This window comes from Astatotilapia calliptera, chromosome 2, assembly GCF_964374335.1.
Source record: "Astatotilapia calliptera chromosome 2, fAstCal68.1, whole genome shotgun sequence".
Classification (NCBI taxonomy): domain Eukaryota; kingdom Metazoa; phylum Chordata; class Actinopteri; order Cichliformes; family Cichlidae; genus Astatotilapia; species Astatotilapia calliptera.
Genome location: NC_137423.1, coordinates 9,983,533 through 10,055,621, shown reverse-complemented (window position 1 = coordinate 10,055,621; position 72,089 = coordinate 9,983,533). Strand labels below are relative to the sequence as shown.

The 72,089-nt window shown below is 42.2% G+C and overlaps 1 protein-coding gene and 1 long non-coding RNA gene across 2 annotated transcripts; both read left to right on the top strand.

Moving 5' to 3' along the window:
• The first annotated feature begins 21,731 nt into the window (after window positions 1–21,731).
• On the top strand, window positions 21,732–26,954 carry LOC145420461 (uncharacterized). Its single transcript, XR_013901774.1, has 3 exons — window positions 21,732–21,889; window positions 25,980–26,093; window positions 26,215–26,954. It is a non-coding gene; the product is annotated as an uncharacterized LOC145420461 (long non-coding RNA).
• A 10,480-nt stretch (window positions 26,955–37,434) lies between these two features.
• LOC113031719 (TBC1 domain family member 2A-like) lies at window positions 37,435–69,991 on the top strand. The gene is made up of 18 exons (XM_080305255.1): window positions 37,435–37,719; window positions 38,101–38,190; window positions 43,192–44,197; window positions 44,283–44,394; window positions 52,603–52,723; window positions 52,830–52,945; window positions 56,008–56,267; window positions 56,350–56,619; window positions 58,115–58,243; window positions 58,439–58,549; window positions 58,677–58,849; window positions 59,027–59,138; window positions 66,818–67,018; window positions 67,129–67,316; window positions 67,404–67,524; window positions 67,609–67,794; window positions 68,418–68,539; window positions 69,052–69,991. Exons 2-18 carry the CDS (start codon window positions 38,159–38,161, stop codon window positions 69,251–69,253), a joined length of 3,462 nt encoding a protein of 1,153 aa, XP_080161381.1. The 5' UTR covers window positions 37,435–37,719; window positions 38,101–38,158; the 3' UTR covers window positions 69,254–69,991.
• The last annotated feature ends 2,098 nt before the right edge of the window (window positions 69,992–72,089 follow it).

Sequence of the window (72,089 nt, the reverse complement as noted above, 5' to 3'; positions counted from 1 at the left end):
GCCGCCAATGAAACGAGCCTTTTTGTTTTTATAGATGGTGAGTTATTAGACTCCGGTGGTAATGATGACCTACAAGGACAACAACAACAACAAAAACTTTCCCTCCTTTCATGGTCATTGTGGGGCGGGCAGGAATATTTCTTCCACAGGCTGCTGCGACCTCCGACCTCTGACCTTTTCACTGTTGGTGGCCTAAGCAATGAGGCTCATTTTACTGTTTAAGGGCTTCAGTGAGAGGCCGTTTCAGAGTGTGTTGTCTTGATATTTGAGCAACAGAGGAGGCAAAAAATACTGAAGGACAGAGGGAAAGTGTGCCACTGATTAGCACTCATGGAAGAAAACAAGGATTCACAAAACTGAATTCATCAAAATAAATTAAATAAGCAGGAAAAATGTCTTTAACTGTTCTCAAGGATATGATCTGTCAGACAGTTTCTAAACGACTCAAGTTTTAAACAGCGGTTTTCACAAAATTACGTTTATATGTCCTAATTATCACAGTGTATGCATGTATTCATGTTACTCCTGCTCGACACATTTAAACTGCCTGGAATACCAGGATTATCAACAGTGGTGTGAAAAAGTGTTCACCCCCAATTTTCTTTCTTCTTTTTTTTTTTTGTATGTTTGTCAAACATAAATGTTTTAGATCATTAAAAAATGTAAATATTAGACAGGTATACATTTCAGAGCATTTCAGATGTTTAGTCTGCTCAGGGTCTTTTATTTTGGAAATATACCAGATCCTGTCTGCGAAGGTTCTTACTCGTCCAGGTCATCCGAGAAGCTGCAAAACACAAATTCAGAATCAGCAGGTGACATCACATTAGCTAGTCGTTATGTCTATGCTGATGTCACCATAAGGGCGTTTGTTAGCTATGGTTAGTGTAGGGACTGTCGCGTTATTAGGTAACGCGTTACAGTAACTACATTATTATTGTGGTAACGAGCACGGTAACTAGTTATTATGCCAAAATCAGGAATGCGTTAATCGTTACTGGGATTTAGCTAGGCTCGTTATTCGTTACTTCATGTGGTGGCTATCGTGGAGCTTCCACAGATTCAGTAACATTAGCAAGTGGTGGAAGCTTTCAGGTGGATGAGGGAAAAGGGAGGCAGGAGGAGGAGAGACCTGAGGCAGCTACCGGTCCGAGAGTGTCAGGTGAACTGAACTTCAGGTAAGAAGTTATGACCTGCAGTCTATCTGGGTCAGATATAAACCAAGTTTAGGTGGAGTTTATTTTCGTTGTGCTGACTTTTTCGTACTGCGTACTAGCTAGCATGACAGAGTTTCTATACAGTTGGGTGGGTGCTATGATGTTACTGATAGTGAACTTTATTTTGTTCATACGGTTAGTTATTAGAGTTGCCAACCGTCCCGTAAAAAACGTAATCGTCTCGTATTCAGAGAAAATATTACACGTTTCATATTGAGCTGAAAAGGAACAGTTTGTCCCGGACTTTAGCTAGAATGATAAAAGACACAAATCTGGATTTATTCTGTCTTTACGCTGTCAGCTGTCTCTTTTCCTCTCATTCTCTGCCCCTCCCTCTCCTGTTGCTACTTCAATCATGAAACTGATCAATGATCAGCTGATCGGCTTTTCTCTCTTGTTTTTTTATCGCCCACTTTGCGCCAGAAAGAAGAAACCAGTGGATGTAGCGCTAAACAACAGCAGCACGTTTAAGCCTGATCAGCTGTTGTTAGAATTTATTTAACATTAATATCTAGTATCAGCTGATGTTTGCTGGAGCCACAGCTGTAAAGCTGCTGGTCATGATATGGTTTGGTTATCTGGTGAGAGGGAAACATGAAGATGAAACCAGGAGATGTCCTTACTGAATCATCAGAGCTGAACAGGTGATGGAGAAACAGGTTTACCTTTTAGGTGACATGAATGAGTTGAAGGGAAGTTATGAACTGTTTCTGAGAGACAAACAACACCAGGATCCTTTTTTTAGGTAGCTGACAGCTGGTAACTGTGCAGGGGCGGATCTAGCAAAGTTTTGCCAGGGGGGGGGGGGGGCAGGTAGGGCATTAACAGGGAAAGGGGGGCGCAAAGATATACTTTTCTTTCTTATTCTCATTTAAAATGTCTAGCTTTTAAAAAATAATTATCTGAATCTTACAAGAAACAATTGATAGCCTGATGCATATATACCATCAAGACTGTGTACATCACTGTCACAACAGTGTTTGTTTTCATTCAAAGGCTTTATGATTTTTCCTATAATGGCGGCTGTTCTCTAGACAAAATGCCCGGGCTGACAAAACGCCCAGTCCAGCCCTTTATGCAGCTCATCTGCAGTCTGGTGTTACCTACATCTTCCTATTCAGAAGGCAGAATTTCCGAGCTCTGAGTACAATTGAAAGCACCACGACTGCAGTTTTCGTGTTGGATGTAAAAAGCGCACATGACGCTGTGACGTAGGCTAGAATCATGGCGGCGGTCAACGACGGTCCAGGCGTGGGATTTCTGTCATGGAAATACGCACATTATTTTTTCCTTTCTGTTGGTAGGTGGCACAGTGCACTTGTGGCAGGATAGTGCTAACATGTAAGCAAGCTAGAAGACTGGCACTCTTGCTGGGTATTCAGTTACGGAAGCAACACATTAACAAGAGAATTCTGAGTAAAACCAAAGTTACTTTCCCTAGTAACTAGTTACTTTGAAAGTTACGAGTAACTTGAAGTAACTGAGTTACTTTGGATAGAAGTAACTAGTAATGTAACTAAGTTACTAATTTAAAGTAACTTACCCAACACTGGCTATGGTAAAGCTAATTACACAAAATAATGACATAGAACCATTAAAAAAAAACACCTCATGTATAAACATGATTAATTAACAGCAAATGACCACCTAATAAAGTTTAACTATGACTTCAAAATGTATTGGTCATAAAGTGTTGCTACAAAAAGCATCATTAAGGTGGTCCCTCGTTTGTTGTGGGAGTTACGTTCTAAAAATCACCTGCGATAGGTGAAATCTGCAAAGGAGCCAACTTCATTTTTTACAAATTAAGGCCATAAAACCCCTCACTACACACTTTATACACTTTTTGCAGACAGGCATGCACATTTTCACACTTCTCTCTTTTGTTTAAACACCCTCAAAGTTCAGACCTTCGTAGAAAATAAATTCAGTCTTAAAGAATGAAACCAAAGATCAAATCCTTTTTTCAGTTCCAGAACATGGGACTAGAGCAGCTGCAAGAGAATTCAACATTAATGAATCAATGGTATGGAAGTGGAGGAAGCAAGAAGAATGAGTTGAGTAAAGTTTGACTTATCTGACTGTTTTGTTTCACTTAATGTGCCTTATAATCCGAAAAATACAGTAACTTCTACCTTCCTTAAGGATGTCAGGAAGTCCAATTTTTTGTGTGATGGTTAGAATCGTCCTCTGCCTTTTCGGTGCTACAGCATTTCGTCAACATTGCTATGTTTGTTGGGGAGCAAACTTACAAACATACAGTGCCGCACTTCAGAGTCACACTGCTAGCGATCGAAGATTTATGCAAATTTGACAAGCTGAACACATTCTGTACTGTACAGGACACGGCAGGAGAGTGATTGACAATGGTCTACAGCCAATCAGGACACAGAACACAATAAAAAAGGTTTAAAAAAAGCATGCAAGCATGCAGCGAGGCCGTGAAGGGTTAACTGCATTATAACGAGGGATAACTGTACAGATCAAACTCATTAAAATCAAATTATTTAAATGAGCTCTTACTTTTTAATGGTTTTTGATCTTCCTGAAGGAAAGCTTCTGGAATATCTCATTGATTTAAAAAGATCTGTAGAAAAAAAAGGCTCCATTACATGTCATCTGTGTGTCTTTGAGCCGTTATTAATTGTTTTAAAATAAAAACATGTGGCCAAAGAACAAGAGCATATGAATGATTCTGCTATCCGTGTGCATAAATCAAATGAAAGCCAACATGCTGAGGTGTAAATCTGATTCCCCCCCTCCGTCCTCAGTCCTCTCTAATTGGTCCTGTGAAAACAGACACAGAATAAAAAGCAGGTCTGAAATGTCCTGCGAGGCGACCCCCCATTCAGCCCAATATGTAACTCGAGCCCGCCGTATTATTATCGAACCTGGACAACTCAAACTGCTGGTTAGAGCCCAGCCTCTGAGGTGCCACCTTCACACCGGCTCCATTGTGTGGACGCTCCAAGGCTGAGATTATGTCGTCAGGTTAGAAAACAAGAGAAAGAGCCCCCCGCCCTCCAATCCTCCCACCCCCGCGCTTTAAATGGGCTCTATACAACGACGGGAGATGGTTTTACACATTAGGGAGCAGCTCAGTGAGCTGGTCAGGTTGCTGTGGTCACCTGGAGCTGGTGCCACCCAGCGGGACTCAGTTCTTTCATCCTTTGTGGCACTGAGCAGGAAGGGGAGGGGCTTTGATTTTGCCATGCAGCTGGCAGAGCCTCCCCCTCCTCCCCCAACAATTCAGGATTACACCCAGGACAAGAAGACCAGGACACGCCTTTAGGTCTTCATCCTCCTCTGAACTTCACCTCACTTCACATCATCATCATCATCATCATCAGTGCTGTGGGGATGAGAGTGGTTACTGGACTAACTTCAGTTCAGTTCAGTTTTTTCTGTCTCGCTGGTTTACGTAACCTGCACTGGAGATTAACAGGCATGTCACTGCTGCCTGATTCGCTGGAAAACTCCTCCTCCTCTGTCCTCCTGGAAGAGCCTTCAGCCTCAGTGTGCAAATGGCATGAGGGCACAAGTTTTTAAAGACTCTGACATTCACTAAGGAGCTTAATTAAGAAACTTTATTCCCGCATTTGTTTCCTGTTTGCTTCCAACAACCCTTAAAATCTTATTTGTCTGTGTCATGGTTTGCTGTGCGGCAGGCAGGCAGGATGCAGTATCCAAACGCAGGAATCACACACAGGAAATTTAACTGAAAGCGGAAGCTTTATTGCTGGAAATATCTACTACGAATACAAAACAAAACTCAAAACTTAAACTAAGACACTAGAAGACAAACCACGAACTGGGAACTAGGAATTACATAGAAAAAGGAGGGAAGAAACATAGCAGAGTAAGGGTATGACACAACAACTAACAGAGAGAATCACAGGCCTTAAATACATTAGCAGGACATCGAGAGGATGGGGAACAGGTAGTAACACAGCTGGGACAAATCTGACCTAACGAGACAAGAGAAGCAAAACCAGACAGTCAATGGCGTGTCCAGCGGGGTGGCCTGGGGGGGCACAGGCCACCCCCCCAACCAGACTGGCCACCCCAGGTGCCACCCCAAAGGTAAAACAATAAAATTCAATCAAATGTACGATTATGTTTTCACGGTGAAGCTCAGATATCCGAGTTTAAGTGAATGCAGCATCGGCTTCTGTGCTATGTGCATCACGTTAGCAAAGGTAGGAGAGCCAAGCGCGAAAGACGTCACTGCAGGAAACAATTTTTCGGTGAAAGAAAATGAGGACAGAATAAATGTCCCGGTAAGTAATATTAAGTTTGTTGAGTTTAGTAAACTTCGGTGAAATTAGAATCCCAAGGAGAAAATAACACTTAAAGAATTATTGCAGCCGTCGTATATTTCAGACAGTATGCTACTGAGGGCAGCTAACATAAGAGTTATGAGTTATAAGATATAATCTAAGTCGTAACATTGCTGTATGGAGCTGCAGATTTGGTTGCAGGTTAACATAGCTGGACTGGCCATCCGGCATACCGAGCATATGCCCGGTGGCTTATTTTTTTTAAATTTTTTTTGTAATGGCATGAACAATGACAGGTGGTGGGCTGGCCAGATGCTGGCAGATGTGTAAAAATAACTCAGTTGTTTGGTGGTGTCTATGGCGGGGCTTCCACAGAGGCCAGCAGGTGGATGAGGGAAGGGAGGCAGAAGGAGAGACCCGAAGCAGCCGCCAGTCCGAGTGTCAGGTGAACTGAACTTCAGGTAAGAAGTTATGACCTGCAGTCTATCTGGGTCAGATATAAACCAAGTTTAGGTGGAGTTTATTTTCGTTGTGCTGACTTTTTACTGTCAGTTGCAATAACTCGTACTGCGTTCTAGCCAGTTTGACGGAGTTTTTATGGGTGCTATGATGTTACTGATAGTGAACTTTATTTTATTCATAAGGTTAGTAGAGTTGCCAACGGCTCCTTAAAAAAATGGGATGGTCCCTCATTCAGAGAAAATATTACGCGTTTCGTATTGAGCTGAGAAGAGACGCAGTTTGTCCCGGACTTTAGCTAGAATGGAAAAAAGACACAAAGCTGGATTTATTCTGTCTTTATGCTGCACAGCTGCCTCTTCTTCTCTCATTCTCTCCCCTCTCCCTCTCCTGTTTCTACTTCAATCATAAAACTGATCAGTGATCAGCTGATCGGCTTCTCTCTTGTTTGTTTATCACTCACTTTGCGCCAGAAAGAGGAAACCTGCAGATGTCGCGCTAAACAACAGCAGCACGTTTAAGCTTGATCAGCTGTTGTTAGAATGTATTTAATATTAATTTCTAGTATCAGCTGATGTTTGCTGGAGCCACAGCTGTAAAGCTGCTGGTCATGATGTCTGTTTAGATATGTGGTGAGAGGGAAACATGAAGATGAAACCAGGAGATGTCCTTACTGAACCATCAGAGCTGAACAGGTGATGGAGAAACAGGTTTACCTTTTAGGTGACATGAATGAGTTGAAGTTATCAACTGTTTCTGAGAGACAAATAACACCAGGATCCTTTTTTATGTAGCTGACAGCTGGTAACTGTGCAGGGGCGGGTCTAGCAAAGTTTTGCCAGGGGGCCAGGTAGGGCATTAACAGGGAAAGGTGGGCACAAAGAAATACTTTTCTTTCTTATTCTCATTTAAAATATCTCGCTTTTATTAAATAATTATCTAAATCTTACAACCAAAGTTTTTATCTGACGTAAAATGTATAGAAATCATACATATACCAACAAGACTGTACATCACTGTCACAACAGCATTTGTTTTCATTCAAAGTCTTTATGGCTTTAATACCTGGTGGGCCGGTCTGTAGTCAAAATGCCAGATTTTCTGTCCCGGTCCAGCCCTGCAGGTTAATACTGGCAGTGTCACCATGCCAGCTGACTGTATTTCATCATCAGCCAGTGTTGTTCTTCATACATCAATATTACCAAAGTTTACCACAAGGCAGCATAGAAAGTATTTACTTGCTTTCAGGTTTTATTCAAATGTTAGTCTTTTCAGTTGTTTCCCCACTTTTTTCCTGTTTCAAAATCAAACACCAGTTTGTGAGAAGATTATCTTCTTTTTTAACAGGCAGATAAAGTTTTGCATTGGCATTGGCTAATTTGTCAATTGTTTGTTACCGATGTTCGTATTTTAATATTAAAAAATGTTTTTGCCCAAAACATATGTGCACTACATGTCAGTAAAAATACTATGCAAATATTGCTGTCCTTGAATGCTGAGTAAACACTGACAAAGCACTGATTGTATCTCTTGTACTTTATCAACGCAGTATCTAAAAACTTTGCACCGTAGTGGTTAAAATCTCATTCTAATAAGAGTTAAAAGCGCATTCGGTTATTAGGTTTACAGGGTTATTGAATTATGGTTAACGGTTGGTAGAATTTTTTTAAACATTATCTGCCAATTACATCTGCCACCCTTCTCCAAATCTGTGCCCCTACCTGGCCCCCCCAACAAAAATTTTCTAGACACGCCACTGCAGACAGTGCACACAGGACATGGATTATCAAAGTAAAACAGGAAACACAGACGGAAACTCAGGACACACAAGCTTAACACAGTAACTGGGAAGACGTAGGAACATAGGTGACTAGACATGAAACTTGTTGAAGATTTCCACGTCCCTGTTATGAGGCTGTGAGACCGAAAGCTTTAATGTTTAAATGGGTCCAGTTTAAAGTTTGAGAGCACTGAAGTGCAACCATCATGTTAGAAAGGTAGAGAGTGAACTCAGGGATTAATTAACTGGAGTTAAAATGTTTATTTTGCAGCTGTTTGTGCAAAATCGACAAATTATTAATTTTTTTATGCCTAATGCATTTTTATTATCATCTTATTTGCAACAGTGCTGTATTTTACTTTATTTATTTATTTTTTAAATAGAGTTTAGTCACAATTTTATCATTATCATCTGACTGTGTCTCTGATTGGAGTAGGTGGCACTCATAGGGATCGTGAAACACTCTCTTTTATGTGAGTGTGCACCGAGCCTGAAGCAGAGAACCTGGGTTAACAGAAAGTTAATAACCACCATTGTGATACCGTTATCTCTGACTGGGGCTTCAGGTTTTGTTGAGCCAGGTAATACAAAGAAAGCCCTGTTGTTTTAAACTTCATTTGTTCCACACAACTCGGGCCAAATTAACTCTGTATGTTTCTTAGGACTGTCAGCATGTGATCGTTCATCGTTTTATGTTTCCTATAATTTCCTATAATTTCTAAACTTACAGGTTAGCATGGAAAAATATTTTTCTGACTTTTTAACTTGTTGATGATACATTTTCTTTCTCTTTTCTCTAAATTATTTTATGCGAATAGTTAAATACTCTACTGATTTTCCCTACGTGGTTAAAAACTTCCAGAAATTTTTCCCACAGGCTGTGAGAAAAATAGAAGAAGACACAGCAGCATAATTTGAACATTTATTGTGAAAACTTTGATTTAAAACAGAAACATTATTTTAAATATAACGTGTTTGTGTGTAATAGCAGCGGTGTAAATGTGGGTGTGTTAGCATTGTGAAGGTTGTTTGGGAGGATAAACTTAAGTAAACTCAACAAAGGGATGTAGCATCTTGGGTGTAGTTGAATGTGGCCATCGTGCCTTAAATACCAGTTAGTCTGATCATCCCACACCAGCAGGTGTAGCTCTAAGGCCTCAATTATACACTAAAAACAGGCAGGCACATGGACATCCGCAGACTTGCAGATGCTGGAAAGTATAATCCTGGCCTGAGCTGAAGGTGTTGGGGATACTGTGTTGAGAGCTCAGAGTCTATCGGAGATGAGCGTCCTTCTGTTCATCCCTGCTTTTATAACATTGCTGCTCAAATTCGTGACAATCCAAAATTACCCTCAAGCCACCAGGAAATGTCCTGATTGGCCAGCCTGCCACTGAAGATGACTTACCTGTTTGAATTTTTCATGTTCCCAACGGTTACTTGGCTTGCCAGCTCTTGAAGTCGCTAAACTTCACTGACGTGTCACAGTCTCTGGTTGCATCACTGCCGATCGTTTCTTCCTGACCACAGAAGGTCTCGTTTTTTGAAAGTCTCTTTTCCTGTCACAAATCCATCCACTGAAAGCATCACAGCTACAATCCAAAAGTGTTTTTTAATTTTAAGTGTTTAAGCTCTCTGGATTTTTGTTTCCTTTGTAAAGCTTCGACCCATCCACATTGATCAACTTTCATATTAATGCACTTGTAGCTAGATTTAGAAATAAAGACTTGAGTTATAGAGAGGATAACATCCTTCATGCAACTGCCTGACTGACGAGGAAAAACTGTCCTGGTAGTGCAGGACCCAGGTGGGAAGACAGGTGAACAGGTGGATGGATTTCTGGTTTCTGTGCAGTGAATTGTAGGATTTTCTTTGGATTGGATTCTTTGCATAATTAGCAGGTGTTTTTAACTTTGCACTCCATCTTGTTGTGGACATGGTCACTTCTGCCTTAAAAAAGAAAGCAGTTCAGAGGTGGCCAACGTCACAATTCAAGCTTCACAAACCAATGGATGGCTTCATCCATCTTTTATATACAGTCTGTGCTCATGACCCCTTCTTTCCCTCTTGTGATTCCTTGTCCTTTTAATGCTTCCCTAAAGTTCTTCTTCCTCTCACAGGGACAGTAACGATGCCATTAAGATGCATTTTAATGGTGGGAGTGATTGTTAAATTGAGGATTTAAATGAGCTAACATGTTAGTTACATGGGTGCGTATCCTCCTCCTCCTCCTCGGTCTGTAAACCGCTCTGACTCTGCTTCTCGTCCTCTAACAGCCAGTTAAAAAGCTTCGACACACTTGAAGCTTCTCAGTATCCTCAGTGAGGAGTTAACAAGCTGACCCCCCACCCTCCTCGGCCTGAAAGGAGGAGAGTCTGTCGGTTCGAGTGCTCCCTCTTTATCCTCCGTCCTTCCACTGATCACTGGAGTGTGATGTCAGCAGGACGTCGCCTGCGCTCATTGTGTGGGACACTTTTTTTTATTGGATAAGTGGAGCGGCTTCCTTTGTGCCTTGGAGCCTGAGGTGGCCTGTTGGGCTCTTAATCACCGGCCCTCTGAGGTGCGCTGCGTTCAGGGGGCAGCAGATAAAGGAGTGCCGCCTCATTCAGGCCGAGCTGTTGATCTACCAGCTCATTGTCCTCTCCTCCACACCTCGGCCGGCCAAAGGTAAACAAATGGCAAACAAAAGGCGGAGCTTCAGAGCCCAGCCGCCGCTGAGGGAGCCCCCCATGGCTACGAGTTCCCTTGAGTCTACTTTCAGAAGTTCTGTTTCTCTCCTTTGTTCATTTTGAATCCTTTTAAAGGTAGAAAACACAAAGCTCAACGGCCGTCTTTGGATTCCTGCTTATCGAGTCTTTGTTGTGAAGCCGAGCAGCGCTCTGATGTCAGCACAACCTCCACTTAGCACGTTCTGCTAAAACAGTCCTGTTTGCAGGAAAGACTTAAGCCTTCAAACTGCCTCTGCATCACCTCTTCTGGACTTTGACTATCAGAGTCACACATGTTTAACTGATATCACTTTGAAATGAGGTGAGGAGGTCTCAGTTGGTTAAAATGCCTGTTGCCTCATCTCCTCTCTTCTCGTGGCTCGTCCTCCTTTCAGATCTTTAGGAGGAACAAACGTGAAGAGAGGAGGCAAGGACACAAATGGAGGATGTATGAACTGAGAAATGAGAGAAACTAGCTACAGTTACAGAGAGGGAGAGAAGAGGCAGACCAGCTCTGCGGGAAAGCACCTGATGCCCACCTGATGAATCTCCTTAGTGACACCTCTCTGTCTTTACCCCCCAAACCTTCTCCTCCATCTGTCTGCCTTACTCTTCCTGGCAACAATAACACACTCAGAGCTTAACTTCATTATAAATCAATGTTTCGTTCATACATTGTTACTACAAACCAGTTTGTTGTAGACACTTTAGATTCAAAGTTCACAAAATAGTTTCTAATTCAATGAAAACATTTAGACTTAAATTTAATTTTTAATTACCAGGCATTCAGCTTCTCACAGTGTTTCAACCAAAGGGTTACGACCCAACTTGGGGTCAGCTGATAAACAAAAAGGGTCCTGCCTGCTTTCTAGTATGTTGATAGCTGCTTTAAAAACTTGAACCTGTCACTTTGGTTTGGGCTTTTTCTCGTTTTTAATCATCATTTGACCCCTGGGATTATTGTGGGACCTTCAGGGGGGTCCTGACCCCAAAGCTGGGATCCATGGATCTAAAGAGTTTGAGAGGATTAACTCAAATCCTGGCAAGACTTTATCTCCTTTTTCTCTCTCCTTCTGTCTTTTTTGTTGTTTTCCTGCTTTTCTTTGTTTACTTCTTCACCTGCTCATTAAAAAAATATTTAACATGTTGAACTAACCAGTCTCTCTGTGGACTTTGCTTCACCTGAGCACATTTTACAGCATCTTTAGTTTAGTTTTTACATTTTTTTCTCATTCGTTGCATCTTTTTTCCCCTGTTGAATCTTTCCAAACTTTCCCAGACATCTAATTTCTTTCTCATTCTGTGTATTTAAAACCAGATTCGCCCCCCTCACCCTCTCTTCTCACCCCTACATGCCTTTAATCCCCTCTCTATAGTCTCCCCACACTCCCTCTCTTTAACTCTATTCTTTCTCAGCCTCGCTTACTCTTTGGGGATCGGATCAGATTAGCGGTGTGATGATGAGCCATCGCTGCCGTCGTGTGACCAAACTGCAGCTTTGCTGTCGGATCGTGTGTTTAATTCAACAAGTCACATTTCTATGTTTGAAAGGTTAAAGACATTTAAAGTATCCTGATTCGACACCTTCACCTTCTGTAGCCAACAGAATACATTTTCTTTCATTGAGTAATTGCTGACTTTTGGGTCTTGCTGCTGGGAACTATTTATTGTAACTCTGATTAATTTGGAAGAGGAAAGTTTCATTTATGTGTGCTGGGATTAATAACATTTTCATCAAATGTGACTTCACTTTCAAAGAATGTAAAGTAGCAGAAATATTGATGAAAATTATCTGGCAATTCAAATATTAGTTGTCGTGTTGTTTGTAACTGGAGGAAACTATTTGTCTCAAATGTATGTGCTTGTCTTGTGTGATTGTTTTTCTTCACAGCTGTGACACTGACTTTTGTAACACAAACTAGTATTTCCTCCCCCCCCGTCTCACTTCTGTACAGATGTTATATTTGATGTTTATTATTGTTGGTTTGTGTCACAGTATGCAGAAGCAGACTGTATGAATTGGGAATAGTAGACCCAAATGCAGACACAAAAGAATGAGGCAGCATGAGGTAATGAGGCAGATTTTTAAAAAGTGCAAACAAAAGGCAAGAAAACTGATGCAAAACTAAACATTAACCTAAACTGGGAGAACTAAAAAAACAATATGAAGAACCTGGACGAACCTGGACATGAAACTTGGAAACATGGCAAGAAACAACAGACAACCTGACAAGGAATGAATGAAAACAAACAGACTAAATACAGTGGGGCAAAAAAGTATTTAGTCAGCCACCGATTGTGCAAGTTCCCCCACCTAAAATGATGACAGAGGTCAATAATTTGCACCAGAGGTACACTTCAACTGTGAGAGACAGAATGTGAAAAAAAAATCCATGAATTCACATGGTAGGATTTGTAAAGAATTTATTCGTAAATTAGGGTGGAAAATAAGTATTTGGTCACCTCAAACAAGGAAAATCTCTGGCTCTCACAGACCTGTAACGTCTTCTGTAAGAAGCTTTTCTGTCCCCACTCGTTACCTGTATGAATGGCACCTGTTTGAACTCATCATCTGTATAAAAGACACCTGTCCACAGCCTCAAACAGTCAGACTCCAAACTCCGCCATGGCCAAGACCAAAGAGCTTTCGAAGGACACCAGGAAAAGTATTGTAGACCTGCACCAGACTGGGAAGAGTGAATCTACAATAGGCAAGCAGCTTGGTGTGAAAAAATCAACTGTGGGAGCAATCATCAGAAAATGGAAGACATACAAGACCACTGATAATCTCCCTCGATCTGGGGCTCCACGCAAGATCTCATCCCGTGGGGTCAAAATGATCATGAGAACGGTGAGCAAAGATCCCAGAACCACACGGGGGGACCTGGTGAATGACCTGCAGAGAGCTGGGACCAAAGTAACAAAGGTCACCATCAGTAACACACTACAACGGCAGGGAATCAAATCCTGCAGTGCCAGACGTGTTCCGCTGCTGAAGCCAGTGCATGTCCAGGCCCGTCTGAAGTTTGCCAGAGAGCACATGGATGATACAGCAGAGGATTGGGAGAATGTCATGTGGTCAGATGAAACCAAAGTAGAACTTTTTGGTATAAACTCAACTCGTCGTGTTTGGAGGAAGAAGAATACTGAGTTGCATCCCAAGAACACCATACCTACTGTGAAGCATGGGGGTGGAAACATCATGCTATGGGGCTGTTTTTCTGCCAAGGGGACAGGACGACTGATCCGTGTTAAGGACAGAATGAATGGGGCCATGTATCGTGAGATTTTGAGCCAAAACCTCCTTCCATCAGTGAGAACTTTGAAGATGAAACGAGGCTGGGTCTCCCAACATGACAATGATCCAAAACACACCGCCCGGGCAACAAAGGAGTGGCTCCGTAAGAAGCATTTGAAAGTCCTGGAGTGGCCTAGCCAGTCTCCAGACCTCAACCCCATAGAAAATCTGTAGCGGGAGTTGAAAGTCCGTGTTGCTCGGCGACAGCCCCAAAACATCACTGCTCTCGAGAAGATCTGCATGGAGGAATGGGCCAAAATACCAGCTACTGTGTGTGCAAACCTGGTAAAGACCTATAGTAAACGTTTGACCTCTGTTATTGCCAACAAAGGTTATGTTACAAAGTATTGAGTTGTATTTTTGTTATTGACCAAATACTTATTTTCCACCCTGATTTACGAATAAATTCTTTACAAATCCTACCATGTGGATTCATGGATTTTTTTTTTTTCACATTCTGTCTCTCACAGTTGAAGTGTACCTCTGGTGCAAATTACTGACCTCTGTCATCATTTTAAGTGGGGGAACTTGCACAATCGGTGGCTGACTAAATACTTTTTTGCCCCACTGTACACACAGGAGGTGATCAGCGGAAGTAGAAACACATGGTGAAACAGCTGACACAAATGAACATGAAAACGTCACCGGGGAAGAGTAAAACTAAACACAGAAACACAAGACTTTCAAAATATAACAGGAAACATGGAGCGATGAAGACACGACAAACAAGTTTGATAACATGAAACACGCAGACAAGAAACACGACATATTGACACTGAGAAGACAAGAGAAAGACTTATAAATCAGGAGTTGTAAAAGTAGTAAAATTAGAATGAAACTAACAGTGGCAACACAAGAACTCAACATATTTCCAACAATATCAGGAAACAGAAATACAAAACAAACTGAAACTGCTGTGTCCCAGCCCCTGACAGATTTGTGTCTGCTGAATAAAATTAACTGCAGATAAACATGTTTGGAAAAAAGACAAAGAAATATATTTTTAAAAAAAAAACTGATTTAAAGACATTCACATGAGGCACGTCAGGCAGCTGGTGAGTGCTGAGACTCTTTCAGAGTCATCGGGTAGAACAGCAATGGAAATAACTATTTCACATTTCACTGCATGTATCTCTTGGGTATTAATGTCTCAGTTTTAGATGGGAGTTGTTTCAAAACCAGGTGTATTCCAAACTAATAGTATGTGGCACCTATGATGAATTAAAACAAAGATAATAATGACCAAAAATGATTCCCACACTCATGATTATGTAAGCTATTGTATGTGGAATATACATAATGTGCCTAAATCAAAGACAGGTAAACAAATATAAGCTTGTGACACGAACATTTCAGTGGTTTGTGTCCAAATGATGAGTTTCTGATCTCTTAATTCATCACAGAGTACATACTAGAGATGGACCGATCCGATATTACGTATCGGTATCGGTCCGATACTGACCTAAATTACTGGATCGGATATCGGAGAAAAATAAAAAATGTAATCCGATCCATTAAATATCACGAAAGCACCTCGCAAAACTTGCAACACGCCGTAACTCACCTCAGAACGTTAGCACGTCGGAGCAGTATGCATCACGTGATAGAGTGGCTGTGGCATGCGGGACCTGTCGGTGGTCTGGATAGCATGTGGAGCTTCGCTAGCAACCCGGCATTTCATCTCCGACAAAGTTATCCCGAGAGAAGTAAAGCAAGTGTGTAAGTCCATCTCTGAATGTTTGTAAAGCATTCCTGCGTTAAGCTTAACAAACGATATATGGAGCGACTGCCTCTTCTTGCAGCTACTTCATTCATGAAACTGCTTGATGATCAGCTGATCGGCTTTTCTGTCGCGAGTCCGTCTGTCTTGTTTGTTTTTGGCCCACTTTGCACCAGAAAGAGGAAACCAGTGGATAAACAACAGCAGAACGTTTAAGCTTGATAAGCTGTTATTAGCATTTATTTAATATTAATTTCTACACCAGGATCTTTTTCTACGTAGCTGACGGCTGGTAACTGTGCAGGGGCGGATCTAGCAAAGTTTAGCCAGGGGGGCCGATAGGGCATTAACAGGGAAAAGGGGGCACAAAGACATACTTTTCTTTCTTATTCTCATTTAAAATGTCTAGCTTTTAATAAATAATTATCTGACACCCAAAGTTTTAATTTGATGTAAAATATATAGAAGTCCATTACTGTATATAGTAACTATTAAGTCTAATATATATATACCTAACTAATATATAAGCTATAGTACTAATATGTAAGCTATAGTACTTTTTTCTTTGGGAAGGTACCATCTGTGCAGTCTGCAATTTTGTTGAAGAAAGATGTTGAATCTATTTAATATTTTAATATATTGAAAAATAATTGATTTCTGTGCATTTTTTTTCACACTGCATCAAATTAAGGTTGATTACGTTGATTAAGCATCATAAGGTGAAGCGTGAGGGGTGGTTCCCTATTTTTTATTTATTTATTTTTGTTGCTGGGAGTTGGAACCCTATTAGTTAGGTTGCTTAATATTTACACTAAGTACTCTTTAAAATACCAGAATAGGGAGGATGGTGTAGGTTTGAGTTTATTAGATTGATCAGTATTGCTGAACTATGAAATTTTTTTTTGCATACAGGTATAACAGAATAGCTTTAGTGTAGTTGTTGTTTTAAACTTGAGTATGAACTTATACAAAATGCAGCAAGATATTTTAAAAAACAGTTTTGTTGATTAAAAAACACTATATCGGATTCATATCGGTATCGGCAGATATCCAAATTTATGATATCGGTATCGGACATAAAAAAGTGGTATCGTGCCATCTCTAATACATACTATTGAAAGTTAACTGGTACATTTATATTATTTGGCTAATAACAACAACAAAACTGCATTAATACTGTGTAAAAAATGTTTTATGAGCACCTTTGTCCTGCAGCTGTTATTCTGTTACACTAAGTGAACTTTAGACAACATTCATTCATCTTCAGGCTCAGAACATTCAGTCAAAACAAAACAGAGATTACACCAAAGAACTGTTTCAATTCAGCACATGCATGAATGCAGAAGAGTACAATAATATTGAATGGGTTGCATTGTTGTATTTTGTCATGTTTCTCAGGTCTTTGTCTGAATTTCTACGAACATTATTGCTAAGGATTGTCTTATTGCATTGGAGTCACACTGGGTTAAATATGTACACTTGGGTTTTAAGGGGTATTTATTATTTTCTTCTTTTTTTGGGGTTGTATGGAAGCCCCAAACGCAATTTCATTGTTCTTGACAATGACAATAAATAAATAAATACTAATACTAAATACTAAGAGTCATGTACGGACAAGAAAGTGTCATCTCCAAAAAAGGCCACTCTCATATTTAATCGGAAATTGAAGACCTGCCATTAAAAATAACATCAATATATGTTATAATCAGCTGAGTTTATTTTTTGCATACTGCAGCTTGGTGTTGCTTTCAGCGGACAGTATGGAGATATTTCATAATGATGCATTCATGGTTCAGGTGTAAATAAAGTTTTTTAAGTTTACTGTGATCCACTATGTTGGACTGGTGCAGAGCAGACATGGTGTCCATGGTCAGTGTTAGGTTACACCAGGGGTAACACACATCAGTTTACAATGAAGCTCATGATGCTGATTAGCTTTACTCACCAAAGTCTTCCTTTTATCCTTTTTTTAAGCCAGCCGTGACAGTTTTTGTGACTATTTCTTGGCGATTCTTTTCTCCACAATGCACCGTAACACTTGATCCTATGGGTTCCCTCATCTCCCACTTTAACCCCTGTAATTAATCTACAGAAGCCATCATGTTGAGCTGCGCCGAGTCGATGTTTCACTTCTGCAGGATGTTCTGATTAAGACATGGAATAAGTGCTTTAAGTTGAAGAAGTTTGTGTTGATGTGAGGATATTATAATTACAGACCGACTTCAGGACTCTTCATGTTATCAAAGGCGTATGAAACTGAAATGCAAATCCAAAGTGCATGTGACACAAAAATTAAAGATTCAAACCACAATTAATGTATTTTTATTTTTAAAACATTGATGTAATTAACTCTAATTATCAAATGGGCTCTGTGATTTTGTTGTTTTTTAATAATCCTTGAGTGCTGTACTTTTTTTCTTTATCCTTCGTTTTCATTCAAGAGAACATTTCCTATGATTAAAATCATGTGACCTGCTGGGGTTCACCCCCTCCCATTTGCACATGTTGCACATTCATTTAACTGTGTCTGCTTTAATCCATAATGGGGCATTTATACGTCTAGATGAGGTGTGAATGACAGTTTAAGTGATGCTCTGTCTGATGTGTTGTTTCTCTGCAGCAGAGTTGAGTCAATGCTGCAGAGTAATGAGCAGTGAGCATGTTTTGTTCAATAGATTTAACCAGAGAATTATCACAACAAATGAATGGTTACACACACACACACACACACACACACACACATTTGACCTGAAAAACACCATGATGACAAACTGCACACACTGAGCCATCTGCCGCTCAGATACATCAGCACTGTTTCCAAATGTGGTCGGAGGGCCACACGAGGCCCCGCTGAGGGCTGCCTGGGGTCCTTCACACAACAAAACACACAACGGTGATGCTGAAATACAAAACCGCATGAGAGAATCATTCGAAGAAGAATTAATAGCCTTGTTGGAAAGAGACTTCCTTTGTTTTGGCTGAGTGAATTTAAGAAAGAACCAAAAACACAAAAAGACTCATTTTCAGTCATGAGCAGATTAGAAATGTCATCATCATAACAAAAACTGATATAAAAAACAGTAACAATAACAAACACACAAAAGGTTTAAAACTGCCTCCACACCAAGCCCTGGACCAGAAGGACATGTGGACCCAGATTAGTTTGTAATATTTTCAGTTTTTCTCATAAAATTGTTTTGTACTTATGAAGATGTGATGCAAATTTTGCCTGGTCTTAAAACAGTAAACAGACATTCTTCCTGACATTCCTGGACCCAGATCTGGACTGACTTCCAAGGTTGTGCCAAGCCCCACCCCTGGGAGCATTTTCATGCAAATCTGTCCTTATGTTGTAGATAAATGTTAACAAACAGGCAACCAACAGAACAAATCACAAAACTTAAAGTTAAATATAAGTTTCAGCTCGATACATCACAATTAAATATGAAACAAAACCATAGACACCACCCAGTAGTTTCTCTCCTCTGCATTTTTAAGCCTATGCCTTAGTGTTTTGATACAAACACGACTAAATTCACAGCCCAAGAAAACGGCTTTATTTATCTCTAACTAGCATAAGCTTTTCTGAGATTTCTGATCAGCAACTCAACACAATGGAAAACTGAATGCACTGAATGCCTTGTTGATACCAGCTCCAAGTTTGTATATAATAAAGTTTCAATTGACACTTTGCGCCAGCGCCTCTGTTCCTGACTGTCTGCATGGCTTCTCAATGAGATTTAGATATCGAGGAAGTTTTAAAAAGCTAGTTAAGTGCTATTCAGCTGCCCTCAAAGGGAAAGCATTGAAAAAGCCAAAACGAGAGTGTAAAGAGCGTCGCGGCGGGGGTTTGTGGAGAAGCGAAACATCGGCATTATGGCACGGATGCCATCTCCTGAGCCGCACAGAAAGCCCTCCCCAGCTGGCAGCGCAGAGTCCGTCGGCTGAAGGCTTTCACTCTGGGACAAAAGCTATCTAATTGAGAACAAACTGTCAGTGAAAGAGACGAGACCGTGACCGGAGAGGGGGCCGCTCCGGGCCGCAGGCCAGCTCCGGAGGCCCCGGGCTCAGTCTATCGCCGGGCCTCGGCCCCTTCGGGCTCCTCGGACCTCTTGTGACTGACACAAGAGGCCACGGAGGATAACATGCGCAGCGGCCCGACACAAAGGCCTTTCAGAGCAGACACAGTCCAAACTCAGCCGACTGTCAAGCGTGAAGAGGAGGAGAGGCTGAAAGGACGTGGATACAGATAAGTGTGAGGTCTTAGGAAAAGGAGGGAGCACGCATCTCTGCAGGGTCCTGAAATCAGAGCGACTCTGCACATCTGCAGCTCATCCTCATTAAAGGAAGTAGTTTCAAGTCGATAGTGAAGGTCATACATGAAAAACCCTCAGTGATTTTTAGAGCCTGCCATAGTTTTTGTTTGAACGTTGTCCAAGAACAAAATAACTCTGGATTTTAAAAAACAAAAACACAAGGTGGTTTTATTTTGATGATTTTTTCCTCGACTGGGAGTGTGCTGAAAATAAAACAGTTTTCTGGAATGTGTGTCCAGAATAATTTGGGTTCCTGAAATTAAATATGACTCTTTTTGAACCTTAAAAACACATTTGTAATTGTATAGAGAATATTTGTAGCTCTGAAAATAACAATATTGAATTTAATGCCTGAATCGGAATCATGATAAATTGTTGTTTTAGCTCTTTTACAAACTAGACTCAACATCAAGGGTATCTGGCTAATTCTTCTTACTGTTCATTTGGGGAAAAGGGTAAATTTAACCTGTGTTTGGACACTTGTGTGACTGCAGGATTGTATTATTCAACAGGTGAATGTTCCACAGGTTTGATTCCCTGCAGTCTTGCGGTGACCCTTCTGCATTTTTACCCGTTCCTCTCCAGCTCCTTGCTGTCCTTTTACCCATGTTTTTGTGGAGGATCTTCTCTCTAGCCTCATGCTCCACTGCTGCAATGTTTGGCGTGTGAGATGAAAAGCCGCTCCACCACCAACAGAGCTGAATGGTCATTGTGAGGTTCACAAAGGCGGCTGCAGGGGAACACAAGACTCACTCGTCTCAATGGTTCACTTTGGGAGCTCAGACAAAGGCGTAAAAAACACAGATAGAGGCTCCAAAAGAGAAGCACCACTCGAATCTGAGGGACTCATCTGGGATTGTGCTCTCTGTTAAAGACGCCATCAATCACCCCATCAGTCGTGCTCCGGCTGACTTGATTTACATGTTCACACAGAAGCATCAATCATCCCAAACCTGCAGAAGTGTTCCCAAAAAGCTGAGAGGGAAAGTTTACCTCACCTGACCTGCCACCTTCACTTAGCATCATGAGGTTGTGGTGCGTTTAGGCGCTAAAATGTTGTCAGGAGCGAAGCGGACATGTCGTTCAGGATGAAAACAAATCCCACACTTTGAGTCTTGGTCAGTGTTTGCAGGAGACGGCTTGGTTAGACCTGTTGTGCATGAAAATTACAAATCTGACAGGATAAATGACAGTATTTTAAAAAAAATACAATCACAATAGATAAGGGTGGTATTTCTTATCTCCTTATGTTTTCCAGCAGAGCCCTGATGACTTCATAAGCACAGGAGACATGCACATGTAAATTTCAGGGCTGAAGAACACATTTAAGCTCCGTTTGAAACTCAAACCAAATCAATTTTACACCCACTCCAAGTCGTCTTCTTCTTCTGTTGGCTACTCTCTTTAGAGGTCGCTACAGTGGGTCATCCAGCTCACCATATCCCAGCATCCTCCTCTGTCACTCAGGCTTTCAAGCTTTTTTTAAACAATCAGCTCTGAGTGTCAGTATTACAGGATCTATCATAGCTTCAGTTAAATGCTCCAGTTTAATGTCTGTGGTGTGGTTGAACAGAAACAAACATTGATATCCTGCAAGTTTGATCTGTTTCTGATCGTTCTCTGAAGAAAACTTTAAAAAGTGCATTTTGGGTAAATTTTCAAGGCTCGTATTATCATGTTGCATAAGTAGTTGCCCACAAGAGGTTAGAGCATATGAAAGGCCTCCCTTTCACCTACATTTAGACACCAAGATCATCTAAATCCTTCTAGCTCAAAGCAATTTTCTAATAGAGTCGTTTTATGGATCATTCAGTGTCTGAGTTTGACCTATGAAAGTTGACCAAAAAGTTACATGTTTCTGCATGTGTTTGAACCCAGACTGAGATGAGATATCCCTGCTTTGGGTAGATCTCTAATGCAGTGGCTTTCGTTTTTATTTCCGGAGCAGTCCCACTCAAAAAGCTGACATGATGAGTGGAGAGCGAGCAGGCAGAGGAGGGGCTGGGTGGAAACCTGCAGACAGACAAACGAGGAGCACGAGTAGAGCCAGGAGGAAAGAAAAGTGTTGCCTGTGTTCAGTGAGCACATGTGCCGATCTTCAAATACTGCAGGTAAAAGACGCGCCTCACAAACACAGAGGAAGCTAACCTGTGACACACTGGCCGACAGTCAAAGAAAAGTGGTTCAGGAATAAACTTTTAAAAGAAAATGTCCAGTTAAACTAAAGAAGAATCTTAAAATTTTAAATTCAGCTAAATTTTGGCTAAGTTACATGAAATTTGTGAATTAATTGGTGACACTTAAATCCCACATGCTTTGGTCTGTTAGTTTTGTTAGTTTGCTACTGGAGCTGTGTCTGTTAAGTGATGTGAAGCCAAGCGCACTTTAACCGAGCGCATGGTTCACTATTGAAGTTCAAACATTTGACCGGTGTGCTGTGGTGAGACCAACTCGACCATGTTGTGCTGAAGTTAGTGTGAAAATGGTGCAAAACGTTTTTCCAGGTTTTACTACGTTTCATGTGGCATGCAACAACCCGTGAGCTACACTTTTCTCTTCTTCTGTGGTGTATGTAAACTTACATTAATTAGGCGTTGTATGTATGACATCCTATCCACAATTATAATATATTTGAAAACAGAAAAGAATTTAAAGTTTTTATTTATTTATTTTGCTTTAGTTGTGAAGGCACCATGTGACTATCCTCCTCACTGCTGCTGATATAATGATGCTTTGCAGTGAGACTTACTGAACATATCCATGTGGTTTCAGTCCTGAACAGGTGAATCAGGTTTTGAATATTAATCAGACACTGATAATTATAATAATAAAAAATGTGAACATTTCTGAGTAGCCTTGTGACAAACCCGTCATACCGAAGACTGGAATGAATATAAAGTAAAACTAATAAACTAAGACATATTAGTAAAAACACACTGAGGAGTAAATTGAGGACAGAGGACTAAATAGAAATTATAAACAGAGACACAGGCGCACATCGATCCAACAGACAGGAAGTAAAAACTGAAAGAAGATGCACAAGAGAAAACCAACTTTGAGAGTATAACAAGTAATAGAAGCACAGAGACAGAGGGACACTGGGTAGAGGAGAGAATAAGATCCCAAAACTCAAAGCCAGGAAAAAAAAGAGTAAAATCAAAACCAGGACCACATTTTAAATTTTTAACAAAAACCCAGAAACTCATTCGTAAAGAGGTCAGACCATGAGTCGGCATGAGGGAATGAGAGTGTGTGATAAACCTGCAAACACAGGCACAGCAAAACGCATGGATAAGACCTGAGAGATCATTTTAGTTCAGCACAAAACGTTTTGTGTGTAATTATCTGAAAGAACGCGAATCTGAGGGACTCTTGGAGATTGCTCTGCTCCAGCCTGAAGTATGTTGATGTCCACCGCTTGCAGAAGCAGCGGTCGTTTGTTTTGGAAACAAACAGCACATTTTTCTTGTGCGTCCTGTCAGCAAGGACGGACGGACGGAGGAGAAGGACGAAGCAGTGATTATTCCTCCCTCAGAGTCCTCCCATCTGTCCCCGTTTCTGCTGGCCTCAGCCTCTTTCACTGCGACTGACAGGAGGGGGGTCCACCTCACCTCTCTTCCACCCCCCCCTCCCCCCCATACACACACAAACACACACGCATATACACACCTCATCCCACCAAACCCCACCCCGCAGACCCCCGATTGTGTTCCTGTGCACCAAAGCACTCTTCTATAGCTTTTTGATTGGCTTTCAATCCCCACACCACTGACAAGGTTCTGTATGGGAGGAGTGTGTGTGTGTGTGTGTGTGTGTGTGTGTGTGTGTGTGTGTGTGTGTGTGTGTGTGTGTGTGTGTGGTGGGCTTACTAAGGAGATTTAGTGAAGGGCAAGGGGGGCACAGAGGTGATTTTTCAGGGGGAGGAGGAGGACGAAAGTAAAAACTGGGACAGATGGGGCTGATTGTTGCTCTTTACGCAAATTAAGGAGCGAGACATCTGCAGAGAGACGGAGTGGCCGACGAAGGCAATTAAGACAGAGGAGAGAGAGTCCGTTCCACAAGTGAGAATACGTTCAGTTCACAGTCAAACCCTGAAACAAGAAAACAGCAAATTTATGCAAAAATTTAAAAAACAGCCCTGACAATTCTGAAAATGCCTTATTTGAGAGTGACTCTGAGCTTAGCTGCCTTTGACCCTTCGCAGTTTTCCTCGCTGTCCAAATAACTCATTTAGCAAAGTCTGAAATGGAATTCATTAGTGTGTGTGCAGCTTTCTTCTTCAAAGAGTCCAGAATAAAAAGAGTTTAGAGTAAAACGTCCAACTAATGGGAAAACTTCAGAGATCACCTTAAACGACTTCCTTCAGATCACACACTTTTTTATGTGGCATCGTCCTTTTCATCACATCTAACAATCTTTTAATCATTTGTGTATCATTTTTAAAAGTTTCTTGTATAATTTTTCACTTTTAATTGCATTAAATTTAATAACCATGAAACTTGAAACTCAGATTTTAAAGGTGCTTTATGATTAAATGTATTATTATAATAACTCGATCATTTTGATATTAGATGCAATGCTTTTCTGCCCCTTTGTGTTCTTGGTGCGTGCGCACACACACACACTCCTCCATTGTAATGTGAGCCTGATTGAATCTCTGCATCTCTCACACTTGTTGACGTTGTTCTTGCGCAATGTCTGCATGTCCTTTTTTTAAACCACAGCAACAGAAAATCCTGCTCTGTGATTGGCCGGGAGCAACAGCATCTCCTCCAGCTCAATCCAGTGAAAGGATTCAGATTCATTCATTTCATTTCAGTTTTCACAAACACACAAGCTTTGCTTCCAAGAAGAAAGCATCACAAGCTGAAATCTTGAGTTACATTTTATAAATCTTGAATGTATAAACGTGTGAAACCATGGCACCTTTTGAGCAGATTTGATAAATTAAAAACCTGCAGGAGGTTTAAGCTCAGCGTAAATCCGCAACCAAGTCGGTCTCTAAAAAGAAATTCTCAGAGCGTACAGCAGGAAATTTGTGAAAACTTTCCTTTTAACTTTTTCTGAAGCTCTGATCTCAAATTTGGGGTAAAGCTGGTGAAAACAGGATGTCCACTGAGAGATACAAAGTTGCAGCTGGCCTCAGAGCCTTCTGGAGGTGCATCTAAAGATGACCTTGATGAGGTATGATTATAATTCATAATTTTAAAGGACCTTAAAATAACTTTCAAGTTAACTCTATCACCCAGAAAATAAATGGAGTAAAATAAGTGGTCAAAAAAAACAAGCTGGAAGTGGTGGAGAGCGGAACTCCAGAAGACAATGGGAGACGAGAAAAAGGGAAGCAAGGAAAGTGATACACCAAAGCACCTGGCAAAAATGAAACACAAGACAACACAAGAAAAGAATTACTAAAAATAAAAATACCAATCAAATCTCAACGACAAGACCTTGAGATCACAGTGACTACAGAAGTTTGTCTGCTGTGTGTCAGGTGTGAGACAGGAAAACCGCCACAATGCTGTCCAGCAACAGAGTTAACATTTTTAACCGTGCTAAGTAGCATCCCAATAAAATCCCAGAATTTCAACCACAAAAACTGGAGCTCAGACTTTTTGAATGATTTGTCAATACAATTAACCTCCCAGCAGCCGTATTACTGGTCAGATAAAAGGCTCCAACAGCACAAAGGGGTCCAGAGGTCCAGTTCAGGGACTGCAATTAGCTGAGGTGAAGCCAGCAGACAGCTAGCAGCTACAGCTGGCTGTCAGTCAAAGAGGCCACGCCCCTAATATTGCAACCATTAATTGGACTCTTCCAACTACAGTAAGTGCAGCAGAGCTGAAGCAGGAAGTTAGTGATGGTTTAATTTCCCTTTAAAGTCATGTGGTTAGACCTGCTGGTTTGTTCCTGACCTTCTTGTGAGTTCTTGTGACTCTTTCCTGTTGAACTTCCTGTTTTGTGTCAGAAAAGATGACCAAACTACTAAAAAAAGAGCTGCAAAGCTAAATGAATCAACCTGCATGTCTTGTGAAAAGAAAAGCAGAAGAGGCAGAGGAGAGTGATGGAAGAGAGGAGCAGCTCAGCTCTCTGCAGCGATCAGTCGCAGCATAGGCGAGCAGTGTGCTGGATTTAATGTGAGCTTTCTTCCCTTTTTGTCTCTGCTTGTTTTGTTTGTTCCACTGGCGCACACACTTGGAGACCTTGTGTGACAAAGCAAGGTCATCGGCAGGATTACAGCCGTCGGACGCTGCTCTTATTGGACCGTTTGGAGCTGCAGCAGCAGCGGAAGAAGAAGAAAACCTTAGCCATAGGGTAATCTTCAAAATAAAGTTTAAGCCATCAGTTATTCTGCGTGTTTTGTAATGACACTGTTTTTGTTGTAAAGTGGGTCCGACAGTCTGAACTCATGAATTCTCCTTTGTTTCATATGTAGGTTTGCAGACTGACACACGAGTGTGAACAAAGACTGAATCTCTGCTGCTGAATCGTTAATCCCAAACAAGGCCTGAGCCTCTTCATTCACTGTCAGCAGAGCAACAATACAACAGCCCCCTCCACCCCCAGAATGTCTAAACACGCACACACACTCACTTCTAAAAACACTGTAAATCATCAACTACAGCATGCCCCAGCTTTATTAGGTGCTGAGTTTTCACAATGTTGCTCTCCTAATGGGATTTTTACCATCAATCTGAACATGTAATCTAGTTACACTGGCTGTAAGGGTCACATTTTGAATGACTCTTTGACTTTTCATTTTTAACATGGCCTGTAAGTGTGATATAGACTCTCTGCTGCAGGAAGCATGCTATATTTGCAACCTGTTGCCCTTCATTTTATTAAAACAACCAAATGAAGCCCAGCTGTGAAGTTACGGCATCTCAAAATGCCTCATTCTGTTGAGGAAATCTGAACGCATTCAGATGGTGATGCACAAAAATCGGGTTATAATCGGCTGCTAACTCATATGTAGTCAGTAAATGTTTTTTCTTTTTAATCCAGTAACAAATTGAAGCAATTTCCCCGTCTCCTTCATTAGATCATCAAACAGTGACAGAGCTGAATGTAACGAGAGTCACAAACTGCAGTGTGTTTGGATTGTGAGATAAGAAAGAGACAAAGTGCAGGACGGACAGTTTCCAAAAAAGAAGAGCCAGACATAAATCAAAGATTCAAAGACACGAGGAAGCCAGAAACACTACCGTATCCCTGTAGTGTACCCCAATGATAGGTGACAATCCATAAGTAAAAACCATGTTTTTTACATTATTTTTAAATATTTTAAACCATTAAACCCCTCCCACATTCTTGTAAACCCTCTCTGCACTCTTAAACACTTTTGAGACACATCCTTATGAAAAGTTATCATCCAAGTCAAGAGCCTCGACCAGGTTTCTGCTCATCACTGATTCAGATGAACCGTGGCTTTAGTTTTTGTTCGCGCTCCTGCCACCCATGCACATACCCAACGGCCCCATCTTTGCCACAATACCCTCCCGGGGAGCTCTGCTTTACCCTCAAACTCTGTTATCTGTAACTGTCACATACAGAGTAGCCCAAAGCTTTCAGTTGTTGATCAGACACAAGTGAAATGTGAAAATGGTGCATGATACTCTGCCATTCGTACTTCCTGAAAAGGCTGCAGCTGGAAAGTGATGAATGTTTGCAGATATCCAGAACTTCCTTCGCATGATCTGGATCACGATACCAAGCGCCCCCCTTCTCTCTTCCAATCTGGTGGCTTGAGCACCTCGTCTGACACATCTTTTCCCAGCAGGTCAGTCACCTCCGAGCGTGGGGACACAAAACACAAACCCTGGAGTCAAAAGGGTGTCGAGAGAGACAGAAAGAAAGGAGAGAATTCCTCCTCAGTCCAGAGATAAGAGCCCTTTGTTATCTCCGTGTTGCCTCACAGGAAGCTTTTGTGAACGGACTCAGAGGTGATATTAACTCTCCGAGCTAGGATCACTTCTCTCTCCAGACACTGTGCCATTAATCCAGAATCACAGAGAAAGATCTGGAATAAGAGCGAGCCGAGGGCAACCAAATCCGGTGGTTCACTTCTGAGTTCAGGAAACACATGTGCCCCGAATGCCTTTAACCTTTTTATTAGTTACACCTGTGAGTTTGATAGTGCAGCAGGTAATGAAAAATCATCTGCTAACACAAATTAAAAGGCTTCATTCCTGTTTACGATTAAATCTCATTGCTAAATATTTCAGTCCAGCACCGGATGCACTCAGTAATTAGCTTACTTCATGGTGATTGATAATCTATCCACTAAAAAAATAATTTCAACAGATTAAACTACAAAATGTTTGTATTCTGCTGTAGATTTCTCAGTGCTTAAATAGTTTGCTAGATTTCTTAATACATTTTTTAATGCTAGACTTATTGATTAATAAAAAATACAAAATTCTTGATAGATTCAATTGACTGATTTATTAAAAAACTTCATAGACTCCTTGATCAATACACTTAAATAGATTTCTTCATAGGTGATTTTACAACAGGTTTTTTAACTAGCTTGATTTGACAATAGATCCCTTCATGCATCTTGATAGACATCTCGATCTTGATAGATTTCTTCATCGCCTTCTCGGTCGATTTCTTGATAATTAAACTTTTTGATGAACTAATTGATCAACTGGTTTCTTTGTGTGTTTATTCTTTATTTGATATTTGATAAATCAGTCTACCTATATATAAATGGATGCTTTTATATGTTAACTCTCTGAAGGTCAGTTTTTTATACTGATCCCTAAGTTTCAGTTTTTTTAAACTTTACACCTCATTCTTCTACCTGTATTGAGAACAAACCTTTTCCATTTTCAATTCTCAAAGCATTTTTTCGTCATATGAACAAAGCTTTTGCCCCAAATTAACTGTAAATTACCAGTTTGACATGTTAAAGCCCGGGAGAGGAAAACTGATAAACCAAGCAGGTGTTTTACCACCAACGAGGTCTCTGCAGAAATGTGCTGTGGTTTAAAGAGATGAGGGGACTTTCTGGAAGCTAAATCAGCTTCACTCTGCTCAGCAGCAGCTTTAATGAATCCTTCTGGGATCCTTTCACACTTGTAAAGGAGCCAGTGGGAGCGAGGAGGTTTTAACAAGCTCTGTTTGTTCATGAAGGAGGCTCCGGCGTGATGATCTGCTCTCAGCTCGGAGATAATACCGAGGGCAAACGGCACACAGAAAGGACCGGCCTGATTGGGAGTGAAGAGCTGTTAATGAGATGGAGGCTGCTGGTGGAGAGTCGGCGTATTGTATTGTTCAAGAGGCCAAGACCGTCTCACTGAGAAACCATTTTTTTTATGACCAGGAAAAACTGAACAGGTTCTACAGCAGAGACAAAGAGTAGCATCACGTCGAAGCAAAACTGATGGCTTAAAGAACATTTTCAAAGTCATGCTCCTCAGACGGCAAACAGCTGAGGTCACTGACGAGCTTCAGGTGCTTGGACAACTGATGGAATCAAAGAAAGAAAGACATTTACCAGAAAACCAAATAACATTAAGATAAGAAATGATTCAGGTTTACGTATATTTGATCTTCATTTAGCTCATTCTTGGAGGATTTTTGAAATCACAGAAATCTGGTGTGTAGCAGAGGAGAACATGAAGAAAAATAAAGACAAATAAACCTCAAATCCATCAGAAAGCAAAGACACTGCTGATGAACTTTAAGCACTCGCACTGATCCTACTTTTAAAGACAGTGAATACATTATAATTACATTCTAAATATGTTGTTATATAACGGAGGAGTGGCCTCTTTGGCTGACAGCTGGATGGTCACGCAAGCGGCTGTAGCTGCTTGGCTTCAACTAAGCCAATTGGAGTCCCTGAACTGGACCTCTGAACCGTGTTTGTGCTGTTGGAGCCTTTTGATGCGATTATCTGACCAATAATGTGCCTGCTGGGCAGTTAATTGTACAAATAAACGTTTAAGAAGTCTGGGCTCCAGTTTTGGTGAAATTCCAGGATTTTACTTGGAGGTTACTCAGCACTTAGCATGGTGTAAAATGGTAACGCTAAGGCTAAAAATATAGAAAAATAGTGGATGGTGTTATGGTGGCTACATAGGTATTCAAATGACTACTTTTGGGATATTTTCACAGTTTTCCTTTCTCACATGTGACACACAGCACAGAAAGTCTGTAGCTGTCACAGTTTTGGGTTCTTTGGTAGAGTTTATAGAGAAATTTATTTAGATTTTAGATTTTAATTAATATTCTTTCTCGTGTTTCCTTGTTCATTTTTTCCTGGTACCTCTGGTATTTCCCTGTTTGCCTCCCACTATTTTCCATATTTCTGCCTTTTACCCCTCCACCACCTCCAGCTTGATTTTCTCACCACTTGCTTTGGTGAGTGAAATTCTAGGATTTTATTTGGATGTTACTGACGCTTAGTAACAGCATCACTCCACCCTTGCATCACTTCTGACAACAAAAATCTTACATGGTGATGTCACAAGCTCCATAGTCAAGGGTTCTGAATGTGAAGTGTCCATCTTTGATATACAGTCTGTGGGAACAGTGCACCTACTTTTTCTGGTTCTGGTTGAAATTTTGAGTTATGGATGGCAAAAACATGGTTTTTTTTTTCAGAGGTGGAAACAAGTTTCCATACTTTTCTCCCATATAAGAGTAGAGCAGAAGGTCCGGTAGCGCTTCTCCATCTTCAGTGAACCTGCTGCAAACTCTGCTGAACCTGTGAACGCAGCCGGGTGTGGACGTGAAGACGAAGCAGATTCAGTTTCAGTTTTGGCTGCAGTCTGACGCCTCAGGATGTTTCAGGGTTCACTGGACTGGATCTCTCTCTCTCTCTCACACACACACACACACACACACACACACACACACACACACACACACACACGAGTGCAGGATCTCCATCCTTATGAGGTCTTTCCATTGACTGGGCTCAGTCCTGAGGCCCCCCCCCCCCCCCCCCCCCCCCCAGTATGTGTGTGTTTGAATTAATGTGCGCGTGAGCGAAGTGTGTTTGTGCAGATGCTTTTTCATTCAGGCTGGCAGTGAGAATGAACTTAATCCTCTAAGCTCTTGTCGGGGCTTGTCCTCGTTCTCTTCAATAAAGCAAGAAGAGAAAAAAAAACTAAAGCAGTGAAACTTTAAAAACAAAATCCCCAAAACATTTCCACAACTTTCTGAGTTACAGGCTGTTTACTGAAGGCGTGAAAGAAGACTCGAAAAGGAAATGTTGCACCTTCAGTAGCACTGAACTTAAAGTTATGGATGTCCACAAAGTCCTGTTTGGCAGCCATCTTGGAACAAATCCAGGAGGTTATTTTGAAGCCTCAGTTTAAATGCAAGCAAGTTAAGTGCAAAGTGGTTCATACTTATAGTAATAACACTCTAACACCTTGTAAAGGCTGTAACCCTGTTACTGCTGGTTTGGTTAGAAAGAGATCAGCTTTTGCTTTAATGCAAATGTAATTTCATCTCTTTGGACTCTTCTGGAGAAAAATAAACCACTACCATCCTCCCTGAACCCAAACAAGACCTGCTGGAGTCTGAGCAGAGCCAGGAAAACTGGTCCAGAGAGGTGCAGAAGTGGCGGTTCCTCTGCAACCCCCATCATAGGGGCAGACCGTGTTTGTCCAGTACTGATCGTCTGGTAACTTCAGCATACACTAAAATCTAAAGATCAAAATAATGTTTTACCTGTTTTATTTTTGTATTTGCCCAAATACACAATGTCTTCCGATCCTACAACTTTAAATCTAGGAGAAACAGTGCAGATTTTAACTCTTTTGGTCCTCAAAAACAAAGGCATTATCACTTTTAGGTTCTTAGGAGGTACATTTAACTAACTACCTGCGGGGATAGAAATGTGTAGCACATGTGTGCCTGTGTTTCTGAGACCTGTTAGCTGATTTCCAGGATCTGATTAGAAGGGAAAACTAATGAAGCACACTGTCAGTAAAAATTTCACACATTCATTCATTAAATATGTTCTTCCTCACTTTTGGAGAAAAGACACAAAGCTTTGAATTTTTACCTACATTTATAAACCAGGATCATCTTCAAGAGCTAAAATGTCAGTCCTGAAAATGACACGCATACATCTCAAGGCTAAAAAAATGATGGAAAAATGATTTGAGTTAAAAAACTCTAAATTAACGTTGTTACTGTTGAAATTACTGAAAGTGTGGTGGAAACATTTATTGTATGGTTTCATTAAATTTACTACTCAGCTGACTGTGAGGGGGTCTGGTGGGTGGCACTGAGTTCTGATGGACCACCATTGGTTTCCCAACATGTCCTTACTCTGTTTTAGTCTCGTAAAAGCTGAAACTCAGTCTGTCTGTGTTTGACATTTGAAATGAAAAGCCTGTAAACGTGCGTTCCAGCCTCCTGACTTTGCTGACACTCGGTCATCATACTTGCTCTTGGACTTGTGTTGAACTCGACTGAGGTGGTCTGATCAGACACAGCGCTGCTCTTCGCTGCAGCTGTCCACACATCACAGACAAAGTCAGGAGTGTTTCTACCTCATCCAGCTGCCTCACAGTGTGTGTGTGTGTCACCTCAGGGCATTTTGTCACTTAAGAGTGGGACATTTGGCTGATCGGTTTTCCTCCCCCTGAAGTGCACGCTTCAAAGGCCGGATGAGCAGATTAGAGGTCAGGATGGGCTCAGGACTAACTGATTTAGGAAGGTTTAGGCTTCAGTCCGAAATCCATCCTCTTTGTTTGGCCTCATCGCCCCGCCGGCTCTGTTCCTGTTGGCAGCTTCTTCTCGCCTCTTTAATTCGTTTTTCTCTGCTTCAGTAAGCTACAGGGGCCTACACGGGACAATAATTGATCCTCATGTTCGCATGAGATCAGTAAATACATGCAGCGAAGCCCAGAGGACACAGGTAACCAATACAGGAGACTTTTCTTGCCCTGCAGAGAGAAAGTTGATTTCTTCAGTTTTACTTCTTGTTGGGGTTTTTGTTTTTACTGTGAAGATTTTAGATGTTTGACTTTTAATTCTCATACTCCTGTTTAAAGTACTGAGGTTGTTATTCTTGCACCTGTGGACAGGATCGTCTGTTGTTCTGGAGAAGCAAACCTAAAGACGCTCTGCAGAGAAACGTAAAAGTCTGCTGCCACCTGTTGTTCACTCAGAGCATCGCATCCTGTAATATCTCTTACAGGGAGATGTCATGGTTTCACAACATATAAATAACCGTTAATACAAAACAGTTATCACTAAATGGTTGTATGTTTAGTTTAGTTTCCAGAATGAGTTTTAGTTCAGTTTTTATTTGTTTCTTTATTTGTTTTATTTGTTTGTTACGAGTTTAAGTGTTCTGTAAAAACATTTGAGACAACGTAAAATCCCATTCTTAAAAATCCTTACATTTTCTTTTTTCTATTTTATTTAAGTTAATTGAAGATTTTCACACTGTTTTATAATAATGGGTTGTATTTATATAGCACTTTTCAGGACCCTCAAAGCGCTTTACAATTCCACTATTCATTCACTCTCACATTGGTGGAGGCTACAGTTGTAGCCACAGCTGCCCAGGGGCAGACTGACAGAAGTGAGGCTGCCATATCGCGCCATCAGCCAACACCAGTAGGCTGTAGGTGAAGTGTCTTGCCCAAGGACACAATGACCAAGACAGACAGAGTTGGGGATCAAACCGGCAACCTTCCGGTTACAAGATGAGCATCCCAAGCCCCTGAACCATGGTCGCCCTTAGTGCAATTTTAAATTACTTTTCATCCATTCGCTACCGCTTATCCTTTTCAGGGTCGCGGGGGGCGCTGGAGCCAATCCCAGCTGTCATGGGGCGAGAGGCGGGGTACACCCTGGACAGGTCGCCAGTCTGTCGCAGGGCTAACACACAAGGACAGACAACCATTCATACTCACATTCACTCGCACATTCACACCTAGTGGCAATTTGGATTATCCAACTAACCTATCCCCACAAGCTGCATGTCTTTGGATGGTGGGAGGAAGCCGGAGTACCCGGAGGGAACCCACACAAACATGGGGAGAACATGCAAACTCCACACAGAAAGACCCCGGCCTGATGGTGGAATTGAACTCAAGACCTTCTTGCTGTGCGGCAACAGTGCTAACCACCGTGCCGCCGAATTACTTTTCATTTGTTAGAAAATCAGGTAATTCCATCATAACTACAAAAGCACAGGAGATAGCTCTATTAAAAACTACAGCCAAACTTATTTGAAGCAAATCCAAATGATCCATGCCCTTCAAGTAGTTGGAAAACATTCTTGCATGCAAAGGTTGTTTGATCAATATGATCTGTCCAGAATATTATACAGAACATGTGAATATCTCTGGTGTTTCTCTATTTCACAATAATAATAAGATTTGCATGTATCTAGAAAAGGGTGGAGTGCCCCAAGTGGAGAAGTTTAAGAATCTCAGGGTCTTGTTCACAAGTGACGGGAGAAGGGAGCGGGAGATCAACAGACAGATTGGTGCAGCGGCTGCAGTGAGGCAGACGCTGTACCGGTCTGTTATGGTGAAGAGAGAGCAGAGTGTAAAAGCAAAGCTCTCAATTTACCAGTTGATCTACGTCCCTACCCTCACCTATGGTCACGAGCTGTGGGTAGTGACCAAAAGAATGAGATCACGGATACAAGAGGCAGAAATGGCTTCCTCCAAAGGATGGCTAGCCTCTCCCTTAGAGATAGGGTGAGTTCAGCCATCCGGGAGGGGCTCAGAGTAGAGCCGCTGCTCCTTCACATCGAAAGGAGCCAGTTGAGGTGGTTCAGGCATCTGACAAGGATGACTCCTGGGTGAAGTGTTCCGGGCATGTCCCACAGGACACGGTGGAGAGCATCTCTCGGCTGGCCTGGGAACGCCTTGGTGTTCCCCCAGACAAACTGAAGGAGGTGGCCGGGAAGAAGGAGGTCTGCGCTTCTCTGCTTAGGCTGCTGCCCCCACGACCTGGCCCCGCATAAGCAGACGAAGATGGATGGATGAAAATATGACTCAGAGCTAAAAGATAATCCTCGTGTAAAAAGGAGACCCATCATATGCTCTGACTTGTTTTGAGCTGCCATATATCTCACATGTTGATATGAGCATAGAACATTTACCTGAAAATGCACTTTCTGAAGTTTTCTTCAGTAAATCATCAGAAAATAGATCAAACATCTGGAGTACAGAGTACAGAAAAAGTGAGCATTTTGTCTTGGAATGAATGCAAAATTTACTTTCTTGCTGATTTTTAATAAAAAATAATTGTGTTTTCATGTAAAATGAAGATAAAGGTAAAATTTTGTATGTCTTCATTAAATTTCTAATGCTACTGAAACAAAATTGTAGTTTGTTACTCTTGATTTTCCTGATGTAGGTGTGTTAATGTGGCGCTGTTCAGACTGAAATCAGAATCCTGTCTCAGAGTGATGCTGCAAAACCAGCTCATGCATCACTTGGACTACAGTAATTAATTTTATGACAAAGGCAGTAAAATGCATGAGGGAGGACGTGACAAAGAACAGAGCGAGACACAGACGGAGACTAGAGCAGAATGGACGCACCTGGGAGCACAGCTGAACACAACTAACTGATGAGATAGGGGAGGCAGAGCTGAACATCACACACACGAGCCGAGGGATTGTAAAAAGTAGCACACACACACTGAGGTGTGTGAACTTGACACAGGGACCGACAACAAACAGACATGACAGACAAAGGTATGACACACAGAGAAATGATCCCGGGAACACAACTGACTTCCAAAAGAGATGCTGATGACAAGACAGAGACGAGACAAGAACTAGAAATGTGAATAACCAAATTATTCTTCCCACTGATTCTTCATGGCCACACTGGTGCTGGTGCTTTAATTCCAGGTCCAGCAGACTGAAAAGTGTGCCACCGCTTTTATTCTTCAACACAACACACTAAAACTTTGGCTGTGAATGATGAAGGTGGAGTGATCTGAATGTGGGGCTCGGACATGGACAGAAGTCATGGATAGTTAGTCATGGACTCCCTCCTCTGTGCCCTCTGTAGAACAGAATGAGCTGCTCATGCATCCTTCATCCATCATCATCAAAACCAAATAGAAACAAATCATCTAACAGCTTCCATGCAGAGGAGAAGAGCTGTTTATGCTTAAGGCTCATATCTAAGAAAACACACTTACAATGAAGAACAAAATAAATTCATGCAGCTTTGGTGCAGATGAGATCACTTCTCACTTTGTCACAGGTCTTTATACAGACAAACTAAAAACATCTCCTGATTCAGTAGCTTGTAGGACCTCCTTTAAAACCAGCAGATTGAAAGGAGATCACAGGTGTCTCAGTTACTGCCAGAACTGGATCCTGATTCCAGACTATTTTATTTTATCATTCACATGTTTGTTTCTTAAGTTTTCTTGTGTTCCATAAAATTATGCCTGGCTCCCATCCTCTACTGGGAAAATGGGATCTAGATAAGACTGCTTTGTGGATGCGATCCCCCACACTGTTGTTTTTCCTGCTGCCAGCAGATGGAGACAAACTTTAACTTCATGTTCTCTGTTTTTAGTCAGGCTTAGTTTCTGTAGTGGAAATAATAAGTGTGATTATATGCTATGACTATGACATGTATGCACATATGATTCGTTCGGTAAAATAAATTAAACAGTGTTCATGTTGTACCTCTCTCCTAACCCACTCCATACTTACTGGTGATTTGAACAAAATTTTTTAAAATTGGATTCATTGCTCCATCAGACCCGTTGCCACTGATCTTCAGATGAGTTTGTTGTGGAATTTGACATACTGCAGCCCCTTCTCCCTTTTCCCTTTCATTAAGAATGACTTCCTGACAGCCTGATGAGACTTCAGTGATCAGTAGATGGATTACCTGAAGGTCAAGATGCTTCTCTCAAGTCCTGTGTCAGTCTTTTTAAAGACACACTGCACACCATGCTGAGATATGCCAGTGTAACAGGGCGGCCCTTAGCGGCTGGAAACACAGTGAGATGGACCAATAAATATAGTAAGGGTGTCCTCTTCCTTACAGCCAGCTAATAGTTTTTTAGGATTCGCCTTGTCGTTTCAAAAATACAATTTTATGCTGTCAAACTGTCTAATCTTTGATATTTTTCATAGATGTAACCAAAGGAATGGAACAAATGATATATTTTATGACAGGCTGCCTAAAGACACAGTTTAAAATTAGCTCTTTGCTAAGTTGTGTGTAGACACAACACTGATTCATTTCGTTATCTGCCTTTTTTATGTTTGAATGACTCATAGGTGAGCATTGAAGTTGCTTATAAACAAACCAAAAACATTGCTCTAAAATGGTCTAGTACAGGAGGTGTACTGAAAATGAATGAAAGAGGAGCCAATGTCCAAAGAAAAGCATTGACAGTTCTTCAGAAAGTATGAAGAAATACTGCTCAAGAAGGTCTGGACGCTTGGAAGCAAAAAATAAAAAAAATGATGGGCGGCTTAAAACTTTTTAAACAGTTCTGTAATTAGTGAAGTTAAAAAAGTGAAATAAAATATTTCAAGTGCAAGTGTTCCTAAAAAGTTCCTCGTCTAGCTATTAAGTAGCGTGAATTCTTTTGATGTTACAAAAGTACACATTATTTTGAAGATCACAGGAACTTTTCCAAAACTGGTCTTATTTTGAAATGTCTTACCGGAAGTTACGTCTTCGCTCCGTGTTGTTGGGCCGTGGCGCTGAAAGGAGCGCTCCCAGCCGCAGGGGTGGATGGCAAGGAGCCGGAAGAAAGAGAAGTCAGAATAAAAGGACGTAAAGCAGAAAAGAAGAAGAAGACTAGGAGGAGGAGAGGAACGAGGAGAGGGAGAAGTCCAGAAGAGGAGAAGAAGTGAGGAGCTGGTGGAGTGACTCAGTGTGATTTCTTTAACAGCTGCAGCGGCTGTCAGTCAAACACGAACAGACCCGCCAGGTGGGCTCAGGCCCCGCCCCTTCAGGTAAACCCTCAACTGTTTCTGCTGTTACAGAAGTCCTTAAATATCAAAGTAATAATAAGTAATCAAAGTAACAGTGGAGTTCCGCTGAGTGGAAAAATTACTTTAATGTGTGTGTAAGTATGAGCGGGAGTAGACACGTGTAGAGACTTTGTACTGAGAGGAAGGACGATTTAAAAGTATTTTTTACAGTTTTGTATGAAGTACTGCAGTAATTACCAGTGAGTGTGTGTGTGTGTGTGTGTGTGTGTGTGTGTGTGTGTGTGTGTGTGTGTGTGTGTGTTTGTGTGTGAGAGAGAGAGAGAGAGAGAGCGAGAGAGAATGGGATCAGTGAGCATAAGCAGCTTTCCTAAAAGCATGAAGTATTTGCTCACTTCCTATCAGGCTGCCGGTGTTGTGCTGCATTCTGTGACCGGATCAACTGCGTTCCTGCCTGCTGCTCATGTTTCCATCACTTCATGCTCAAAAAGCAAAGTCAGTGATGCTCTTCATCAGTCAGAGATCCACCTCCAAAACGAACAAGAAAAACACATCTGATTTCAGTTATGACGAGCTGTTTGTACTAACGTCATAAAACAAAAAGTCTTTCTAGAAGACAAATGAAACAAATGTCCCGAAGTCAGAGCCAGTGTTGTGTCAAAAAGTGATTGTCTGCCAAAAACTGATTGTTTGTATTTAAACTGCTATAACTAACTTGTTGGTCTATAATATGTGAAACATATGTCAAATGTATCCCTCATGAATGATATCAAGTCATCTTAAGCAACAAACAACATTCCTGTAACAAGGTAGAAGCCGCAATCAGTTTTTGGCAGTGACTTTTTTGTATCCTTTATTTATGCAGTTAAAAAAATTCTTGTTGACTTTAAAAAGATCTCTTTCAAGAGTAATCGGGCCAAGGGGACAGCTGAAATTGCAACAAATGCAAAAATAGTTCTGTAAACATATTTTAAGTGGACAAAAGGGAGCTGATTGATTATAATGTAAGTACAATAACACAGGTATTTTTTTTATTTTATATACACCCCTTTGTAATACCTGTTCACCAAAGTCTATTTAGCAACATATATAATGATATTACACATAAAAAAAAAACACATGGAAACATTGGAAATCAGTTTTTGGCACAACACCTGTCTGCAGAGCATCTCAGTTGAGCATGGCTAAAAACCAGTAAACAGGCAGAATTATATTAATAAATCAACCAGCAGAGGGTGCTCTATAGGTTGGCTAAGTTTGTAGTTTTGCATTAAATTAGACAAGAGCCACTAGCACTTCTTCCTGGTGCCTTACAGTGGTTGCTAGAGGTTGCTGGCCGTTTTGGGGTGATATTGGTTGCAAACAGGGTGCTGCACCAGAAAAACTCCTTTTAATTGCTGTGGTTACTAGGAAGTTGCCATAGTCACCCATATTTTGCGTGCAAGGTTGCCACTTGTCTGCAAACACTCACTAACTAACCACTAGCAGTAGTGCAAACCAAACAGGAAACAGATAACTTTCAAAGTAAAGGTTGGGCCTCATTGCCAGACACATTCCACAAGACATGAATGACTTTTACTTTGAAGGCACAGTCTTTGTTTTAACTAACTTAGCTAGCAGCTGTCAAATGTTTGCAAACAAGATGGCATCTTCCACCCAAACTACAGGCAACTGCAGCAATCTGTCAGCAACCAAAGCAGTTTCACCTTGCAACAGCAACTTTCTGCAACCACTTGTAAATCAATCAGAGAATATTGATTTTTCCTTTGCAGCCTGGGATTGCCATGGCGTAACTGTTCACGCTGATGGATAAACATCATATACATGACTTCCACACAGAGAGGTGACAGTGTCTGTTGTTTCTGTTAGATGAAATAACATGGAGTCACTCATAAATATCTCACAGTTGTAAGTCATTACCAAAGGATAGAGCAACAGGAGTAAAATAAGCTTAATGAGTAGTAGGCTCAAACTGTCATAAACCTCTGACGTGCTTGAGGGTTTGGCTTTGGGTTGGGCCTTCGGGGGCAGTGCAGTGAGCTGTGAGAATGCCAAAACTTTTCCAAGTCAAACAAACATTTAGATAACAAGACATATTGGCCAAAGCTGCTGCCGCAAACATGAATCATTTCATGCTCACTCAGATGACAACCAGTATGCTGTGGGACCGACACGGTGAACTCTAAAAGCGGTCACACCTGCAGCGGAGCAGCCCCAACTGAAACAAGTCACGTGCAGACCATCGCTTGTTTTTTCTTCAGCACTTAAAATGCTTGCATTACGTTCCTGGAAGCAGCGCTTAGGCTTTTAAATCAGCACTGTCTCAGCTTTTCCAGTTAGCACGCTCTGAACACACACCAATACTTAAATAGCATGAGAGGAAATACAGGCATGAGACACACCACTGCTGAAAGGAATTTGTCCTAGGTGAAGAATTTCCCATGAACGTCTTCTTTAGCATTGCTTGGATCCTTTCCCCCCCTGTTGAACACTTAATTTGATTTCAAGCAATTTTCTTTTCTCACCCTTTAGTGTCATGCAGATCTAACCTTTTCAGCTTTCTTACTCTTCCTGCCAGTCTAATATTAGCCTGGTAGTTTCATCTGGAACTGGATCCAAAACCTGACATGTACAAAACAGCATTGAGGGAAAAGCTCCCCCCAGAAGCTAAATGTCTTTTAAAATGGCCACAGAGCACTCTTGCTTTAAATCTGTGGTTTTTAAGGGTTTCCAACCTATCTCACACTTTAGTGTTAGCCATTGTCCCATGATGACGATTGCATCAAGCACACTCTGAATCAGCGCAGTTAGATCAGTTTCCGTACAATGACCCACAAAATCCCAAGCAGGTGTTCATAAACAGCTGACACTAAGTGTGACAACACAATAGAATTTGTTTTAAAAAAAGATCTTCAGTCTGTCACAGTGATTCTCAGAAAGTTATGATAAAAAACAAACACACTATTCTGAAGCATTTTAAAAATATTACACATTAAACAAAGTGAAGTAACTTAAATGAATGGTAAGTCAACAAAAGTGAAAGTTGGGAGAATCAGGATTGTGAGAGGTGCAAGGAAGAAAAACAAAGAACTAACTCAGAGCAAGTACTAGCAACAGCTTTATAGACTGGAAAACCCAGTCAGCCCTGCCCTCCAGGTAGCTGAAACACCTACAGAGGAAAGGGAAGGCATTAAATGATGGGATCGGTCAGACTAAATTAAAGGAAAGGAAAATCTCTGAACTTAGTGCTTCTTTGAATGAATTCAAGTCTCTGGAGTGTGAATCAGCGCTGACACCAAATGCCGCACCACTGCTTACACAAACTAAATGTCAAATACCTCGAACTGGAAGCACATGCTCTACAAACACTGTCAGACAAAGGCAGAATGTGGGGAACCTTTACCATCTTCCCCTTTCAGCTGTTTGAATAAAATGAGTCTAGTAGTCAATAGAAAATTAAAGGGCAGCTGGTTTTCCTATCTGAAACCCGTTTAACTGAAAGCCAACAGTCCATACAGGACGCGGCCTCCTTCCAAACTCATTGAAGGCTGTCTGGAAAAATCCATGAATATAACAGCAGTCAGTAACATGCATGATCTGCACAGCACAGGTCTGCAGTTAAGCTGAACTGGATATTCCACAAATACGTGTGGGCTGACCTGCCACATGAGAAGGTCATGCCACGCTTACCAGTCAAGAGCCCCTACTCTAGTTTGGCTTTCCCCCTTCATATCTGTGTGTATAGAGATGCAGAGATATGGATTGTCATTTATATGTTTTGCTTCCCTGGACCTGAACCACTTCCTGTAATTAGGTCCCATTGCTTTAGAACTCATCAGATTTGTGCTTATTTTGGTGCTTTTCTTCAGTAGAAGAAGGATTCAGGTCCTCCACTGCGGGAAAAAAACACTAAAACGTGTTTTTAGAGCTTCACGCATCATGGTGCTCTGCTCCTGGACCACCAACGGGTGAATAAAGAGTCGAACACACATTTTAGACTATATACAAACACGTGACTTCAGTAAAAGAAGAAAGAATGGAAAAATAATTATTTACAGGTTTGGTCCTATTTGATTTTTATTTCTCAGTAGAGAAAAAACTTTTAGCATTCTCAGCTGAATTTTAAAATGATGATCCACAGACTGTATACCTTCATATACATATACAGTAGGCACTATACTGTACATTAAGACACTGACTACGCTTGCCATTGCACGCACAACAAAATCCACACCCAAAGCAAAGCTGATGTTTCTCTAAACAGGAAAATGTTCAACTGTCAGCCCAGCACTTAGAAATAACAATACAACTCTCTTTTTTTCTGTCCGCTTGCAGCACGCTCTTACTATTTATGGATTCTTTTCTCTTTAAATGGTTTTTAGTTTTACAAATTAAAGCATGAACTTCGAAATAGAACCAATAGAATTTCATCACCAACCCCAGGGCTTTAAAAAAAGACAGAAAAAAAATGCAGTTCTTCTAATGTCCACTAGAGGCTACAGCATAGACGCCCATGTTATTCTTGATTACAGCGTGCTTCAAAAGGGGTGTGGCCTCTTTGGCTGACCTGCAGAAAGGCTGTATCCCAATTCAGGGTCTGCAGCCTTAAAGGCCGCATTTTAAGGCCAATTACGTCACCGCGACGCGATGAAGGCTGTCCCAATTCGAAGGCTGCTCGAAATGCGTCCCTTAAATGAGATACAGCCATAGTTCACAGAAGTGGCTGCAGCTGCTAGCTGTCTGCTAGGCTTCACCTCAGCTAATTGGAGACCTCAGGGCCATGTTTGTGCTGTTAGAGCCTTTTGTTGTCATTTTAATAATTATTATTATTATCTAGCCAACAATATGGCTGCTGTGTGCGTAATCGTACTAACAGACCATTCAGTAAGTCCATTTCTAAACTTAAACTTTTATTTAGATGTTACTGTGCAGTAATTAGCAGGTATGTGTCTGTGTGATGCTGTTGTACTGTTTGTGAATGCAGCTTGACAGTCAAGCTAGCTAGCATAACATAACACTCCACCCTGTCATACAGATATGGTCTATATGCTATCTCTGAGGTTGAAGACAGATACTAAAACTAATGAGTGGCATTAAGGTGGGTATAGTCATCTTTTATTTACAGTCTATATAAGGTAAACACTCAGAAAGTAAGCAAATCAATTTTAAAAAATCATTTAATAAATAAATGAGTTTGAGGAACCTTGGCTGTCCACATGATTTTACTGCATACAGGTGATATTGCATATTTCAACACAAACTGATGTGTATCTGAATGTGTAACTGGTTTACTTTGAATTTGTGTCCCTGCATTTCTTCTCCTGCTGGCTATGTTTTCTTTTTTCCAAATGCAGCCTTTATTTATACTCCTTGTCTGGAAAAAGGCACTTAGTCTGGATTTGAAATTCTCAGAATCCAGTTTGATGGTTTACCGCCAAACGTCTCCTCACAAACATCATTAAACTCAATTTCCTTCCTCCGTCTTTCTTTTTGCAGGATGAATGGAAGCGGCTCAGCAGGAAATCCCAGCTCTGCCTCGTCTTGCTCACTTCCTGCCCACGCTAACGAGGGGACGCTGAAGACAGAGTCTCCGAAGAAGGACCACCAGAGCAGAGAGTCTGCCAGTGTGCCTGGGTCACAGAAGAACCAGAGGCCAGGAGGGAACAAACAGGCTAAAGAGAAAACAGACCGGCGGGATCCTCACACGGAGAAAACCTCAGAAAATACTCCAGAGACAAACAGGCTAAAGGCTAAAGATTCAACTTCTTCAAAAAATGAATCAAAACCAGATCGACCACAACCAGAAAACCTCTTTCCAGACCAAACTGAACTAGATCCTCTTCCTGAATCAACAGATTCTGGTTTGGGGGCAGATCAGAGGAACCTTGGAGATTCTGTCAGACCAAAACATGAACAAGAACCGGGTGACTCTCAGGACTGTCAAAACCACAAAGATCTTTTTTGTGCAGATCAGAAAACTAAAGATGAGAAAAGAAACTCATTTATAACTTTGCTAACAGATGAAAAGGATGTCCAGAATAAGCTCCATATTTCTGAGTCCATAGAGGAGAAAAAACCTGAGAGGCTTCAGCATTTCCAAGATCCTCCTCACCTAAACACCCACAAATCTCCTCCCCCTTCTCCTGCAGACCAGAAAAGACACTTGGATCCTCCAGCTAAAAGATCCGCCCTGGCTCCACCAGCTCCACCTCTCACCATTGAGGCTTTCTGTGACCAGATGCAGCCCGGCCCTGCAGGTTTTCCTTCCGGGGAGCCCAAACTGTGCGGCTTCCTGATGAAGCAGGGTGGGCCTCTGAGGGCCTGGAAGCAGCGCTGGTTCACTTACGAGGAGAAGAAGAACCAGCTGTTCTACTACCGCACACCAAACGACGTGATGCCGCTCGGGTGGGTGGAGCTCAGCGGTGCCACCTTCACCTACCCACTGAAGTCAGAGCCGGGTACCTTCCAAATTAAGACACCTGAACGGACTTTCATACTGAAGGTAGGAGGCCAAATGTTGCTTAAAGCATTTTTGGATTTGAGTCGCAAGTGTTTGGAGTCTCTTAATCCACCTGCACCCTCTCCAGGCTGTGACCGAGGAGCTGATGCTCTATTGGCTGCAGCAACTACAGGTGAAGCGCTGGCAGCACCGAATGATGTCCATGTGCTCAGACCCAACAAACAACAACAACACTGCAGGTGAGAAACCAGCGCGAGCTGCTGCTCGAGCTTCTACATGGAACGCTGAGACATGAACTTAACTGTTTTAAAGTTTCTCCAGGATGTAGTTACAGCGAGCAACAATAAAAGTTTATTTAAAACAAAAGCCCTGAACACTGACAGAAGATCTGCTTCGTCTAATCTTATTTTGAAAATATCAGTAAATTACAGTTTGGTGAGCTTCAACCACCGTCCACTAGAGGCTCCAGCAGACCCCATAGTGCAGGGGTGGGCAACTCCAGGCCTTGAGGGCCGGTGTCCCTGCAGGTTTTAGATGTGTCCTTGAACCAACACAGCTGATTTAAATGGCTAAATTAGCTCCTGCAGTTCTCCAGAGGCCTGGTAATGAACTAATCATGTGATTCAGGTGTGTTGACCCAAGGTGAGATCTAAAACCTGCAGGACACCGGCCCTCGGGGCCTGGAATTGCCCACCCCTGCCATAGTGAGTCACTCCTGAAAGAAAAACATGTTTACAGCCTGATTTTTAAAAAGGGGGCGTATCCGTTTATGACTGCCAGGTGGCTGTAGCTAGTAGTATTCACCTCAGCTAATTGGAGTCCCTGAACTGGACCTGTGGACTGCGTTTGTGCTGTGGGAGCCTTTTTAATGCTAACAGATATTATTAATTTCGTTAACTCATAATTTGCATCATAACTTTCGTCAGGACGAATTTGGCAGCGATCCAATCTGAATCAACTTTTGATTTAGTCTCCTAGTCTGATGATGTTCAGTTGACTAAAACTAGTGATGGGCAGATGAAGCCTCATGAAGCATTGAAGCTTTTCATCCAATTGGTTCACCCCAGCGCAAAGCTTCTTGAAGCTTCATTTGCTCTAGTAGGACACCTACTGGACGTAAAAATATTAGTTGGCATGAATTTGAAGAGTGTGGCCTTTTGCACACAGCCTGTAAATGTCAACAACAAAAGGAGTGTGTAAAACATGTATATTGTATTGATGGCAGTATACTGTGTATATTTATAGTGGCAGTATGGAAAATGATTATTTGGAAATGCTTGAAATGGAAATGATCATTTACTGTGAGGTGAGGTGTGGTTGGGGTGTGGACAGTGGTTGTGCTTTTGTAACGTTGAGGTATGGACAGCTACACACTGAGGCGTCAGTCCTGCCCATATTTTATTCAGTAAAAACTAAATTTTCACTGCTTTTATAACCTTTAGTGGGGAGAACATAGCTAGGATTTAATGATTTAACAAATCTTTTGAATCCTTTGTCCTCCACAATGCTAAATGGCTGGGAGTCCTCAATCACCATGCTAACCAGGTCTTCATCTATTTGAGATTGTTCTCCTGAGGAAAGACAATAAAGACAAAGCACAAATATAAATATCACACACGTAACTTATTACAGCTGTATAATATTGTTATATCATTTAGTAACATTACTGCATGCTATATTATCATGACATTTGATGGCTCACCTGGTCTTGCTCCACAATCGGTGTTCCCCTTATTCTCATGCAAAGCTCTGTAGTGCCTAAGCATGGATGAGGTGTTGTTGTTATATCCCAGCTCCCTGGCACAGAGCAAACACTTCACCTTGTACAAAAGTAAAGACAGCTTAACATATATTGTATTGCACCATCAGTATTATGAAAATACATCTTCTGTAGAAATTTACATACCTTGTTGGGAGTAATAAGATCACAATGTTCCCACACAGGGGAGGACATCCTGCTCTTCTTAGCTGGCTCCATTCTCTCCTGACTTTCTCTCCTCACTCTCATAAACCTCCAAACTGTCTCCAAACTCTCACTAACTGCAACTCTCCATCAAACACCCACATTTTGAATGAAGTCTGAGGGGTTTATATCGCTGTCATATCTCGCGGCAAAGTTCGAACCACTTCATGAACCAGTCACGTGGTACAGCCGGGCAGCGAGGCTTCGGACGTCATCATTTTCAGCTCCTCCCATAAATGAAGCAAGCCTCGATACGCGCATCGCGGAAACGCTCCCTCCATTACTCGACACAAGCTTCGAAGCCTCGATACAGAACGTCACATCACTAACTAAAACTAAACTTTCAGCATTTGCTGTCCAAATGAGTTGTGGTCCCAGAAGAAGTCTGATCTCTGTGTCTGTGTGATGCACCTGTACAGTGTATGCCTCTCATCCACACGTGGTCACTTCTAGCTCTATTAATGTTGAGGCTTCAGAATGCAGAAGCTACAAAGCTGTGAGTTTCCCATCTCATTTTTATACCCAGTCTGTGGTTGAAACAGACTTTCAGTCTCTAACTTGCTTTTCCCGTGACTCTCACCAGAAGCTTCTTCAGACCTTTTGTCTTTATCGGCCCTCTCATGTTCATGTTTGGTCTCTCATGTTCAGGAAGTGAGTGACTGCTGTGGTTTATCTTCCTCTTCCTCCTTTGTGTCCCAGCAAGAATTGGGAAATCCTTCCATGAGGCATGGGAGGGGCTCAGACTGACTCACTGTTCCCTGAAAGTCTAAAATTGCGTCAGAATAAAGGATCGAGCGAGTCATTTAGCATGCACTGACTGGTTTTGTTCCTCTTTTCATAGAAATATTTCAGGTTATACTTTTGTCACAGAGAAGAAGCTGCTTTTCCTTTCATTGTGTCTTCATATATGTGGCTGTTTTTCTTTTGTTTAGGTCAGCATGAAGGAGTTTACAGGGTCTCTCTCTGTGCTTCTTACACCCTTATCATCCTAATTAGGACCTGAGTTTGGAGATGGAGATCATCAAAATCCCAGCAGGGCCATTAAAAATTAAGCAGAGGAGCAGGTGGGGAAATTCACCGCTCCCTCCCCACTGAAAGGCACTAAACATGAATCCAGTCTGGTTTTATTTCTCTGTGCATTATGTCGGGATTCACTGATCAGCTTTTAGTTGAACATCCTCTTGTACAGACAGCCTACGGGCAGTTATCCGTCAGTGTTAAGCAGGCAGAGACTAGCTGAAGCTAAGCACAGCATTCCTATGACAGCAGTGGTAAACACAGTCATGCTGTGTTTAGGTGCAATGCTGGACAGCCTCCAACTGACAGATGAGGTTAAAATTGGTGACAGTGTTCACTGACTCAAACTAATTGAAAATATTAAGCACTCTGATGAGCTCTTTCAGCCTTTTGAGTTTCTGTGTTTGATCAAATAAACCATTTTTAAATGGCCTGCATTTGTATAGCGCTTTACTTAGTCCCTAAGGATCCCAAAGCGCTTTACACTACATTCAGTCATTCACCCATTCACACACACATTCACAATGGCAAGCTACATTGTAGCCACAGCTGCCCTGGGGCGCACTGACAGAGGTGAGGCTGCCGGACACTGGCGCCACCAGGCCCTCTGAGATCACCAGTAGGCAACGGATGAAGTGTCTTGCCCAAGGACACAACGACCGAGACTGTCCAAGCCGGGGCTCGAACTGGCAATCTTCCGATTACAAAACGAACTCCCAACTCTTGAGCCACAATCACCCATGGCTTAATCTTAAATTATACTTTTGCGGATGAAGTAAAAAGTGTGATTTTACTTCTGTTGTGTGCCTCTACTGTTGTCTATTAACAAGTAAGCGCATTAGAGGGTTAAAAAGGTTAAAAATTTAATCTTCACTTAGCAAAAATTATGCAAATGTCATTAAATGAAATCATGAATGAAGCTTGTACTAAAAAGTGTTATCAGTCCAAGTACTTCATGTAGCATGCAGTCAAATACTTCACCTCTGAAAATATTTGACTTTTAAGAGGCCATCACGGCTCATTTCACCAAATATTGGTGGTGCTCGATATGCTCTGTGATGTCGCCCTGTGGAGCTGAGGATCATTTCCTGTTATGGTTCAGTTACATCATCATCTGGACAGGAAGCGATTCTGACTGCAGATCAGCTGCATGCGACTGAATGAGAGGAAACCCCCACAGACTAAATATAAACTGGCGAGCAAACACCTGCTGGAAGGAAAAAAAAACAGAGTGGCACAGCTCAGAGCTTCATTCTTTCATTTTTTTATCGTGAGATAAAATTTGTATAAAACAAGCATTGAACCTCCTCTGTTTATCAGTCTGACTACTGGAGCAGCTCACCTGGCTCTCAGGTATTCAGTACATGTCCCAGCTTGTTCAGCACTTTTACGTCTCAGCTCAGCTCACAGAGACGGCTCCATTGTTTGTTTGTTTTTAATTATTTTTCATGTAGGTGTTCAGAGCCTAATCTGACAGCGTGGAGATCTTTCAGTGCCCCCTGCAGGGTCTTTATGACATGGCCTGGAGATCCTCCCAGACTCATCCCAATATATACAGTGAAAATCGCAAAATTTCTTAATTTTTAAAAGAATCATTTTTTTAAATTGTTTTTATCTACGTTTGTGTTGTTTAGGCATCAGAATTACTCAACTACTTCAGTAAATCATTCCTATTATATTATAAAACACCTTTCAGGCACACACATTTCTGGATTATACCTTTTTGTAGCTGTTTCTTTTATTTATAGTCTAAACATTATTTATTACTACAATCTGCAACTCTTTCACAATTTTAGTCTTGCTTTCTACTTTTCTTTAACTTAAACGTATTTTTATTTTTTTGTTTTGTTTTATCACTGTTGTGCATATAATACCTATTTGTCGAGCTATCTTATCCATCTAACTAACTAGCTATCGTTTTATCTATCTAGCAATCTAGCTAACTATCTAGAATTCACATTAATCACATTATTGGACATCTAGTATGGAAAATTTTAAAAGAAAAAGATAATGGAGGTAGAAGTGCAAATAATTTTACATAAGGGGGACAAAAAATACACTGAACAAAAATATAAATGCAACACTTTTGTTTTTGCTCCAATTTTTCATGAGCTGAACTTAAAGATCTGAAATATTTTCTACATACACAAAGGACCCATTACTATCAAATATTGTTCACAAATCTGTCTAAACTGTGTTAGTGAGAACATCTCGTTTGCTCAGATAATCCATCCCACCTCACAGGTGTGGCATGTCAAGGTGCTGATTAGACAGCATGAATATTGCACAGGTGTGCCTTAGACTGCCCACAATAAAAAGCCACTCTGAAATATGCAGTTTAATCACACAGCACAATGATACAGAAGTCGCAAAACCCGTCAGTATCTGGTGTGGCCACCATTTGTCTCACACAGTGCAACATATAGATGTGTTGCACTGTGTGAGGCAAATGGTGCGCAATGGGCATAGAGTTGATCAGGTTGTTGATTGTGGGCTGTTGGTCCACTCTTCTTCAATACTTGTGTAAAGTTGCTGAACATTAGCAGGAACTGGAACACGCTTTCATGTGACAAACTGCTGTCATGTGACGACCTGCAGTCAGGTCCAGTCCCCGATAAGGACGACGGGCATGCAGATGAGCTTCCCTGAGATGGTTTCGGACAGTTTTCGCAAAAATTCTTTTTTATGCAAACTGATTGTTGCTGCAGCTGTCTGGGTGGCTGGTCTCCACCTGGTCGACCATCCTAGAGGTGAACGTGCTGGATGTGGAGGTTCTGGGCTGGTGTGGTTACATGTGGTCTGCGATTGTGAAGCCGGTTGGATGTACTGCCAAATTCTCTGAAACGCCTTTGAGGACGGCTTATGGCAGAGAAATTAACATTCATTTCACAGGCAAGAGTTCTGGTAGACATTCCTGCAGTCAGCATGCCAATTGCACGCTCCCTCAAAAGCTGCGACTTCTGTATCATTGTGCTGTGTGATCAAACTGCATATTTCAGAGTGTCCTTTTATTGTGGGCAATCTAAGGCACACATGTGCAATATTTATGCTGTCTAATCAGCACCTTGACATGCCACACCTGTGAGGTGGGATGGATTATCTCAGCAAACGAGAAGTTCTCACTAACACAGATTTAGGCTACGTCCACACGTACACGGATATTTTTGAAAACGGAGATTTTCCGTTTCCGTTTTAAAAAATAATCCCGTCCACACGTAAACGCAAAAGTGAAGGAAAACGCTGGTGGGAACATGCCAAAGCAACAGGTGGCGATATATTCCTAAACGTGTAGAAATGTTGGCCAATCAGAAGTCTAGAAACCTCGGTGGGAAATAGTAAACAAAGATGGCACAAAGAAGCAGAACCTATGTGTGCAGGGATAGTAACTGTGTGTGTATGTGTAAGCATTTAAACACTGCAGAGAGTACAGTTAACAGTATTTTGTCCCCCACTGTAGAAATTAATTTCACCGAAACAATAACATGGCGCACACCTTTGACGCTGCGTTTTCTCAGTTTTCCTCATCCACAAGTAAATGCAAAAATGGAGCTTTCGAAAATATCCACCCTGGCAGGCGTTTTTAAAAAATCTCCGTTTTCAGTGACCGAAAACGCAGTTTACGTGTGGACGAAAGGTGCAAACGCACAGCAAAATCTGCGTTTTCAAAAATACCCGGGTACGTGTGGACGTAGCCTCAGACAGATTTGTGAACAATATTTGATAGTAATGGGTCCTTTGTGTATGTAGCAAATGTTTCGGATCTTTAAGTTCAGCTCATGAAAAATGGGAGCAACAAAAGTGTTGCGTTTATATTTTTGTTCAGTGTAATAATTAAACAATTTAAGACCCGTCAGTGAAGTGTGCTAAGGTTCAGACTCGTAAAACAATTAGCCTGAGCTTTTTTTCAACAGTTTTAAAAAGAGTGAACATCTTTATATTCCTGTCACCTTTCTTTTTTTGCCTGGACGCAAGAGTCATAGCTGAGCCAGTGTTGATGTGTTTTGATCTTTCCATACAACAGAACCCTTTACCAGAGATTTGGAAGTGTGCCTTTTTTTTTTACTCCCCTACTGAAAACTGGTGATTCTTCAATGGTCAATAACTACAGTACAGACCAGTTTCCAAACTCTGGATCTTAGTCTGGTAAATAATCAACTTAGAGTTTCTTGGATTATAGTAGTTTTTCTTTATCTCCTTCTCTGTCTGGCTTTAGGAAATTGCAATGCTATGAAACTGCTTTCTTAAAAGTTCTTAATGATGTTTATTGAGCCTTGAAAGCCTTCAAAGAACTACTGCGCTGCTCTTTTTATTGGTTTTTCAAAAGCCTTTAGCACTATTGACCATGGCATTTTATGCCAGAGGCTACTGGTCGTAGGCCTTTCAGACCAAGCAGTTTGGTGTATTACTAATGACTTTTCTGACCATCAGCAGTGCATGTAGCTCAGTGGCCTCTCTTCCAGAGAGTGCCCCAGGGTTATGTAGTGGGGCCTGCACTATTTACTATTTATGTTAATGGCTGTGGACAAAATCTTAATGCTTCGGTTAATTTTTACACAGATGATACAATTATTTATTGTGTTTTGAATTTATACAGTCACAGCTGTGTCAGCTCAGACTGCTTTTGAATGCAGGAAAAAAAACTAGTTTATGTGAAAATTACTGAAACTGAGGCTGAAGTTGGGCTTCTTTTTCCAAAAATCAATCGTGTTTCTCCTTCACAGCAAGGAAAAGGCTCGTTGTTACCACCTGTTAACCCCTCCTGGATTACAGCGATAAAATTTAGATGAATGCCTCTGCTCTTTCTCTCCATTTCATGGACTGTTTATCACAGGGCACTAAGATTTACAAGCAGCTGTAAACCTTTGGCACGCCACTGTACTTATATTCTCTGGTTGACTGGCTCTCACTGGCCATATGCAGGATGGTTCATTGGTATAATTTTATCTGTAAATCTATGTATGGTTTACTCCCTTCTTATTTATCAGAGTACACATCATGCAAACAGTTTAGTCATAGTCTGCAGTCTCAGGATTTTATTACAGTCACCATCAGTTCATACAGAACTCAGAAAGAAGGCATTCCTCTTTTTCTGCCCCATCTTTGTGGGATACACGATATGACATCAGCTGATGTCACTTGTAGACTTTAAAAGACGTACAAATGACTTTGTGAAATCATCCCTGGGAACTTGTTCCTGTTTTTGACATGAATGTGTAAACGTTAGACAATTTTAGCTATTCTATTGTTTCTTCTATTGCTGCGATTTTAATGTTTGTCTGACACAGGTCACTCTTGTAAATGAGACACCGAGTCTTAATGAGACTATATAAGAGAGTGTATAAGTAAAGGTCAAATAAAAAGTATTTAAACATCAAACACACATTCATTGAAAATAAGCAGCTAGAAGAAAACACACAGGCTTTGCGTGTGTGTCTGAGGTGTTGAATGTCTGTGTGTGTTTGTGCAGATGACTTCCTGCCAGTGTTGAAGAGCCCCATCGGTCTGGTCGGGGAGGGGGCCGCCAGTGTGCCGATGACGCGAATTCCCCTCGCCAACGTGTCGCTCAAGCATCCGCTCATCGAGATCCAGTGAGTCCCCTCGGCCACAAATCTGAGACATTTAAACGGCTCAGACAGTCTGATGTCTTCCACTTGTTTTGTTGTTGGTCTTCATGTTTCTTCTTTCTGAGTACAGAAACTCAGTCCACTGTCTGCGTAAGAGGTCATCCCAGGACTGGAGTCAGAGCGTGTTTCATGTAGAAGCTCCTCCCTGGATTCCCCCGAACATTGCCGACACAGTCAACACCCCCAGTATGTATATACAGTACTACAGCAGTACTACAGTAACTAGCTAGAGCTTAGAGTACACCAGTAATACCATTTTTATTCATCTATGAAACCACATGATGCAAATCAGTTAAACTACAGTCATAACTTAAAGACTTGAATGATGTTAAATTTTCTCCTTTTAAATTCACACAAACTGAAGTTTTTTATTGTACGCGGCCCTAAAAACCTCAGAAACTTGGTGTCCAACCAGATCCTTATTCTGAATGGTGTTACCTTTGCCTCCAGCAGCCCTGTGAGGAGTCTCGGAGTCACTTATGTCCGTCAGTGCGCACATTAGACAAATATGTAGGCCTTTTTTGTTTCATATATGCAACATCAACAAAATTAAGAACATGGCCTCAAAGTGATGCTGAAATATTAGTTCACAGATTTCCTACTTCTAGGCTGGACTGTTGGAATTCATTGTCAGGTTGTTCTTAAAGCTCGTTGAAAAGCCTTCAGCTGTTTGAAATTCTGCAGAATATAACAGACGAGCTCCCCAGTTTGGATTCAGGAACACTCTCTACTTTTCCTATTAGATTTCTCTTTTTAATAAACCTTGTAGTTAGTGTTGTGTAGGTGACAGGTGACAGTGAACCAAACCATGTTATGAATGTTTCCACCCATATTTGGTCGAGACAGATTGCTGCCCCACTCTGATCCTGCTTCTGTTGAAGGCATCTTCTGTCATAAAGTGCTCCACATGGAGGATCATGTAATCACTGAAGTCTCTCTAATACTGTAAGGCCTTTACTTTGAGATAATAAGGCAGCATTTTTGTGATTTGGGGTTATATAGAAATAAAGTTGAGGCCTGCGGTGCCCATCAGATGTGGAAGGAAGAAGATGCATCTATAGTTACCTGTGACTTTAAATTGGACTTGAACTGGGACTTTTTCATTTTGACTTCAGACTAAACACATAAACATCAGCCTGAACTGTGACTCACCTGTACTGAGTATTTTGTACCTGATTTGGGCCATGGTCCGCTTCAGTCCTCGGGTTTTTATTAAGAGCTTGTTAGTCTGTGTTTGTCCTGTAAATTACCACCATCAGTTTCTTTACAATTCAATTTTATTTATATAGCGCCAAATCACAACAAAAGTCGCCTCAAGGCGCTTCATAGATACAGAGAAAAACCCAACAATCATATGACCCCCTATGAGCAAGCACTTTGGCGACAGTGGGAAGGAAAAACTCCCTTCTAACAAGAAGAAACCTCCGGCAGAACCAGGCTCAGGGAGGGGCGGGGCCATCTGCTGCGACCAGTTGGGGTGAGAGAAGGAAGACTGAATAAAAGACATGCTGTGGAAGAGAGACAGAGGTTAATAACAAGTACGATTCAGTGCAGAGAGGTCTATTAATACATAGTGAGTGAGAAAGGTGACTGGAAAGGAAAAACTCAATGCATCATGGGAATCCCCGGCAGCCTACGTCTATTGCAGCATAACTAAGGGAGGATTCAGGGTCACCTGGTCCAGCCCTAACTATATGCTTTAGCGAAAAGGAAAGTTTTAAGCTTAATCTTAAAAGTAGAGATAGTGTCTGTCTCCCGAATCCAAACTGAAGGCTGGTTCCACAGAAGAGGGGCCTGAAAACTGAAGGCTCTCCCTCCCATTCTACTTTTAAATACTCTAGGAACAACAAGTAAGCCTGCAGAGCGAGAGCGAAGTCCTCTAATAGGGTGATATGGTACTACAAGGTCATTAAGATAAGATGGGGCCTGATTATTTAAGACCTTGTATGTGAGGAGCAGGATTTTGAATTCAATTCTGGATTTAACAGGAAGCCAATGAAGGGAAGCCAAAACAGGAGAAATATGCTCTCTCTTTCTAGTCCCTGTCAGGACTCTTACTGCAGCATTTTGGATCAGCTGAAGGCTTTTCAGCGAGTTTTTAGGACTTCCTGATAATAATGAATTACAGTAGTCCAGCCTGGAAGTAATAACTAGTTTTTCAGCGTCACTCTGAGACAGGATATTTCTAACGTTAGAGATGTTGCGCAAATGGAAGAATGCAGTCTTACATATTTGTTTAATATGTGCGTTGAAGGACATGTCCTGGTCAAAAATCACACCAAGGTTCCTCACAGCGTTACTGGAGGCCAAGGTAATGCCATCCAGAGTAAGAATCTGGTTAGACACCATATTTCTAAGATTTTCAGGGCCGAGTACAATAACCTCAGTTTTATCTGAATTAAGAAGCAGAAAGTTAGCGGCCATCCAGGTCTTTATGTCTTTAAGACATTCCTGCAGTTTAACTAATTGGTGTGTGTTATCTGGCTTCATGGATAGATAGAGCTGGGTGTCATCTGCATAGCAGTGAAAATGTATGCTATGTCTTCTAATGATGCTGCCTAAGGGAAGCATGTATAATGTAAACAGAATTGGTCCTAGCACTGAACCCTGTGGCACTAAGGTCTAGCAGGACAAGCACAGAGATGAGTCCACTGTCAGAGGCCATAAGAAGATCATTTGTAACCTTCACTAAAGCTGTTTCTGTGCTGTGATGAACTCTGAAACCTGACTGAAACTCTTCAAATAAACCATTCCTCTGCAGATGATCGGTTAGCTGTTTGACAACTACTCTTTCAAGGATGTTTGATATGAAAGGAAGGTTGGAGATTGCCCTATAATTAGCTAACACTGCTGGGTCTAGAGATGGCTTTTTGAGTAAAGGTTTAACTACAGCCAGCTTGAAGGCCTGTGGTACACAGCCGATTATTAGAGATAGGTTGATCATATTTAAGACTGAATAATTAATAAATGGCAGGACTTCTTTGAGCAGTTTTGTAGGAATCGGGTCTAAAAGACACATTGATGGTTTGGAGGAAGTAATTATTGAAGTTAACTCAGAAAGATCAATTGGAGAAAAAGAGTCTAACTTAACATCAATGGTACTAAAAGTAGCTGTAGATAATATTACATCTGTAGGATGATTATTGGTAATTTTTTCTCTAATGATAAAAATTTTATTTGTGAAGAAGTTTACCCGCTTCAGCATCCAGGCGTGTGACTTCTTTTAATCCTTCTCTGTCACTTCTCAGCTTCTCCAACCCTCAGCACTCCCTCTGAATCCCCGAGCCTCTCCCCTCCCCTACCATTGCTCAATGCCGCTGATCAGGCGCCCCCTACAGATGGCAGGGAGTCACCATCACTGTTTGAGAGTTGCAGCCGCAGGGTGAAGGCTCGCAGCGCGTCCACCTTGCCTGTCCGCCGCAGAGACATGGCGTCTCAGTCCTCAGACCGGATAGGCCGCTTGCAGCAGGAAAAAGAGATGCTGATGGAGGAGGTCAAAGCTCAGAAGGTGATCAGTCGTTCAGTAATCATAAAGTTTTATTGATCTCTGCTGCCACTGAAAAAAGTGACAAACACAGCGCCTCCTGCAGGAGCTGGTGTGGATCCTCCACAAAGCGCTGGAGGCTTCTCAGCTGGAGAAGCGAACCTGTGCCGAGTTTTTGGCAGAGGAGGATGAGCAGGAACGTCTGGAGCTGCTCCGACACCGCGAGCGGCAGGCGGCCGACCTCCGGGGGCGGCTCGACGAGGCCAAGATGGAGGTGGAGGTGGTGAAGAAGAGTCTGGCTGAGAAGGCCATGCAGGTCGCCGAGCTGCAGCACAACAACAGGATGCTGAAGGAGAAGAACAACGCCAAACAGGAGGTGAGGACAAACCAGAGGTTGCTGTCAGACTGACCTCTGGTTGGTCACGTTAAAATAAACTGTGCACGTTTGTTTCCATGACTGAAAGTTTCTCTGAGATCTGGAGCTGTTCCTGGAGCTGCTGCTGGCTCAGGAAAAAAAAAAAAAAAAAAAAGCACAAAACAAACCGAATGTGGGTGGATGTTGATTAGATCAGACAGAGGGCCTCTCCTGTGCATTCAACGCTTCACCTAAATGACCAGCCCAGATGATGGATGTGCCATGTGATTCGATGGAAAACTGAGAATTGTAGCCAAAAGAACAAAAAAGGGGAACGTTTAAGGAAGATCACAGAGCAAAATGCTCATTGAGCGAGCTCCGTGTCTTCACTTTTAAAGAGCGGTTGGCAGGTTGGTGTTCTGTGATGTTACTTAGGTCTCTTCAGGAGGTGTTTTTTTTTAAATTTTTTTAATATTTTCTGATTCTTCAAGTTTGTGCCTCCTTATTTGGACCGTCCGCCTACCTTTGACCTGGATTTGAATTGTTGTACGCCACACTGAAACATCTCAATTCCTAAAATTCATCAGGAGGAGAGAGGAGGCTGCAGTAGTTATGACTGACGATAAAAAAAATTTAAAAAAACGTGCTGAGAGTAGGGTTCTTTAGGTAGCTCGTCCTTCATAATCATGAGTTGTTTCAGTTATTTAAAATGATCAGCTGTGTCAGTTTGAGTGCCACATACACTGCAGTTTGATCTCAAATTCGTGAAATTAGTTTACTGCAGATTTCTGAATCCAAGACAAATATTTAGAAAGAAATTATGTCTTTTTAAGTCCAAACACATTCTGAAAAGGTTCATGTTTAATATGCTGCGAGCTGCTTACGAAGTCTAAAACAGACAACTTCACTCAGTTTTCTGCTGTCGCAGGTTTAAATAGCATTTCGTTATCATTCAGGCACAGGAGCAGTCTTCTGCTCCTGTGCTGGCTTTCTCACACCGCGAGTAGGAGATGATTTTATTTTCCAGATATCTGAACTTTTAAATTTTCACTTCATTCAAAGCCACCCAAGACTGCACTGGGACCTTTGGTGGGCCTAATCCGGCCTCCGGGCTGCATATTTGACTCTGTCAGGGTTTCATTTTAATTCTGTTTTATGTGTGGCGTGCATTATGACCATATAGCTCAATCAACTGCTCCACCCAGTGGTCACGTATCGTATCTAGGCAGTAACTGGCTCTGTGACTCAGCTTCTTCTTCCTGCCTGAACCAAAACAGGACGCACCCACGCAACATGAGAACGGCTGAAATGAAGTTGAACGATTCTTTATTCTAGTTTTGTGTTGTTGAATCACCGCCTGCAGCTGGCAGACAAATAGAAAGTGCTTAGAGTTACAAGCACTTCTACTTGAGTAAATGTACTCATTTACTTTTTCTTGCTTCCTGTGAGCTTTGTGTGACAGTAAAACATGAAGTCTATCTGCAGCTGTACTCACTGTGCGACTGTTTCCTGTCAGGTGATCATAAAGCTGTCCGATCAGGTGACAGCGTGTCTGTCAGAACCGCGGCGCCCCGACTCGTCCTCTGCCGGCCGCATCAACTCTCAGACTCTCAGACAGCTTCGGCAGGAGAACAACAACCTCAAGGTGAAGCACAGTGATAACTTACAGCGAATTACAGTTTTACTTGAAGGTACAGAGTGTAAGTGATTGTGTTTTAAAGAAAGTTTAAAAACCTTCCAAAATGAGCTGAAGCTATCAACAGTAAAGAAACAGCCGATATTACGTTACTGAGTCTAAAACCTCTTAAACCTCCCAGGTTGTCTGTGTTTGTGTCTGCAGGATGACATCGAGGCATATAAGACTCAGAACAAGTTTCTGAACTCTGAGATCTACCAGCTGACCAAACTGTGGAGGAAAAGCTCAGAGCAGGAGAAAACCCTGATGGTGAAGGTCGGTCTGATGCCATTTCTGTTCATTTAAACACTCCACCACCACACAGAGCTGCTATGGGCCAGCTACAGCCCACAGCCTACAGCACAGTGATTAATGCCTTTTCCTGCCCTCTGATTGGCTGCAGTGTGCTTTCCTGGAGGCCACTAACTGTCAGGTGGAGAGCCGTTACCTGGGAGTCCTGCGGAGGCTGCAGGAGATCAAATCTCTGCATCCGGCCCAGCGGGAGGCCGTGCAGAAAATGATCGAGGACGCTCTGAAGGGAGAGCTGAAGAGAGTCACGAAGCTCAGTGTGCACAGGTACGAGCACCTGAACAGCAGGGTAGACAAAATAACAGACACAACCTGCTTCTTTCTCATTCAAGAGTCACTTGACATGACAATTAAAAACTCAGAAGAAGAAACTCTAAATAGATCAAATTTTTCACTGTTTACTCCAGACCTGATGAATGTGTTAAACATCTGCTGTGTCCTCAGGGATCATGATGAGTACGGCTTTAAGATCATCCCAGACTACGAGGTAGAGGACATGAAGCTGTTGGCAAAGATCCAGGCACTGGAGATTCGCTCCCACAACCTGCTGCACCAGGTCCGAGAAATCAAAGCTTACAGCCGCTCATCCGGGGGAGGTTAAATAAACTCAGTGCGACACCCCCCCAGCAGGCTAGCAGGGCCTGCTGTCACTAATCAGGGCTAAAAAATAAATAAATCAGCCCAAACCTTCTTTCAGCTGCTCCCTTTAAGGGGGTTGCCAGAGCCAATCATCTGTCTCCACCTGTCTGTAATGCGGTTAAAGAACCAGGGCGCCTGACTGCAGCCTCATAGACAATGAGCTATCAGAATAAGGTTCGACTGTGGAGCCTGAGGGGGTGTGAATAAAACACAGGAAATCAAAGTTGAGCTCAAAAAAAAAAAAAAAAAAAAAAAAAAATATATATATATATATATATATATATATATATATATATATATATATATATATATATATATATATATATACATATATATATATATATATATAATGTTTGTTATGAGAAATGTATAGACGGATGTACAAAAAGAAAAAAGAAGAATATGCATATATATCACAACCAAAAATAATGTTGACAATACAAAACAGCTTATTAGGTTCCAAAAGGAGGTTGAATGAGGTGTAGTCCAGTATGTGATTTATTTTAGTTCCATGGACCTGTGATAGGTCATGTGTCAACAGTTTGATTCAGTGATTCAGTCCATAGGTTCACAATTCCTACCGCAACGTAGCGGTGGTCGGGTGGCTCGCCATCTTGCGCTGATCAGGGCTGATCGCGGGAGAAAAAAAAAAAACCTGACCTAAACAAGGTCAAAAACATAAATTATCATTCACAGAAGAAAATGAAACAGCATTCTACTGCTGTGACAAAATAAATACATATATCCATAAATAACAAAGACAAGTAATTAATGCCATGTTCCACACAACAATCAACAAACCATCATCTCTTATAATGAATTTCATTCAAAATACTATTATAGAAAAACATTCTCATGGGTCCCATCAAAGTATATCAGCCATAAAGCTAATAAACATTATCCAAAGTTAATCAAATATATTTACAAAACTCATTTAATCACAGGTGTTGCGCAACAGATTCAATAATCTAAATGGAATTTACCTCAATGCAAAATCTCATAGGCCGCTTTGGCATTTCATCAGAAAAGTAACAAAAAACATCCAAAACGGACAAAACTACAAAAATCAAATCACTCGTTCAACTCTAGATACGTTAAGTCAACATTCGGCCATAATGGAATAAACAAAAACAACAATATTCAATAAATAAAACTAGTAATTGCACTTACTGTCGCTAGCCTAGCATTAGCTTACCGGCGTTTTAGGATGTGCGATCGCAGCTCCGCATTTTCATTAATTGTGACAAAACAAACAAATAACTCACCGTTGAGTCGATTGTGAGGTAGTGTAAAGATGAATGAATCGGCCGGGTTATTGCACGCTGTCAACTGGTCTGTAGTGTAAAATTTGTCGATATCTGACAAGTACGCCAACCACAGGGACAACAGCAGCCAGAGGAGCAGGGACATGCAGCTGATTGACCCGGAACTTATACAGGGTTCATTCCCGCCACAATTAAGGGACTGGCGGAAGTGGGGTCAGAAGTTACCGTGGTTACACTCTCCCCCCCAATCTCATGGACGTCCTCGTACATGGACTAGGCTGGCACCGAATGACTGGTTGGCTGAGGTGTGAAGGCATCGTCTCCTCTTCTTCATCGTCTTGAAGAGCGAAGGAGAAGACAGAACTTAACCCATGCAGAAAGGTCTGAACGCTCTTTAACAGAAGCTTACCAGGCTTGATGTATTGCAGCCGATCAGGAGGATTCCTGGCGCGGGTTGAATGCCTCAAGAGTGGTTCTGCCTCAGGACTGAGAGGCTCTGATTCAGTAGGTGAGTGTTGTGACAAGTTACCTCTGGATGCTTCCGAATCAGAAGACAGACTTTCTTCATCGTGAGAAGTTTCTGCAAGATCAACTGGCTCAAAGCCAGCTTCCAAGGTTCCGTTAGCAATAACTTGTTCCTCTTCAACAGGTACAGGTTCCTCTGGGAGAATAGCATTCTCTTACTCTGTAGCCAATACTACGGGGACATCTGGCTGGTTGATAAGTGGAACAGGTTGCGGAGTATTGGGTAAGTCAATGGTTGTTGTGAAGGTGACCGGTTCAGCAGAGAAAGGAACAGGTAGGTATGAGACGAGTTCCTCTTCGTCATTGTCATCAGCATCATCAGCACGTACAGGAGACACGGGTAAGACAAGCATTTTTCTCTTCTGCTTAGTAAGCCTTTCCTTTTCAGAAGGTGGTAAATACCCACAGGGCAATAGGAGGTCTCAATGTAAAGTTCTCAGGGGCTTGTCTTGGCCTTCGGGTCGAACTGTATACACAGGAAGAGTGCCGGCTTTCTTCACTACAATGTACACAGATGACTCCCATTTATCTGCAAGCTTGTGTTTGCCTCTTAGCCGCACGTTCCTCACAAGAACTCTGTCTCCAACATTCAGCTGTGATGCAGTGGCATTTTTATCAAATCTGTTTTTGTTACGTTTCATCACCTTTTCAGAGTTTTCGATGGCCAGCTTGTAACTTTCTTCTAGGTGGGACTTTAGTTTTTCCACATATTGTCTGTGGGATGTTGATCCTCCTTTGGCAAGGGGTAGTCCAAAGGCCAAGTCCACCGGTAAGCGAGGTTGGCGGCCAAACATAAGCTCATATGGTGAGAAACCTGTAACATCATTTCTTGTGCAATTGTATGCATGCACCAGGGGTTTTACGAAATCTTTCCAATGGGATTTCTGTTGAGCTGTGAGTGTTCCTAGCATATCCAGTAATGTTCGGTTAAACCGTTCAACAGGATTGCTTCTTGGATGGTATGGAGTGGTTCTTATTTTGTGGATCCCAGCAGTTTCACAAAGCTCTCGGATGATTCTGGATTCAAAGTCAGGGCCTTGGTCACTGTGCAAGCGTTCTGGGATACCATAATGCACAAGAAAGTTGTCCCATAAACATTTGGCAACAGTCCTGGCTTTCTGGTTTGGTGTTGGCACAGCAATGGCATATTTTGTGAAATGGTCAGTTATGACAAGTATGTCTTTGACTCCACGATCTGGTTCCACAGAGAGAAAATCCACACACACCAGTTCCATGGGATGAGAGGTGCGGCTCGTTCAGATAGAGATTTGCATCTCACGCATCTTTCACAGTGTCTTATTTTATTGACCACATCACTCGTCATCTTAGGCCAATAAAACCGGGAACGGACCAAGTCCAGCGTTCTGTCAATTCCCATGTGACCCATTTGATCATGTAGGTGGTGTAGTACAACTGGTCGATATTCCTCGGGTAGCACTAGCTGGTATGTGAAGTCACTTCCCACTTGTCTCTTCCTGACGAGAAGGGTGTTATGGAGCTCCAGTTTATTTACTTCTCGCAGTAATAGAGGTAGATCGGGAAGTTCTTCCCTCAGGAATGGTGATGGTGACTCTCCTTGCTCATCCTGAGCTATGACATGCCGGATGACAGGGTCAAGGCGTTGTTTGGCTGCAAGGTCAGCTGTTGAGATTTGGGGGAGTACCATGGAGGTGAACTGGATGTCGTCCGTGAAACTGTCAGGCAGACTGTTGACATTGACAGACATGGATAACACCAGAGCAAGATCAGGATCAGTGCTTGAACTGTACACCAGATGACAGTCACAAACTGCTTTGATGGTATGCTGGTCAATAGAGACATGATCTTGTTCATTGAGATGTCGCCATGCAGATCTCCAGATTCGCTCACGTTCTTTCTGTGACAGAGGATCATCAGACAGTTCACCATGAGGTCGGCGAGACAAACCATCAGCATCCGAGTTCTGCTTTCCTGCTCTGTAGATTAATTTGAAGGTGAAAGTGGACAAAGCTGAAAGCCATCTGTAACCGGTAGCATCAAGTTTTGCTGATGATAAGAGGTATGTTAATGGGTTGCTGTCTGTCACAACTGTAAACTGAGCACCATAAAGATAGTCGTGGAATTTTTCAGTCACCGCCCATTTCAAAGCAAGAAACTCCAATTTGTGGGCGGGATACTTTGACTCACTCCGGGAAAGACCTCTGCTGGCATATGCTACGACTCTGTTTTTTCCATCCTGCTCTTGATACAGCACCGCACCAAGACCTGTGGCACTGGCATCAGTGTGGAGTGTGTATGGTTTCCGGGGATCAGCAAATGCCAGAACTGGCGCAGAAGTAAGTTTGTCAATAATGGACTCAAAAGCTTGTTGACACATTTGCGCCCATCGTCCTCCAAATGGCTCTTTGGGGTTGAGGTAATTCTCTGGCTTTGCAGTTCGTCTCAGTTTCCTCTGGGAAGGTGGATAACCAGCAGTGAGATCATGCAACGGCTTGACAATGGCCGAATATCCCTGGACAAAACGTCTGTAGTACCCAGCAAAACCAAGGAAAGATCTTAATTCCTTCAAGTTTTTTGGCACTGGCCAAGAAGTGAGTGTGGAACTCTTGTCCGGATCAGTTTCAACACCAGCCTGGGACACTACATGGCCCAGATACTTCACAGATGTCTGGAAGAACATGCATTTCTCAAGTGAAAGCTTCAAGCCAAACTCTTTGAGTCTGGTGAGAACTTTCAGCAGGCGAGCTTCATGTTCCTCAAGAGTTGGTGCAAAAACAATGAGATCGTCAATGAAAACCAGGACTTCTTTTAGATTTAATTCTCCCATGCATCAGCCCTTGGAATGTGCTTGGTGCATTGGTAATCCCTTGTGGCATCCGATTAAATTCCCAAAATCCTAATGGGCAGACAAAGGCAGTCTTTGTCTTATCCTTCTCCTCCATTTCAATTTGGTAGTAACCTGACTTGCGGTCTAGCACCGTGAACCACTTTGATCCTACAAGTGCGGAGAAGATGTCTTCCAGTTTAGGCAGAGCATAAGCATCTTTGATTGTTTGCAGATTGAGTTTGCGGTAGTCAATACAAAGACGTACACTCCCGTTCTTTTTGCGTGCAACCACAATTGGAGAGGCAAATGGTGAGTCGGATTCTCTGATAATGCCAGAGTCAAGAAGTTCTTGCAGGTGTTTCCTTACAGCATCAAGATCTTGAGGGTGAATTGGTCGGGGTCTTTGCTTGAAAGGAGTTGGATCGGACAATTTGATTTGGTGTTTAACTTTGTCGGTCCTGCCGAAATCCAGATCGTGTTTGGCAAATACTTCAGGAATACTGTTGAGTTTTTGAACAATTCGTTCTTTCCAGTCTGGAGTTAAAGGGGAATCTCCAAAGTTGTATTGTGGTTGAGATGGAGGTAACGACTCTATAGACTGGTCTGAATACTGGATATGTTGCTCTTTGGAAATGACTTCCTGGAAGACACTGATTTCTGCAATAATAGCTCGAGCTGGAATGTGGATTTCATGGTCAGACTCATTACTCACTACAACAGGCAGAAAACATGGCTGATGTTTAGGTAAGTCCACAAGGCAGGTTTTTACTAGGAGTCCACCAGGCAGAGAACTGGAGGTGGGGTGTTCCAGAATAACTGCTTTCTCACCTTGGAATAGCCTTGTGACCAGGCATCCCTCAAGGACAGTGGTTTGGCCGGCAGTAATGGTATGTGGTTGGTCTGACTTCAAGGAGCATACTGGTCATTCGAATTCTGGACGTGGCGACACTGGAGGATTTTATAAACTGCAATGTAACCGGAACCAGTTGGCAGGAATGACTGCTCAGAGAGGGTATCACAGTGTTTGCTGTACGCAACGTCAAGAGTGTTGGTACCAACAAGTATCATTGGGGGTGATTGCTGGACGTCAGGCACGACAAGAGCAAGTGTATCAACATTAATGGATGAACCAAGAAAATCAGCTGGGAACGTCATGTTAATCTCAATGTATCCCGGGTAAGGTACGGCTTGTCCATTTGCTCCTTCTACTTCCAACAGATCATTCAGTGGTTTGATTGGATGGTCTGAAAGATAGGTGTTATAGAAGGAATAAGGAATGGTAGTAACCTGAGAGCCAGAATCAAGAAGACAGTTGAAATGGTTGCCCTTGATTTGAATTTGTCCTGTGCTTTTGGTCCCCACAAGCCCTTTTGGCAGCAATGGAAATTTTTTGTGGTTTCTGGGACTGTTAGTGCACGCAGCTCCTGTGTGTCCCACCGCAGAAGCTCCTTCTACTTTAAAGATGAAGTATTTCTAGCGTCCCACTCTTGCTGTTTTTTCCTTAATTGGTTCTTTTTCTGTTCAACAAGACTGGAGTTTGCTCTGTTGTTGCAGGTGGAAGAAACATGGCCATCTTCTCCACAGTTAAGACAGTACCATGGCTTGGGTTTGGTATTTGACTGAGGTGAAGAATGACTGGACTTGTTTTGTCATGGCTTAAACTTTGACTCGGTTGGACTTTTTCGGGACAAAAGTTGGGACATTTGCTGTTGGAGGGTTTGGAGTTGTTTTTTCATTTCTTTTAGCTCTTCATTGGCTGTAGAATGCCAACAAGAACAAGTGCTTTGGGATTGGATGTTGGCTTTTTGTTTTGATGAACCGATGTATTTTTTTCATAAGTGACTCCTTAGCAATTTGTCTGTCTTCTTCTGTCCGTAACGACAACAATAAGTCAGAGAAAGGTGGTGGGTTGTCCTTTTGCCGTTCTAATTGTAACTTGGTTAGTATAGTGTTATCCCAACACCCACGACAAAACTGCTTCAGCAGATGTTTATTCATGTCAGCAGCTGCAAGTCCTCCTTGCTTTACAACAGTGCTGAGGGTTAGCTGCAATCTTTGGAGGTAAGCGGATGGTCGTTCACCTGGATTTTGAAGAATATTTAAGTATTGAGCATACAATTCTTCACCATCTTGAACTGTTCCAAAAGCGGAGTCAAGTACACTTAGTATGACTGAAGGCAATGTGTTGGGACTTAGACCTTTAACCAAATCAGCAGCAGGTGACAACAGGCTCTCTATAATACGTCTGGCGACGTATAGAGCTGACAAACTGGTGTCGGCAAGCAGTAGATCAATTTGGGAACGCCATGATTCAAAATCTGCTTCACTACTTGGCTTAGGAATCCTTCCTGAAAAAGCACGGAGACGTAGTGAAGTTGTGGTGCCTATGTCTGGGTTTCGGACCACATGCTCAACAACAACCCTTTGTATTTGTGGTGGGTTGAGATCATGGGCTGTGAGTTATACTCTTGGAGTTGGTCCAGTCTGGCTTTGACGCGGTCGTGCCCCTTGCTGGTCAGTGGAAACCTGTCCGGCAGGAGGTGAAGACCTCGTCGATTGTAAGGTAGTGTAAAGATGGATGAATCGGCCGGGTTATTGCACGCTGTCAACTGGTCTGTAGTGTAAACTTTGTCGATATCTGACAAGTACGCCAACCACAGGGACAACAGCAGCCAGAGGAGCAGGGACATGCAGCTGATTGACCCGGAACTTATACAGGGTTCATTCCCGCCACAATAAAGGGACTGGCGGAAGTGGGGTCAGAAGTTACCGTGGTTACATGTCCCCTATTAAAGATTTAGTCTTTATAGTCATAATCAACATTATTTTGTATGTTTAATGCTATTTATTAATTATGTTTTATATTATTTGCCCATCATGTCCTGTTCAGAGCCGACCGACAGTCCAAAACCGGAAAGCTGTTTCCTACAAAGAAACTTTTTCCAGTTTTGATCAAGAGCTACGATGTTCAGTAACTGGCGATCTCGTTTGTCCCTGTAGGAGTGTCTAGAGCACCCCCTGCTGAGCCGCTGGGCTCAGTACCTTGCAGGCAGGTCCAACGATGACTTCATCATCACACCTGAGCTCAAAATTCTGGTGCGTGAAGGCGTCCCTCGGGAGTATCGGCAGAGAGTGTGGCGCTGTTTGGTCCGAGCCAGAACTTTGACAAGCCAAGAGCGCCACCCACAACGCTATCAGCAGGTACAGCTGTAGAGAGAGAGAGTGCTTTATCCGCACCTGAGCACAGGTGGCTCCTCCTTCTTCCTGTTGGGAATGCTGGCGAGCACTCAGTAATCCTGTTCTGTTTCCAGCTGTGTGAGAAGAGTCGGACAGCTCCTAATCCTGCCTCCAGGCAGGTCCAGCTGGACCTTCACCGAACCCTGACGACCAATCAGCACTTCTCTTCGCCGTCCAGCCCCGCCCTCCAGCAGCTCCGCCGCATCCTTCTGGCCTTCTCCTGGCATAACCCTGCCATTGGCTACTGCCAGGGACTAAACAGGTCAGAACAAAAATATAAATTTTATATCTGAGTTCTTATGTGGACCCGCCTTCCAGGCAGAACCTCACCTTCCATCAATGTCCACAGGTTAGCGGCCCTCGCTCTGCTGGTCCTCCAAAGTGAAGAAGATGCCTTCTGGTGTCTGGTGGCAGTGGTGGAAGCCATCATGCCTCAGGACTACTACACCAAGAATCTGGTGGCCTCTCAGGTCAGCAGACACACTCACCTGCTTGCCTGCTGTGATCTGTTTTAGTGATCAGTGAGGCTGATCTCTGTGAGTCTTTGTGCTCAGGCGGACCAGCGCGTGCTGAAGGACTTCATGGCGGAGAAGCTTCCTCGCCTGGCATCTCACTTTGAGGATCACAACATTGACGTCTCTCTGGTCACCTTCAACTGGTTCCTGGTGGTTTTTGTGGAGAGTCTGCCCAGCGACATCCTGATGCCTCTGTGGGACGCCTTCCTGTATGAGGGTACCAAGGTACCATACACCCGAACACACCATGACAGAAATGCAGACAACACTTGAATGCACCACAGTAGTGTCCATGGAAACAAAAATGATTTTGTTTTCACCTTTAGATGTCTTTATTTACATTTTAGGAGTAATAAGACATTGTTTACTAAGCATGGGGAACTGTCATGTGACATGAAATAGGAGTGGGAAAGCAGATCATTCTAGTAACGACCTCACAGTCTACCACAAGCAGCGTAAATCCAGACGATGAGCGGGACAATGGCTTTGGGCTTGTTTCTGCAATGTGACAAATGCAGCGCAGCTTTTACATCGTTTGTCTCAGGAAATAAAATCACAGTTCAGACACAGAAATATATACCACACAGGGATAAATGCTGACAACAGCTTCAGCCACGTAGATCCAACCCAAAAGTTTAATTTAAACTTAAAGCTCAACTACCAAGTAAGTTAATATTATCTGGCAACTGAGGAACCAAGTGGCTTATTGGAAATCGATCAGAGCTGTAATGAGTAAAGGGCCCAACTGCACCACAACTGAAAGAGTAATTTATGACTCACCTCCTCAAAGTTTCCAATTAATTGTGTGGCGTGAGTGTCCTGTTATGAAATGCGTGTCTGTGCTGCAGGTGATCTTCAGATACACTCTGGCTCTGTTCAAATACAAAGAGGACGACATCCTGAAGATTCACGACAGCGTGGAGATCTACCAGTACCTACGCTTCTTCACAAAGACCGTCTCCAATGCCAGGTACGCACTCGCCTCCACCCGCCTTAATCTACGAGCTGTTACACTCTCAGAAGTGTAGCGGATGTAGCTGTTGAATCTTTGAGCTTCAAACCCTTTTTACTGAAATTTTGTGAGAAGTTTAAATTTGCGAGTGAATGTGAGTATGAATGGTTGTCTGTCCTTGTGTGTTAGCCCTGCGACAGACTGGCGAACTGTCCAGGGTGTACCCCGCCTCTTGCCCTATGACAGCTGGGATAGGCTCCAGTGCCCCCTGCGACCCTGAAAAGGATAAGCGGTAGCGAATGGATGGATGGATGGAAGTTTAAATTTCCCTGATCACAGTAACAACGATTTAAAGATTTTTAAGTATCTGCAGCTCTCGGATACATGTGGTCCAGTCAGTCCAGTATTTCCTGCTCAAACTGCAGTACCTGAAGTATCAAGCAGCATAAAACAGAAACACTCAAGCTGATCAGTTTCCAGTTCCTCTGTGTTGGTGATCGAGTCCTTTCCACCTGCGTGTGTCCATGCAGGAAGCTGACCAGCATCGCCTTCAACGACATGAACCCATTCCCCAGCCGGCTGCTGAGGAACCGGCGAGTGCTCCACCTGGAGCGCCTGCAGGCGGAGCTGCGTGAGCTGGAGGAGCAGCAGAAGGAGTTCATCACCGAGAGCGTCGTACGGAAAGACAAAGAGCTCGACGTCATGGTGAGCGAGGACGACGAGGACCTCTGATCACACGGGACGCTTCAGCTGCTCACTTCGAGACGACGATGAGTTTTCCATGTGTTCAAGAGAATTTCACTAAACCGGCTGTTAACTGGTTTCCTTCACACTAAACACAGGATTGTGTCAGGTTCACCATCTCTACTAACACTACAAGGAAACAGACGCATACAGATTTAACTGCATCATATCTCTGAAACAAGCTTGCAGTAAACAAATGTGTACTGTGTTCACGTGTGTAATAAGTCAGGCTGCAGAAATGTGCAGATGTATTTCAGTGAATTCATTTGGATTAATATGTGATAGCTTATTTATTTCATTGCATCTTTTGCTTTATACCTAAAAATGCGTGACATTTCTAAATGTAGTCACATCCCTATGAAACATGGTTGATTATCAGCTGTAGTCACAGCTGGTGATAAAGTAATTAAAATGTCCAGCTATTCAAAAATAGGGCATTCTGCACAATGAGTACTTTTTGGTACTTGAAGTATATTTTGATGCTGATGCTTCAGGGCATTGTGCTGCATTGTCGACGCTCTCTGGGCTTCCGGTTAGAACGACCTCACAGTGTTTTATTTTGATCTGGTGTAAAGTGCATTGTGCAGAAATGACAGCATGATAGTCACATGATAAAACTGACTTTTCTTTTTTTTTTTTAATTTTACTGGGTGTGCATCTTGTTCAAATGTCTTTTTCAGCATTTGTACATAAATATTCTGTATATAAATATTTGATTTTCATTTATTTTACAGAGTCCTTTATTTTGTTTCACAAATATGACATTCATGTCAAATGACATCTGCAGACTTTATAATGACCAGCAGGGGGCAGTGTATTGCAGTCTATGAGAACATTTACTGAGACCTGTTTCATGCACTAGTTTCATGTCTCATTGAATCCAACATGATGTTGATTTTGTAAATTAAGGTCACATCTTCATCACATCTAATTTCAAAACACTGATCAATTTTTTTAAAAAATGAATTCCATACCAATTGCAGGAATAAAATAGGAATAAATAACAAACGAGAAATACATACAAAACAAGAGAAAGGCACACATGAGAGAACAGGTCACATGACAGCACAGCATTATCTACCCACAATTTGAACTAAATAACAGATAGCACAGGCAATGAAAACAAACGGAAATCAGAATAAATTTAAAAACTTTTATTGATGTTAACTTGAAGTGCTGAATTAGCCCTGTTGTCAGTTCAAATCACTTCAATCTATAGCGCACTTTAAGGTCTTTAGACCTTAAAAAGTAATACACTGCAAGGTAAGCTTGCAGCATCTTACTTTAAGGTCAACTGTGAAACTTTGTGGAAAGCCTGAGACAAGTTGATGAGTCAGTGAAGCGCACTTCCTTCTGATGACGGCTATACTGAGGTGAGTTTTTAAGCATATCCTGAACTTTATTCATTATTAGACTTCTGACACCTGGCAAATAAACTCTCATGCGATATGAGAACATAACAGCAAAAAGCCAGTAGCTGGTACATGAATGGATAAAAATTGGATCCCTCAGGGAGGCGCCACCACTTGATCTTCTCCACCGTCGTGGTTGGTGTTCTTCGTCGTCGTTGGCCAAGGTTGAGTCGGAGATCCATCACAAGTAGCCGATGTTGAGGGCCAATATTGGTTGATGGTATGACTTTTACGTTCGTGACTAGGCTGAGATGGGGTCTTCGGACTAGCCAGTAGTCGATTTGGGTGTCTCTGCCGCCGCTGGAGTACGTGATGAGGTGTGCCGGCTTCTTTTTGAAGAAGGTGTTGGTCACGGCAAGATCGTGGGCCTCTGCGTAGTCCAGTACCCGGCAACCGTCGTCGTTTCTGGTCCCAAATCCTTGGCCGCCATGGAATCGGTGATATCCGTCTCTCCCCTTGCCTACATGTCCATTTAGGTCGCCGCCTACCGCCACGTGTTCCTCAGGGCTAATCGTTTGCAGGTGGTCGTCGAGGGCGCGCCAGAATTCTGTCTTCTCCTCGTCGGGGCAGTTGGTCTGTGGTGCATAGCAGGAGATAATCCGTAGGACGGTCGGGTCGGCGTCGATCTTCACTGACATGATGCGATCCGATATGCGGGTAACTTCGACCACGTTGTGCCGGAGCTTTATTATTAGACTTCTGACACCTGGCAAATAAACTCTCACGCGATATGAGAACATAACAGCAAAAAGCCAGTAGCTGGTACATGAATGGATAAAAATTGGATCCCTCTTAGATTGAATTGGTTGCCCTCTTATATTACGTTGTTTTGAACCTAACCGCATCCACTGAATTAATGCAGTTTTCAGGACAGTAAAAACAGAGAACTCTGATATACACAATTTCTGATTGCTGATAGTGTTTCTTAATGCAAAATGGGCTTCCATTTAAAATGCAATTGCTTTATGTTCGATCTTTAGCGAAGAAGGGTCATTTTTGATTCTGTGGACAAGGGATGCAAATGGAATGTGACGGCAACAGGTAGTAGGGTGAATTAGGGTTTCGTGTGGTCTTCAGTGCATGAATTTTATTGCCACTTTATTTCAACTTTTTATTAATGTACTCAAAAGAAAAACAAGAACCACAAAGGAGATTCTTGTGATTCTTGTTTGTGCTATCTGTTTGTGAAAGAAAGCACATTTTACCACATCATACTGTGTTTGCTGCCATTTATTTTACTCGTCCTGCCTGAGTGTCTGGGCTGCGTTTGTCTGTGCACCTTTGTTCTGGCCTTCTGCTGATGGGTTTCACATGCTGGGCTTTCCCTCTTGGTCCACACCCAGCAGCCTGCTGCTGACCACACACAGCCTACAAACTGATCCATCCATGCATCCATCCATGCATGCATGGCC

Coding starts and splice junctions, on each gene's coding strand:
- LOC113031719 (XM_080305255.1), top strand. CDS start 38,159: ATGTTTCCATCACTTCATGCTCAAAAAGCAAA. Junction 58,244..58,438: donor AGGAGAACAACAACCTCAAG/GTGAAGCACAGT, acceptor TTGTGTCTGCAG/GATGACATCGAGGCATATAA. Junction 67,317..67,403: donor TACTGCCAGGGACTAAACAG/GTCAGAACAAAA, acceptor CAATGTCCACAG/GTTAGCGGCCCTCGCTCTGC.